General features: G+C 38.0%; 4 protein-coding genes across 8 annotated transcripts in view; all 4 read left to right on the top strand.

Annotated features, from left to right (window-relative positions):
• Positions 1 to 8,558, top strand: part of ano7 (anoctamin 7) — a 32,832-nt gene extending 24,274 nt beyond the window's left edge. For all 4 annotated transcript variants that reach the window (XM_073924335.1, XM_009291433.5, XM_073924336.1 and 1 more), the window contains 5 exons: positions 595 to 800; positions 1,887 to 2,023; positions 3,573 to 3,663; positions 3,808 to 3,927; positions 7,860 to 8,558. In XM_073924335.1, coding sequence (XP_073780436.1) covers positions 595 to 800; positions 1,887 to 2,023; positions 3,573 to 3,663; positions 3,808 to 3,927; positions 7,860 to 7,988 — 683 coding nt within the window. In that variant the 3' untranslated portion in view covers positions 7,989 to 8,558. The remainder of the gene's footprint in view (positions 1 to 594; positions 801 to 1,886; positions 2,024 to 3,572; positions 3,664 to 3,807; positions 3,928 to 7,859) is intronic.
• Positions 8,559 to 12,892: 4,334 nt separating this feature from the next.
• rnf168 (ring finger protein 168) lies at positions 12,893 to 31,996 on the top strand. Of its 2 annotated transcripts, none has more exons than XM_021481347.2 (7): positions 12,893 to 12,972; positions 17,001 to 17,403; positions 20,053 to 20,123; positions 24,376 to 24,546; positions 24,749 to 24,840; positions 24,948 to 25,023; positions 31,016 to 31,996. In XM_021481347.2, the coding sequence occupies exons 2-7, from the start codon at positions 17,070 to 17,072 to the stop codon at positions 31,694 to 31,696; spliced, it is 1,425 nt and encodes a 474-aa protein (XP_021337022.1). In that variant the 5' UTR covers positions 12,893 to 12,972; positions 17,001 to 17,069; the 3' UTR covers positions 31,697 to 31,996.
• Positions 31,997 to 43,474: 11,478 nt separating this feature from the next.
• On the top strand, positions 43,475 to 48,975 carry LOC101885866 (transmembrane 4 L6 family member 19). The gene is made up of 5 exons (XM_021466309.3): positions 43,475 to 44,573; positions 46,030 to 46,098; positions 46,267 to 46,421; positions 46,569 to 46,761; positions 48,870 to 48,975. Exons 1-5 carry the CDS (start codon positions 44,403 to 44,405, stop codon positions 48,882 to 48,884), a joined length of 603 nt encoding a protein of 200 aa, XP_021321984.2. The 5' UTR covers positions 43,475 to 44,402; the 3' UTR covers positions 48,885 to 48,975.
• Positions 48,976 to 63,986: 15,011 nt separating this feature from the next.
• The window catches only part of LOC141378002 (G-protein coupled receptor 87-like), a 12,002-nt gene continuing 3,899 nt past the window's right edge, over positions 63,987 to 72,089 (top strand). The window contains exons 1-2 of the mRNA XM_073924368.1: positions 63,987 to 64,009; positions 69,707 to 70,086. Coding sequence (XP_073780469.1) covers positions 64,007 to 64,009; positions 69,707 to 70,086 — 383 coding nt within the window. The 5' untranslated portion in view covers positions 63,987 to 64,006. The remainder of the gene's footprint in view (positions 64,010 to 69,706; positions 70,087 to 72,089) is intronic.

Genomic DNA, 72,089 nt, shown 5'->3' with positions numbered 1-72,089 from the left:
CGTTTCCAGAATGAGCCTGGGTTGCAAAATGTTTTGGTAGCATTGGACTTTAACCTCCTCTTCCTTGGCTGACCCACTCACTGTGTGAATGCTTATTAATAATACATTATGCCTTTTGTTTTTACTCATTAAAGTCGCAGGTTTTTTACTATATTGTTTCAAATGTTAAATAATATTATACTTCATTAAATTTGTTAAAATTGAATGAATGCATTATGATTTCAAAAATCCTTATCATATTAGGGTCACAGACTTTATCCAGTCAGCGGTTTATTAGCTTTGACAGTTCAGCTATTACCATAGAGGTTATCCAATCAGATTAGTAAGTCCACGTCTAATAACTGCTTTAGACAGATTTATTCTATGCAAATCTTGATCATTGTATTCAATGTCATAGACCTGCTTTATATTATTTTGGTTCTCATTGCAGCTTATGATGATATCGGTTATGGGAGCAGACTCTTTTTATATTTGCAATTGTAAAATTATCTAACATAATACAAAATATAAACATTTCTTAAAATGTGATCAAAATAAGGCCACTGGGGTTTGGTTCAAATTAAATGCTAATTTTGTGTTTCTTTATCTCTTTAGTTCTGCAGTTTGGCTTTATTACCATCTTTGTAGCAGCCTGTCCCTTGGCTCCATTGTTTGCTTTGATAAATAACTGGGTAGAAGTCCGTCTGGATGCCCAGAAGTTTGTGTGTGAGTACCGCAGGCCAGTTGTGGAAAGAGCACAAGACATTGGCATCTGGCTGACCATCCTGCAGTTCATCTCTTATCTGGCTGTCATCAGTAATGCAAGTATTTCATTTTTATTGTGGCATCTGTATTAATTATATTATTATGCATCTTCACCTGGATGTGAGAATCATAACACAAGTTGTAATAATATTAAGTGAAGTTAATTCATAAACTAATTTCGAGAGGATCACGTTATAATGATTAAACACGGCTGGTTCTGCATTAGCATGCATGATCCACTAATCAGGCCATTCCTAACCCACTATAAAGAGCCAGGGTTTTTCACTACAGTCATCTTCGATTTGAAGAATCCCCCCTTTCACCCCTACCTCTTCACCTTTCCCTCCATAGGGCGGCACGGTGGCCCAGTGGTTAGCACTGTTGCCTCACAGCAAGAACGTCACCGGTAATGGTCTTTTAACAGGCCGGTGGTCGTTTCTGTGCGTAGTTTGCATGTTCTTCCTGTGCTCGCGTGGGTTTTCCCCGGATCCTCTAGTTTCCTCCCACATTCCAAAAACATGCACAACAAGTGAATTGATCAATCTAAATTTAGCACTACAGTCAATCTCTCATCCTGCAGCATATCTCTTCATAGCATTCAATTTTTAGTCATCAGTTCTTATCAAGGGGGAGTTCTCGAGATCTACCTGAGCTCAAAGCTCCCCTCTCGCCCTTCAAACGGGAGGGAGCCCAGGGCTCAAGAACCTTTGAGCTCAGGGCTCTCTCCCGGGACAGCATGTAAAAACTTGCTTATAATCAATCATCAGCTAAGTGTGAACTCTTGAATACAAACATGTCTCATAAAACTTGATTTACTCGTCAAAATTGAAATTGCTTTCCAGTGAGTTTGCTTTTTTACAACAGATAGTTCCCATTCAGAAAATAAGGATGTAGTTTTATAACCTTTTTGTTACATAAATCTAAACTTGTTTTATATAATTACTGCAAAATGTTGTCAGTATCCTTCATCAGCTTTGCAGTATGCGTGCAAATTTGTCCCAGCTATCGCTGGTAGTCTGATTAACACATGTTAATTTTGGTTGATTTTTAGATATATGTCGCTTTTGATGTCTAAAAATAAAGTTAATTAGAGAGATTGCATATCCTGTTATGGCATGTTTGGCATCTTGTTCTATTGCCAGGCTTTCCTGATTGCCTTCACTTCGGATTTCCTGCCGCGTCTCTTTTACCGCTACACCGCGGGCAGCATGAGCGGATACATCAACTTCACACTCTCAGTCGCCCCAGCAAACTTCACCCAGAATGAGATGTCATGCAGGTAAAGCTCAAATTGTTGATGCACTGTTTCTGTAATACACTATTCACATGTTAATGGTAAGTAAGCATTTGTACACTCACAAAATGGAAAGCTCTCAAAGCATGTGCCCACGACTAAAAATGAGACCTCCGATAGACATTAGTAGACTCCGAAATGAGACACAGATTCAGAGTTCCACATAAGGTGGTTATTAATTAGCAAATAACGTAAACATTTCAAACATAAACAATAGGTGAGCAGGTTACATTGTAACGCTGTGTCCTAACAACACACCACGTGATAAGATTAGCAGTGATAAACAATTAGGCTGTTTGCAGCAGACGAAACACGACAGAAATGTAAAAACAGCCTTTCAGAAGCACAGAATACTACACTGCACTCCAGCAAAATGGTAAGGTTTAGAATCTAATATTATTTAATATTAATAAATGTACATGCTGAATCACTGATATGTGTTGGTCGTAGTTCTGAAGCTCAATTTTAATGCTTTATTTAATTTTCAAGATCTGAGGTGAACTATCTGCTGCTGCTTTCAGTAGTATGGCAATAAATGTCATGTAAAATGGCATTCAGACTCACATTATTAGCATTTAACACTGAATAAAGCACATCAGATGTACCTGAGGTGATCATTGTCAAAAAGCAATGATCATTGTCAAAAACTCCTTTTAGTATGGGAAATATGCCCTATATCGCTGCTGTTGATTTCCGTTAGAAAATGGTTCAAATCAGCCTTTGGCTTGATAGTCAGGCCCACTCACTTCAATCTGGCAACCTGCGCTTGCGTAGGCTCGTCAGAGGAGGAGCCGAGTGAAAATGTGTTTTGATCCTGGAGTGCAATACCTAGTTCAACCACTGGGTGTCACACATTTGAGTATTTTTCTATTCTATTGCTAAAACCTTTAACTTTCAAGCAGGGCCTGAGTGGGACTCCTTTTCAGCCCTGGAGTTTCAAGCCTCAGACCGGCCCACCTCAGTTCACGACTGACTATATTAAAATAAGGTCATTTCCAAATCAGTTTCTAATTACACTATCACGTCTTTTTTTGAGAAAACAGCTAGTTTAGAACTTCAAATGTTCAACAACCCTAACAGTATTATATGTCTTAACAATAAAAATGAAAAAAAATAACATACTCTGACGAGGATCAAACCCGGGTTGGCAGCATGGTTATCTAACATGCTAACCACTGGACCACAACAATTGTATATTGATGATAAAATAATGAATAAGAAGACTGTGGTCAAGTAAATAAATAAATTAATTTAAAATTAATTAAGAGCAACAGATTCTGGAGCTAGGAACAACGGCCCTCGTGGCCAAAAAACGGACGGCCCACCGGGAATTCTCCCGCTCCTCCCGATTAGCCAATCCGGGCCTGCTTTCAAGACATACAGAAGAAGCTGGCTATTACAGTAATGTATTTGTTTTCACTGCATTTTTGCAGTAATAAGATTAAAACAAATACATTTAAGTATTTAACACCAATTTATTTGGCTGTTATTTTATTCCTATTGCAAAAGTTTCTGTTTCTTTCTTTTTTAATAGATATCGAGGGCTCAGGGATGAGAAAGGACAGAACACACAGGATTACTACCATCTGCTGGCCATACGACTGAGCTTCGTCATTATATTCGAGGTGTGCAGTCTAGTACTGGTTTAACCAAAAATGATATTTTAATTTTTAATACATTGTCATTTTCAGAGAGTACTTCTAGGAGAGATTTGATGTGGAGGATCATGAAACAGAGCACAAATGTAAAAACTGATTCTTGGTTTTCAGCATGTTGTACTTCTGATTGGACGTATTATTGACTGGATTGTGCCTGATATTCCAGAAGAGGTGGAAATTAAGATTAAACGAGAACATTACATGGCCAAAGAGGCACTGGCTGAGAATCAGGTGAGTTTTATACTGTATAATGTGGCATTTTTATTAAGTAATATATTGAAATTAATGTAACCACTTTATTTCACATGGTCAAGTAATAGGCCAATTTTTCAATGTCAGATATTTTTCAGTCATTTTGAAATTTGATGTTTAAAGTTGGGCGAGGCAGTGGCGCAGTAGGTAGAGCTGTCGCCTCACATCAAGAAGGTCACTGGGTCGCTTGTTTGAACCTCGGCTCAGTTGGTGTTTCTGTGTGGAGTTTGCATGTTCTCCCTGCCTTCGCATGGGTTTCCGGGTGCTCTGGTTTCCCTCACAGTCCAAAGACATGCGGTACAGGTGAATTGGGTAGGCTAAATTGTCCGTAGTGTATGAGTGTGTGTGTGGATGTTTCCCAGAGATGGATTAATAAAGGGACTAAGCCGACAAGAAAATGAATGAATGTTTAAAGTTAAATTGAAAAAAAAAAATGGTTTGACACAGTTATGAAACTTGATGTGTATCTTTGGCACCAGACCCTAAAGTCGCCTGCCTGGTTTTTGGTTGGCGATATCAATAGAATATTACTATAGTTGTCAAAAGCTATTCCAATATTTACAATAATGCTGTGTGCATCCTCATTGCTTCTTTTTGTCACTTGAGCCTTATACCATTTAATGGTACGTTTTTTTTTTCAATGTAGCGAGAGGTACCTACGGCTGAATTTCGTCTTTAAAAAGAACGCTATGGGTAGGGCCAGACGGAATCTGCTGATGTTTTTTGCTATTTCTGCTGAGAATTTTGCTAAAAATCTGCAGTTTTCTGTGGAATTATTTTGGGAGTATCATAACTAAAACCTTAATATGTGAAATAAAAAATAATATATTTTTAACTTTTATTTAATGTTTAAAATGCAAATCCAATTAGACCCAATTTATTTGGTAAACAAAGCAGATCTCTCATATAATATCTACTAAAAGACAGAAAATATTACTGTAGAAACTGCATTATAAATAAATCAGATGAACACTTTCATATTAGTCAATAATATTACTGTACTTAATTTAAATACTAAATAAATATAGATTTACACACATTTACTCAAGTAGATAAACAATTAATAATGGGCTAAAAATATGTGGAATTCTGTGAACGCAGATTCTGTGTTGGACTAGCTATGGGGCAGTATGACGTAGTTCCATTTTCGTGCTTATCAGCTGACCGCTTACCTCAGTATAGACGGCTTTCCCACTGTTTCCAGTCTGTCTAGTGGCTTGTACATCGTTGTCGACTTCGATGATAGGGTTCGAGTCCGGTGAATAACGGTTCCTGAGAGCAAGTTAGACAAAATCAAAAGCCAAAAAATGAAACAAATAAATAAATAAAATAACGGTGAAAAATCTAAAAACGTGGTAAAATTAGGCTGCCGCAAAGTTTTTTTTTTCTGGATTGCATTTAAAAAACACTATTAGTTGGGTTTAGGGAAGGAAGAGGGTGGGTCAGCCGATCGGTCTATTGGTCAGTCAGTCAGTCGACAGCAGCCTCTGGTGGATTTACATGAAAAGAGCCAGTGCGAATGGCACTCGCGAGAGAAATTTGAGATCTCAAAAAGCATACACAGCGGCCTCTGGTGGATACGTAAAAACAAAAACTGCAATATGTATCTCCTGGGATGTATTTGCTGCTCTCCAGAAATGTATATGGGGTATGCTTTCAGCCTGGGTGGGATTTTTTTTATAAATATTTAATGAAAAATATTATTTTGAAAAATTATATTTTTTGCTTTTTCTCCATGAATGTTTTGTCAAAATCATCCTTTAAATTCCTGAGAAATGTGCTTATTTTGGGTGGTTTTTACATTTTTGATGGTGATCACCATTAAGTGTTTGCAAAGATGATTTAATTAATTTTATCGTTATTTCTATTTCACTTATGACCATGTACAGTAGGTTCTGTCAAAGCAGTTTAACATAAAAGAAGAAAAGAGAGTAAACATTTCAAATTGTAGATGTAAAAAAACATTACTGACCCCTTTACTTTTGGTGAGACTAACTAGGACATGACATGTTTTTTTTTCTGTCTTTAAGCTATTTTGGCCATCTAAAATAGCAATTTTTGATGTAAAAGTATAATTTTTATGATCTGTTCAAATGTGACATTGCCACAGTGACAATGTAGTTCCTATAAAAGTTTGTTCCCAATGTCCAAAGTGGACAAAACATGGCTTACTTGTGTCTATAATATTGTTGAGGGTTAGGGTTGATCTTGTCTCCTTACATTCCTGTGGAAATACTGTGTCATACCTAGGTAAAATTATAAACAAAACAATCTGAGATAATAAGAGACTAAACTTTTTTCTGAACCCTGAAACTTTATGCAACTGGCTTTTCCCCATAATTATGGCTATATATATAAATATGTACTGCTTTGTTGTGGTAAAGAAGGAGCTGAGAAAAAAAGGCGAAGCTCTCGATTTACCGGTCAATCTACGTTCCTGCTTTCACGTATAGTCATGAGCTTTGAGTCATGATCGAAAGGAGAAGATCTTGAATACAAGCATACGAAATGACTTACCTTTGCAGGGTGGCAGGGCGCACCCTTACAGATAGAGTGAGGAGCTCTGCCACAGGAAGAGTTTGGAGAAGAGCCACTACTCCTCCACATTGAGAGAAGTCAACTGTGGTGGCTCGGGCATCTGTTTCAGGTGCCTCCTGGACGCCTACCTAGAGAGGTGTTCCAGGGATGTCCAATCAAGTGGAAGCCTCGTGGAAGACCCAGGACAAGCTGGAGGGGTAATTTGTCTCAGCTGCGAATGCCTCGGGATCCTGTCGAAGAAGCTGAAGAAAATGTCTGGGGAGAGAGAATTCTGGGGTTCTCTCCGGAGACTGCTGCCCCTGCCACCCGGCCTCGGAAAAGCAGCAATCTCCGGAATTAAAAACTTGATGAATATGTGTGTGTGATTACTGCAACTCTCTACTAGCGGGGCTTCCAGCTAACTCTATCAAGCCTCTTCAGCTGCTCCAGAACGCAGCAGCACGAGTGGTCTTTAATGAACCTAAAAGAGCACATGTCACTCCACTGCTCATCCGTTTCCACTGGCTGCCAGTGGCTGCTCGCATCAAATTCAAAGCTCTGATGTTTGTCTACAAAGCAACTTCTGGCTTTGCTCCTTCTTATTTGCTCTCACTTCTGCAGATTTATGTGCCCTCCAGAAACTTGCGTTCTGTGAATGAACGTTGCCTCGTGGTTCCATCCCAAAGAGGGAAGAAATCACTTTCCCGAACGCTCGCGTTCAATCTGCCCAGTTGGTGGAATGAACTCCCTAACTGCATCAAAACGGCAGAGTCACTCGCTGTGTTCAAGAAACGACTAAAAACTCAACTATTTAGTCTCCACTTCACTTCCTAATCTGCAATTGCCTCTCTGGATATACCACTAACTGTATTAAAAAATAAAAAAATAATTCTAATGCTTTCCTTTTTAGCCTTTACAGACCTGAAACTTGCCTATAGCACTCATTCATTGTTGCTCTTAGTTGTGTAAGTTGCTTCCTTGTCCTCATTTGTAAGTCGCTTTGGTTAAAAGCGTCTGCTAAATGACTTAATGTAAATGTGTGTGATGTGCCAAACTATTTATGGGTCTTACCAGCATAGTTACCAGTCATAAGTCTGACTGCTGTGATTTTTTGTGTTCGGTAACACATTAGTTTATCAGTTCATACAATTTACTACTGGCTTTTACCTGCTTTTTATTAAGATATTAATTAGCACTTACTGTATAAAGTATGATCTTATTTTACATCCTTAATCCTACCAAATACCTAAACACAACTACTCCCTTACTACCTATTAAATAGCAGCTAATATAATTACTCCCATAAACCTCTTAGGTAATGGTTTATTAATATGAGTTAAAATAAAGTGTGACCATGGTTTCTCTTACATATTTTTCATCTTGTCTTTCTTTAGTCGTTGAGTAAATCTGTCCTGGAAGAGATGGGGAGGCAAAACTTTGAGCTGCGGCAAAGGATAAGAACACAGAGTCCAACAAACAACATGTCACCAACATCTGAAGATGAGGCCATGCCTGCGCTCTGAAACGATATATCTTAGGATTTTAATACACTTCACAGATCACTCTACAGATGAATACATGTTTTGGAAACTGCTTACTGATTTTCGTGGCATTACACTGATCATTTTAGGATAAACTCGTAAGGCATTAAAACAATAATGGTTCCGAGAACCATCCCTGTGTCCTGATTTTAAAGTTATCATGAATTAAGCATGGGCGACGCAGTGGCACAGTAGGTAGTGCTGTCGTCTCACAGCAAGAAGGTCGCTGGTTCGAGCCTCGGGTGGGTCAGTTGGCGTTTCTGTGTGGAGTTTGTATGTTGTCCCTGCGTTTGTGTGGGTTTCCTCCAGGTGCTCCGGTTTCCCCCACAGTCCAAAAACATGCGGTCCAGGTGAATTGGGTCGGCTAAATTGTCCATATGAGTGTGAATGAGTGTGTGTGGATGTTTCCCAGAAATGGGTTGTGGCTGGAAGGGCATCCGCTGCGTAAAAACGTGCCGGATAAGTTGGTGGTTCGTTTTGTTGTGGCGACCTTGGATTAATAAAGGGACTAAGCCGACAAGAAAATTAATTAAATAAGCACATCAGAATCAATTGTGTGTGTCTTGCATTATAGTACTTTGAAAGCAGTATACTGTTTTTTAAAAGCTGTATTCTCGGGTTGCCTTTGTTTTTATTCGCTATGCTTGAAGATTTAAAATGGTTTAACATAAGAAATAGCCCACACAAAACAATTCTGGCTGGGGGCAAATACATTTTCACATCTCTGGATATGCATATTAAAGTTTGTATGAGGGTGTGTATAATCATTAAATATACTTTTGACTGTTTAAAAAGGACCCAAATCACTCAAACACCCTGCTTGAGGAAAGAAAACTGACATTTTTTGTACTTACATAAATGTAAAATAGAGGTAAATAGCTACTCCGACAACTAAAGATGCTAATGTTGACATGCTAATACAAGAGTTGTTGACACGACGTTGCATTTTTTACTGTTACACATGACATTAAATCAATATAATTATGGCCATCATTTAAAATGCAGAAAAAATATTTCTTTGTCTATCATGGACCTCTTGTTATAAAAAAAATGTTGTTTATTGTTAGAATTTCTTAACATACATACAGTAACTTTTATATTTTTGAGCCAAATTTCAAATCTGTCCAATGTCTTATTATGTCAAGTCCAAAACTGCATCTCTTATAAATTAAAAAGAGAATCAGTAATAAAAAGTTGCTATTTTAGCAAACCGTAATAGTTTCAACTTGGTTAACTTTGATGCTGAAAACAATTTCCTTTAGTGAGATGTAATTGCTCATTTTAAACTGGGCAATTCCATAGAAAACTGAATTAGTTGAAGCACCCTATTTGAACTTATGTGATTGAAGTCCATTTAATTCACAAGTATTTGACATTATAGACATGTTTTAAAATCACGATAAAATTGTTACGTTAGCGAGAAAGCAACGCTTTAGACGGCTTGGTAAAAAACTACAAAGCAGATTCTGCTCTTCTTGGCTTTGTGGCTGTTCATCAAGACGACACCAAGGTTTGTTTGAGCCTGTGTCAAAAAGGGTTTGTTATTATATGTATTTTTATAATGTGTATATATATACTCTTTGCAAAGGGTTCCCAAAAAGTGGTATGGCACAGTTCGCTTTTAGGTACCTTTTGACAGTGGAAACGGCCATAAAAACATACTGAACCAAACTGTACACTGTAAAAAAAATGGTGGGTTAATTCAACAATTCACTCATGTTGTCCCAACACAAATTAAGTTAACTTAACACTTTTAACAAACGTATGTGGATTGAACATAAAAAATTAAGTTGTACCAATGAAATGTGACGGATTGTGTTATTTCAGCCCATTTCAAATAAGAAGTTTGAATAAGCAAAAATAAATAAAAAATTACTGTACAGTACCACTCAATGGAAACGGGCCATAAGGTAGAGTTTAAAATGTCAAAAAAGTGCTAGAACTGATAAAGTATGTGACTGCTTTCTCAAACATCAGACTTAACTACATAAATATATCTTTTTTTAATATATATAATTATATTTTACAAAATAATTATATATGTACTGCCTATTTGTCAACATACGATTAGATACTCATTAAGGGGAGATTTTAGGATGCACTCTTGCATGGACACAAAATTAGAGATGGACACAATTTTAAGACACAACCAGAATGTTAAAGCAGTTCCCTCTGCTGGTTGATTTTAGATTCTAAACTTTTTGATTATATTAGCCATTTCAATATTTTGTCACTTGTTTTTTTTAGTGTATAATTATTGAGTGTAGTTTTAATGTAATGGGCTATATGCACACAAAGCTTAAATTTTCAGCCAGACAGCCCAAGGACTTCCGGTGAACTGTCTTTCCATTACAAAATTGTCACGTATCTGATTTCTTAAAAAATCTGCAATCTTCACTGCCTGTTAGATATACGATATGAAGAGAGTCTTAGATCAGAAAAGAAGCTCTGACCTAAATTCCATTTCTCCCCGCCATGTCTTTAAAATTTGACAGTTTATTTTACCCCAGTATTTTCAATGGAGTTTCTGTGCTAGCCTGTAGCTACTGACGGTGCTAACGGTTACACGGTCTTTCATCTTGTATTCTGCTTCAACAACTAAATGAGTGTTTAAGTCTATTTAACTGAATGTTTTGTAATTACATTACAACATTAATGCTGTATATAGTCACATTAAGCTTTCATTGGCTTTTAAACTCCTGCTGTGCATAAAGCCCATTTAAAGGTAGACTTGACTTACTTATCCTCCTCCTTCATGGTAACTTCATTTTTACACATATTATAATATAACTTCATTTAATGTAAATGTTTAAATCATAAAAAGTCTTTTAATAACACTCTGTGACACTTCAGGGTGGTTCCAGTTGTTATTTCAGTCAATGAGTGCCACATAAAGAGTTAAAAAGAGAGTTAAACATAATAAAAGTCCCACCATGTTTTTGGAAATTCAGAGAGTTATAGTCAAATATTATATAGTTAAAGCAAATTATGCAAATTAATTAAGAGTTTATTTGCTGCAAACTTATGACCACAGATCCAGACATTCTTTAGTGTTTGTTGGCTTGACACAAGTGTGTGGCAGGACTTAAAACGAAAAATATTTACGTTTTCTCGTGAGATCAGGCTGTCAGATCCGATCTGAAATCGGGCCTGATCATGCAGTTTCAGCCTCAATCGTAATTGAACGTATCTCCTGATCAGGACTCAAATATATATATATATATATATATATATATATATATATATATATATATATATATATATATATATATATATATATATATATATATATGTGAACAAAACAGCAACGCGTGCAGCCTTACATCAAGTTGTTGTGAAAACACTATTGTGTTGCCCGCAAAGTAGAACACAGAAGCAGCTTGAAGCAAAAAGTGCAATTATGTTTGCGGTCTGGAGGTATTATATAGTATAGTTGATGATGACAACATTGCCATGGCAAACTTTCAGATATGTAAACTAAGTATTGCTTGTTGGGTATTTTAAATTGAGAAGCAATTCGTTTTATTTGATTTTTTTATATATGTTTACTGTTGCTCTAAAGTCCACAAGTAAAGAATTTAAGTTATTACTTGGATGTTCAAGCTACCTCACAGAAGTGCTCTGTTTGTTAACAGAGTTGTTGAATGTTAAAATAAGGTGAATTAAATAAAAAATAAGGAACATCCTTGATCTGCTTCTTCACTTCTTTATTCTTTTTTAAAGTATTTATTATGTGTTTTTGGATAGGGTTTTGGTATCGGTAGATAGCCTACTATTAATCAAATGACTCGGACTTGAGGGCAAAAACCCTAATCGGGACATCCCTACAAAATATGATGGAAAATTATGTTGTATATAACTTATAAAAATTGTGGGCCGCAAGACTCCCTGGGGCCCTAAGCGACTGCTTACCTTGCTTACTGGTTATATCTGCATCTGTTGACATGGTCCTTATATCGTTTACCATTGTACTTTGAATATTTGGTTAAAAACAGCATGCATGACTTCAAAACAACAAGCACTTTTTAATTGGTCATGAACAATGTTGTATTTAGATATTCATTGGCTGCTAATATGAATTATTTATTTAGAATCTCTAACGAATACCTGTCTGAAAAGGAGAATGTGCAAATGTAAAATGAATTTTACCTCAAATTCGACCAGCCTGGTTTTACAGGGGTTTACAGGATCTGGTCTTAGTTGGTCAGGCTGGAAGACTAGCCAAAACCAGCTACGTCGTCCAGCTTAAAGCAGGCTGGTAAAGCTGGTTTTAGCTGTTCATTCCAGGCCAGAGATGGCTATAACCACCCTAAAACCAACTAACCAAGCTAGTTTAAACAAACAAAAACAAAAAAAAAATTCAGCAGGGAAATGTGGCCTTACGCAATGTAGCCTTAAGAAATTCTTTAATAATATTAAAGAAAAATAAGATTAGTGTTTGAAATACTACCTATAATTACAATCAAAATTTAAATCAGCTCGTTTATATTGTCTGCGTTTCATGCTGTTATAAAGTTTTTTTTAATACTTTTTATACTACTGAAACTTTTAATATATGGCTGTAAAACGTTTTTAATCTTTCAGGTAATGCGTCATGAAGCCATACCAAATACGGAGCGAAGGCTTGTTATTATTTAACCATTTATTGTATGTTCTTCTACCGGCTGTATTGTATGTTTTTTTTTATTGAATGCTTGAAAAACAATAACAACAAATGTCATGAATCAAACAGCAACAATCCAGGGGTCTTTAGTCATTTAGTCCAAGATGAGTGTCAAGTCCTTAATCAAAGTCCTCAAACAAGGTTGGCTGTATTGTATGTTCTTCTACTGATCTAATCCAAATGAAACAGCAGTGCTTTTATTTTGAAACACTGTCTTGTCGTTGCCGCCCATGGTTTCACACGCGCGGGCAGTAGGGCGCAAAATATTCCCGGGATTTTGTGGCCTTGTGAGCAAGAAAGCGCGTAAGTGTGTAAGATGTAAAATTTCTAATTGATCACATTACAAAACCATTCATTAAACTACGTATTGTACTAACAAAAGCAATCCTTCAGTTTAGCCTCACCGTCATCTCTACAGAAACAGCAGTTTGGTCACTGCTAGAAAGTTGCTAACTTGCTAGCCGTCCGATTAGAATTTGTGTTATAACTTGAAAAAAAATTAACTTAAGATGTAAACTGATGATATAAATTACCTTAATATATCAAAGGCACGTCGTTTGGTCAAAACTGCAGAGTTTAACGTTAATGACACGTTAATCATGTCTGAGAACTGTCAACTAGTCGATGTAAACATTAAAATCACATCAGATTTGACGTAATTATATTAATTATGCCAGTAATATGAATGTGTTCGTTGAAAAAAATGTAATTGCTAGTTTAACTAGTTTACTGTCTAGTTAACTAGTTCATAACTAACTACCTTACTGTTTAATACTTAGGTTTACATAATTTTTTTATGAAAACTGTTTAAATGTTTGAGTATTCATTAGGTTTATTACAATTTTCAATCTCTATATTCATTTCATAAAACATGTGTGGGTCAAAAATAAGACTTCCGCTTATTGCTGTTGGCATCAAGTTATATTTAAAAAGGACTTTTATGTGTAAAAGCATTTTAAATAATGGCAAAGTATTAACTGAGTTATTTCAAATAACTTTAAAGACAAAAAAATATATAAATTTGTATTAAAAATCGTCATTCAGCGTAATGGATATGTTTATGTAAAAATGTAAAACTTCTGATCTGTAATAGTGAAAATACAGAAAAAAAAAACTCATAGTATTTGAAAACATTAAAAACTTACTGACAAATGGGTTGATCCTGGTGATATGAAATATAATTTTTGGAATTTTGTTTGTTTGTTGATTACTTTTTACTTTGTTTTTTAAATTCTTGTCACGCTGAATGACATTTTAGTGGGTTTTGTATATAAATGTTAAAAATATTGTGTCCATACATATTAATTAAAAAATAATTAATTTAATTAGTCACAATCTGAAGTAGGGCTGCACAGTATTTAGAGTTATATATCTTTTTTTAAAATTTAATTACCTCAGGAAATTATCTATTACCTGCTTATTTTAGTATGACCAGACCATAACCTAAATAAATATATATTTTAATTGCTGATAAAATAAAATTTTGCAAGCTAGTTTAGGCCTGTCACAATAATCACTATATTGACTTACTGCACAATACATGGACATGACCTCAATCATATTTGTTGATGCGATATATATTGCCCATACATAAAAGTCAAGCAACATTTCTAGCTGATTGTGCGATTTCTCCATCTCTATTGGAGGTGTCAGTGTTGGTATGGTAAACACTATAGTATTTACTATAAATTACTTTTGTATACTTCCATGGGTGCCTGATGATCAGGGCCAGACGGAATCTGCGGACGTTTTTTGCTATCTCTGCGGAGAATTTTGGTAAAAATCTGTGAATTTCAGCGGAATTGTTTTGAGAGTATCGTAACTAAAACCTTAATTAGTTAAATAAAAAGTAATACCTTTTTAACTTTTATTTAATGTTTAAATTGCAAATCTAATTAGATTCACTTTATTTGGTAAACAAAGCAAGTCTCTCATATATAATATATCTACTAGATATAATATATCTACTAAAAGACAGAAAATATTACTTTACAGACTGTATTGTACATAAATCAAATGAACATTTTCATATTAGTCAATAATATTACTGTAATTAGTTTAAAAAAAAAATTAGATTTACACACATTTACTTAAGTAAATAAACAGACTTAATGATGGGCTAAAAATCTACAGAAATCTGTGGAATTCCGCGAAAAATCTGCGGAATTCTGCGCGCGCAGATTCCGTGTGGGCCTACTGATGACTGAAAATAGATGCTTCTTTTTTCTAGATCTTTCTACCTTGCAATTTTTTTTCTTAACATCTATTATTATTATTTATTTGTTTAGAATATTCAGTTTCACATTCTGATTCAATGCCTAATTACTAAATTGTTAAAATGACTATATTTAAATGAAATATCCTTGAGAATAAAATGAGTGTACGTGCATTGTGATGATATTACAGTGTCAAAATGGTCTAAACGTCACAATACTATTGTTTATCATATAAATGTTGGTGCTATATATCGTACCATACACACACACACAAAAATATTGTGACAGACATAAGCTAGTTATAATATGAAAAATATCTCAATACGATATCACATATTATAGTATCGTGCAGCTCTAATCTGAAGTGTGAAAAAGAAACTAAATTTAAATATATATTAAACTCATTTTTGAGCTAAATTACATATTTTTACCATGTGAAACCTGCTGTACCTTGACAGTCTGTGAAGTATTGTAATTCATTTCTAAATACAGAGTTTATCAAGCTCATCCAATTTCATGGCTCGCAAAACTGCTAGCCACATGTCCAGAGGCTATTATGTTTTTCAGTCGGGCTACCAAAAATAAATCTACCCTGCTCAAATGTTAATGTGCGGACAAGTGCAGCCTATTTTAATTCTTTTGCATTTTTACAAATTGGTTAATTATGTTGTATGTAGTTTTCATTTTATCGAGGAACCGATATCAATATATTTCAACTGGTGTCAAAAAAGTGGTGCTAAGTTTATAAAAAATAAAACAAAGTTTTAAAAAGCCTCACATCATTTTTTTTCAGTGTCAATAAAAACATGAACATTTTATAAATTAGGGTTGGTTTGATAGGCAATGTCATCGTCCATTGCCGATGGCCGATAGACATCACAATGCTGAGCTGGCATTGCGATCATCCGCCCCTGTCGCAGCAACAACCCGCTTGCGAAAAATAAACACTAATTCACACGGGGCGTCAACGCTTACCATACACTTTAAATGGGTGATGTCAGGCGTTGCCGATTTGCATTGTGGATCCGTTGGTGCCACTGACAGAAGCACCAACCAATCAGATCGCTGTATGCAAATACCCCAGCTCAGACAGACTAATTGCTGACTAATTTCATTGGCTGACGCTGCTTTGACGATCGTGTCACCCCCAACTTTAGACACACCCTGTGTCAAGCGTTGACGCTGAAGCCCCGTGTGAATCGGGCGTTAGGCCCCTTTTACTTGAATACGTCTTCGTTTTAAAATGGCATTTTAAAATGAAAACGATCTGTCTTTTGAATAAAACACGTTTTACTGGACTGTCTTTTTACTGATTCCAGAACAGGACTTTTTATTTTAATGAACTCTAAAACTAAAAGGACATTTTTAACAAAGTGAAACCAGAAAAGATTTCAGAATTTTTATCATGTATTAACATAAAAATGTTCTAATGTTCTAATTTGCTTGTTGATTATTAAATTGTATATTTATTGTTGAAAGATTCCTGCCATGAAAATAGCCTTGGTTGCTGACATGGCATTAAATAAAAAATACATTACATTACATTTCTTTCTTTTGAATCTATCAGGTAATGTGTCACAGCATCAGTAGCTTCAATCTTACACTTTCATGCTTGTACTTAGTAATTTTAGCGAAAACTCAGATACTGTTATTTGTGCACCCGGGCAAAGACCATGCAAGTCAGGTAGTTGAAACGGTAGGCTACAAGTAATTAATGCGTTTTTAATTAATTAATCATAAATAATTTATTCACCGCCACCTACGACGATGATTATGCCATTGTCTATCGGGATGTTTCACATTAGACATCGTACAATGCCAAATTAGTTGACATTACCCAACCCTAGCATAAATAAATTGAAATATTGAAATTAAATATATTCATATTTAAAAACATGTATGTATCCTAAAACTAATGTCATTCTATTTTTTTCTTTTTATTCAGTAAACTTTGTATTTTCTTTTGTTTGGTAAATAATGTCTTTTCTGTTCGGATCACTTGAATGTATTCTGAGCTACCAAAAGCTGAAGAGTTTCTGCCCGAAAAGCTACCAGGGATTTAGACATTTTTACAAGCCCTGTATTTGATATTTTTTTTGTTTTGTTTTCCAGCAGACCATCTTATGCTGCGATTGACCCTGACTGAGGATCATCATTGACTGACGTACAGTGGCGGGCAGCAGGATGCCGCCTGTGTCCGAGGTGGACAGGGGTCCAGTTGAAGAAAGCTCTGGCGGTCTTAAGCGCTCAGACTGCGTTTGTCCTGTATGCCTGGAAATATTCCTGGAGCCGGTGACTTTGCCCTGCATGCACACGTTCTGCAAACCCTGCTTTCTGGAAACGGTGGACAAATCCAACATGTGCTGTCCGCTTTGCCGGAAACGCGTGTCCACTTGGGCGAGACTTAACAGCCGGAACAAGACCCTGGTCAACATGGAGCTGTGGAGACGTATTCAGGACGCCTTTCCCTCTCAGTGCGAGCGGAGGGTACAGGGAATTGATGACGATGAGGAAGCTGGTATGTGGTCTACATAGGCCTGTCACAATATATTTTTTTTATTTGTTGTATGATTTATTACAACAAAATATATTGCGATAAACAATATTTTTGATCATTTTAGGACCAGTTGATGTCACTCGTTATATAATGCCAGAATGACACTATAATTGCTTCATAATGCAAAAACACTCTTCCGAATAGGGATGCTCATTTCGGTTAATTTTGCCAACCAGCAACCCCCGCTCGTTAACCGAATATTAACCGTAAACTGGTCCGAATAATATTAAATGATTATTTAATAAAAATAAAAAATTCACGTGTCTTTTTTTGTGTCTGACACATTAAATATAGCATTTTACAATGCTTATTTATTTTAACATGCAAACATATTAATACCAGAACAGCAGGTCATCTTCACGCACCTGCAGTGTTTCCAACAACACAGAAATAAAGAATAAACTAAATATAAAACTTTATAAAAAAAAAATAATGTTAGTGAGGCCAGCAGGGGGTGCTCAACCTGCGGTCTGTGTGGGTCCTAATGCCCCAGTATAGTGACGGGGACGCTATACTGCTCAGTGAGCGCCGTCTTTCGGATGAGACGTTAAACCGAGGTCCCGACTTTCTGTGGTGGTTAAAAATCCCAGGATGGCCTTCGAAAAAGAGGAGGGGTTTAACCCCGGCATCCTGGTCAAATATGTCCACTGGCCTCTGTCCATCATGGCCTCCTAACCATCCCCATATTCAAATTGGCTTCATCACTGTCTCCTCTCCACCAATCAGCTGGTGTGTGGTGTGCAGTCTGGCGCAAAATGGCTGCTGTCGTGTCATCCAGGTGGATGCTGCACACTGGGGGTGGATGAGGAGATTCCCCCCATTGTGTAAAGTGCTTTGAGTGCCCAGAAAAGCGCTTTATAAATGTAAGGAATTATTATTATTATTATTATAAAAAAATTAAATAAATAGGCCTGCCCTAGATATGTTGCACTTAAATGACAAATTTAGCTCAGATTACAAAACGAAAACACTGACTGATCCTTTTCAAGAACCAGCTGTTTTTTTTCCAATCATGTTTGTTTTTTTTCTGTCAAATGAAGTGATTAGGCCACAAATCGATCGCTCCACTGAAAATATGCATTTCATTTATGCGCGGCTGTTATTATTATATCACAAACCTTTTTACATTTAAATAAAAGTCATTATTTTAAAGATTATATCTTGAGCGTCTGGTTTTACCTTCTAAGCTGTGCTTTTTTTTTTCCCTCTCTCACTCGCTGTTCGTGTGCGTACGCTGCGTGTGATAAAAGACAATGACAACGCGCGCACATGTTGACTTTTTGTAAACTGTTTTGTTGTTTAAATATAATATTGCCTTCATTTGCTTACATGTTTTATAAGCTGTAAAATAAAAGCAGTTGGTGCGGAGTTATCATTATGCAAAAATAAAAAAAGTCTTTGGATTAGTTTGATTTATAGATTGTAGGCTATTTAAAAAATGGATATTTTATAATAACTATTATTAACTCTTATTTCCCAAATGGTAAAAAAAAGTTGGTTTGCTAGTTGTATACTAAATCATCTCTATTGGTTGTGTTTATGACACAGATCCAGGAGTCAATCAGCGGTGGTTTGGCATCATCACGTCTGTCAAACTGCAGTATTCTTCTTCCATTTTGCTTCTTTGGCAAATATGTCTGTAGGCACGTGTGGTTGCACGTGTTATCGTCCCGCGAGTTAACAAATATATGTTGCAGTTGCACATTAAGGGGCTGATCACACCAAACGCTCTTTTCCGTTCCAAAAACGCGAGGCACACTGCCTTTTTGTTGACAAGAAGAGAAGCGCGGTGCTTTTTTTTAATGTCACTAGGAAACGACTAAATCAGCTGCATATTGATTGTGCGCAAGTGTTACTGCAATGTTGTTATAATTAATATTTAATAATGTTTGTGATTATTCAAGATTTGTAAAGTAATACAGCTCTGGATAACTTGAAACAGCAGCCGCTAGTCTCTTCTTCATCTTTAAAAGTTCATAGTCGTCTTGACAACACTAACACTGCTGTCACCTCAACGGAAACTCTGCCTCTGGTTATATTTGATTGGAGAATGAAAAAGACGCGATGAACGTAAAGTCCCGCAACGGCAAAATCACGAGGCACGCAGGGCGCATGAGAATTGTTATTTTTTATATGTATATATATATATGTATATGTATATATAAATAGCATCAGTAAAAGTGATTGAGTTGATATATTGATTATTGTGACGGGTCTACATTTACATTGTTCAAAATTGTGCTATTTGGTAGTAGGCATGGCCGGTATGATAACCTTAGATAAAAATATAATGGTTTCATGGTATCACAGCATCGTGATTACTAGTTTGTTCATTTTAAATGTCTAGGTTAAAAAAAAAACAACTTGTTTCCCCGTTGAAAACAGTATATTTTATTTTAAGAAACCTTCAACATTTTGCAACAGTAAACATGTCAGGCTCAAGAATTAAAATGAATCATTGACTTCTGCTATCTTTATTCGTTTAAAAAAACACAGATTTCTCTATAACTTGAAGAGGCAAGTACCGTGATAATGATACTTTTCGATTTATTGTGCAGCCCTGATATTAGTTGCTTGGGTAATCTTTTTTCCTATTTTTGTTTCTCTCAGTGATGATTCCAAAACCTCGAGTGTGCCAGCCCGGAGAGCTGAGGAAAGAGTATGAGGATCAGATCAGCAAGGTAAGAAATTCATAGCAGTTTATTTATTAAAGAGGTAGTTCGCCACCATCTATTCAGTAATCGTGGAAGGATGTTGATACTATTACTTTCCTTTATGGATTTTGTTTTCGTATGCTTTTATGTTTCTTGGTTTATGTTTATTTATATATATATATATATATATATATATATATATATATATATATATATATATATATATATATATATATATACACACACACACACACACACACACACACACACACACACACACACATACATACATACATACATACATACATACACACACACACACACACACACACACACACATACATACATAGTACATACATATATACATATATATATATATATATATATATATATATATATATATATATATATATATATATAAATAAGTCATATTTAATGTAAAATACATTTTTTTGTTGATTCTGATTGAGTTCATGAAGTTTGTTGTTATTTTTTATGTAATTTGTTGTCTATATTGATCTTGCCATGAAATAGAATAGTAAATTAATAAGTTAATAAAGAAGCAAACCAACAAATTCACGTTCAAGCGCTTCCAAACCTTGATTTTTTCCTGTTTAACTCATAAAAAAAGATATTTTCAATTTTTTTTTGGAAACCCTATTGACATCCCTATGGTAGGACAGGGATACTAGGGATGTCAATGGCTACCAGTTTTCAGCATTCTTCAAAATAATTTTTGTGTTCAGCAGAGGAAAGAAACTTTGGAAAGTGGAGGGTGACTAAACGAATGCAGAATTTTCATTTTTGTGTGAACTGTTTCTTTAAAAGCATGTTGGATTAGTGAAATGATGCAGTGCCTCCCTGAACAACCGTAACAGAGTGCAGTTTGTTGTGTAAAGGGGTCTTATTGTTGTGCTTCCAATAACACAATGGTTTTGTTTTTGTGTCCAGTCCTGCTCAATGTGCATAGTGGACATAAACTGGGTCTGAGTCAAAGAATAGACATCTCATTTTGGGGTCCACATTAAATTACTTTAAAAAAAGGGATTTATATACATAGAAAATATGTAATTAAATAAGTAATAAGTTAAATTAAATAAATAAATGAGAAAATAAGTAATTCCAAGTCTTAAATGTTTCAATAAAAATATCAAAATAGGTGTGAAAAATCACAATTTTGCACTAGCTGACTTGCTTATCTGTACTTGGGCATACTTAGATTAAAATTCTGATAGCAGGCAAATGGTAAAACATGTTTTAAAGCAGTGCTTCCCAACCCTGTTCCTGAAGGCACACCAGCAGTACATATTTTCAACCTCTCCCTAATCAAACACACCTGAATCATCTCATCAGAACATAAGCAGACGACTCAAAAACCTGGGTCAATGGGTCAGATGAGACTTCCAAAATATGTACAGCTGGTGTTCCTCCAGGAACAGGGTTGGGAAACACTGGATTTAAAATATTAATTATATTACAATTTAGTGTTTTGTTGATGAGCGGTTGTACTGAAATTTATTTTAGTCGGTGTCGTTTATAAAGAATGTAAACATTTTTTACTTTTTTGTGCAAATTTGGCTTTCAGACTTTTTATTCCCCAACAATACTTATACTTGAATACATAGTCAGATAATCAGACAATTTTTTTAAATAAAAAAAAATAGTAATTATAATGATTATTAGTATTAATTAGCATTGTCATTATCATTAACTTTTTTTCTCTTGTATTTTTTTTTTTCAAATTCTTTGTAAAAGGTTTCATTCATAAACTCTTTGTTTCAGCACACATGATTGGAGTAAAAAGTTTGAAGCTCTATAGTATTTTTATTAAAGTTTCAAGTTCAGGATCCTTAAGATTTTTAAAGTTTGTCTTCTATACAAACCATATGATTAATAAAAATACTGTAAAATATTACAGTTAGTTTTTTAAAATATTAAATTTTTTTTTCCAGATTTATTTATTGCTGTGATTGAGCTAAATTCAGCATTATTACCTCAGTCTTAGGGTGCTTTCACACCTACACTTTTGTTTCGGAACCTGTCTCGTTTGCCTAGTTAGCGCGGTTCGTGGAACAGGGCAATCGCGCTCTGTTCCGCGCCAAAGTAATCGCTCCGAGATCGCTTGAATGAGGTGGTCTCGGCTCGATTGAAACGACCCCTGGAGCGGTTTGATTGCAGTGAGAAAGCGATCCGATCCGAGCGCGGTTATATCACAGTGTTTTATGGATATGTAATAGGCATATGGCTATATGAAGAGAGCATTACGAGTATGGCGGGAAGTTTCACTGGTCTCCGGATGCCCGCAATTAGTGATGATCTCCCGGTAATCTTGCGTCTCCCTCCCGGTCCTCAAATAGGCATCGTCACGCACCCTTCTCACCCCTCCCCACCGCATCTCCCCTCAGACACGTCGCGTGCGCACCCTGTCAATCACCACCAAACCACCACCTCTCCTGACAGTTTAGCGGGACACTGGAAAATAAACCCTGACACTCTGACCAAGTTGAGGAGAGTTTACTCACACGTGACTTGTTTTAGCTCTTTTGTTCCGATTAGAAACTTTGCAGTGTGAAAGCGAACCGCTCCAAGAGCAAAGAGCAACAATGTAACAATTGTAATCTCTGTTTCGGAACAACTGAATCGATTCACAGGTGTGAAAGCAGCCTTAGGAAACTAGAAATAATTTCAACATGCTCATCTAATTGGAATCTTTGTAACATTACAAATGTCTCTACTACAGGGCTCGAAATTAACTCTTTTACTTGGTAGCACCGGTGCTCCCAACTTCAAATATTTAGGAGCACCCACCAAAAATGAATGAGCACCGCTGCAAATTGTTTTTTAAGGGATTTATTGTATTTTAAAACAACATTAATAGGACTGACAAAAACTAGAAACAACTATCTAACTAATGCTGTGAAGACATTGATATTTGTGTGCAATAATTCCAAAATGAATGTCTAATAATTAGGCCATAGAATATTAATGATGATAAAAAATGACAATAATAGTAAAAATGAATTTCATTTCTCATTATGGTGCTGCCTTGAATGTGCATGAATGTAGGTTATCTGCTATAAAAAGTCTGTTACTTTATGAAAAATAATTGTATAGATTGCATCAAACAAATGAAGCATTGCAGTAAGAAATATTTATTTTGTACTGCTGTTTTTATATGCATGTCAATTTAATAAATAATATTTCTGCTACAAAACAAACAAAATATTATAATAAATCATTCAATTCAATGATGAAAGCTGCAAAGCAGTCATCAGTAAATAAATAAAAAAATAATATACACCTCAAAAAAGAATAGACAAAAGAAAATAAGTAAAGTCTCACTTCTATCACTCTTTAAAAGTTTTGGTTTCAGTTTGTGTCAATTTAAAGGTTCAGTCTAAGGTGATCTTCATTTTTCTGTGTTTGTGGAAAAGCTGGCGAGTCAGCCGACCCAATTTATGAGCAGGTTGAGCAGGATTCTTGCGCTAACCATCGGCGCAATACCGGTCTTTGTTATGAGCCGCAGTTTCAGTGTTACCTTAGTAAAGGCGAGCTTCTTTGGCGATGATATGTACAGTATTAGATTTGACTTTTAGCGGACATTTGCGCTGAACACGCAGTGAATGCAACGCATGGAGATTCAGGCACCTTCTCCAAGAAGCGCGTACTCGATTGATCTCAGCTGGCGGATCATTATTCACCACGTGACGTGTCATGATCGCTTTTATCTGCGCCTCAACTTTAGGTGGGGTTTGCAAACCTGTGTGCTTTAAGTTTTCACTCTTCAGCCGTTTGCATTTCCCGTGGTCATAAAAGCTCCTTCCCTGTCATCTGACAGCGGAATACCGTGAGTGAATGACAGCTAATATGAACCAATATAGCGGCAGGGAAGAGCGATTCAGCACGTTTTTACAAAAAATCAAAACAGGTCGCACTACAACCATTATCTGCAGTCGCACTAATGCTCCCAGATATATTATGAGGTCGCATAGATAAATTTTCGGGCGCATATGCGACCAAAATGGTCGCAATTTCGAGCCCTGCCACTATCACATTTGGTTGCTAGCTAGGTTTAAAATAAAACCTACCTGACCTCAAAAAATAGTAGTGAGTAATGTCCATCCTCAAAGTTTTATTTATGTATATATTTTAATTTTTACAATTTATAATATGACCCCTTCAGATTTTTTTTCTTTAATGTACAATGCAATGTCTTGTGCACCAGCGCATATGAAGTCAAAATTCATCTAATCACCTGATTTCCTGTTTTTTTGTGCAGCTTGTGGAGGAGAAGCGAGCCCTGGAGGAGGCTGAAAGGAGAGCCAGCGAGGAGTACATCCAGCGGCTTCTGGCAGAGGAAGAGGAGCGCTTGGAGGAAGAGAGGAGACGCAAAGAAGAGCTGCAGCTGGAGAACGATGAGAAACTGGCCAGACTGCTCAGCCTAGAACTGGTGAGATTACAAGAGCCGAGACACGTTCACTGACACACTCCTCTCTGCTCAAACATGTAAAAAAAAAATCATAATGGACATTAAACAGACATTAATAAATGACCGTTTTATACTGCATGGTTTAGTTCATTTGCTCTGTGACCCTCATTGAAACGGTTTGAATTTGGAGCTATTTAATATCTATTTTATGTTGTTTGAGCAGAATTCAGGACCAGCCTCTGAATCAACATGCAACATCAAACCTGCCGAAGCTACGCCAGCTAAGAAGAAACCAAGTGTGGGGGATATTGAGAAGTGAGTAGCTGCTGTGGAGCCCAAGTACATCAGTGTCATCCTGGTTTTTGTTGTTAAATGTGATGAAAGAGCTGTTATGAAAAGCACTGCATTCTCTTACATGCCAGGTTTTTGCGTCCAGTGCCTCATAAACAGCCAAGCAGTTCTGACAGCAGCCCAGACTCCTCCCTGATGGCTAATAAGGTAATTTATGCATGAATGAAATGAAATTATTACTATTGTAATTAACAGAAATCTTTCTTAGATATGATATAAAGCAAACTGATAACATTTGAAGAGCATAGTTTCATTTTAGAAATCTGAAATACATAATTGTAAAGAAAAAGTATTTAAATTAATCTTTTTTTTTTTTTTGCAGTCTAAATTTACCCTTCCAAAAATTAAAGCAATAAAGCCTCTATTTCATGACGTTATCGCATTAGATGCAGTAAAAATGTCTGAGAAAATTAGAAAATTAACAAAATAAAGTGAGTTGACGCCTAAACTCGCATGATTTAGATCAGTGTGTCTGAAAACAAGACTACATATTAGTGCTGCAACAACAAATCGATTAAATCCATAAAAATCGATTACTAAAAGCGTTGGCAATAAATTTCATTATCGATTCGTCGTGTCACGCGACATGGAGACGTTTGATTAAAAAAAAAAAAAATAATGAAAACTTTAGCTCAGCGCGAAGCGGAGTGCACACACGGCTTCTCTCTGTCTCTCGCGCACTGATACAGAGTTCAGCGCCACGTTATTGACCTTATTCTCCGCCTATGAGCGGGTGCTGCCATTTGAATCTTTTTGGCTCGAGACTTCCGGTCTCATTCACTTCCATTCATTTTTAGACATTAAAAACTGCTCATTATGCTGCTTGATGTTGCAATTTGATATTTTCTTATTATATTCTTCTACTTGGTTTGTATAGTCATGCAAACATTTGTTTGTAGAGCAAGTAGTTTGACCGTTTTCTGCCGTTTATTATTCCTAGTCATTTCTCCCATAGGTGACTGAATCGGAAGTTCTAAGACAATCGCGAAAACAGGCGCACTTCCGCATTTTAGAATAAGGTCAATAGATCACGATCACTTACACGTTTATGTGAATTGGAATATTGGGTAGTTGATGACATGATGAGCAAGTGTGTAAATATGTTGAATTAAAAAAACTAAAAACTAATAAAAAAATTAAATAAAAGGGATACATCTGTCATACATGGCTGTACGTCGCCATGGAAACATTAAGGGTAAATGTTCTAAAAAAACTGACTCCCGGGCCAGAGAGAATCTTTTAAACTCAGCAGTGAAAGAGTTAATAACAGCAGTAAAGCAGCGGTGGTAGAGTTACTTTGCATTTCAAGACCAAAGACACATTTTTATTCACTTCGCCATTTTTTTCCGTCTGTAGTCATGTATAGCTGCACTGCAGAAAAGTTTTTTTAGTCATTTTGTCTCGTTTCCAGTTTAAATATCTAAAAAATCTTCCATCAAGAACAGACAAGAAAAAGGGCATGAGAAAATGAAGTGATACTGATAACTTTTGTTTGAGATTATATCTTATTAAGATATTTTTTCTTACCCCATTGGCAAATAATTTAGCTTGTTTTAACCCAGGGATGTCAAACTCAATTCCTGGAGGGCCACAGTCCTGCACAGTTTAGTTCAAACCCTGCTCCATTACACTTACCTGTAGGTTTCAAACAAGCCTGAAGGACTTAATTAGTTTGATCAGGTGTGTTTAATTAGGGTTGTAACTAAACTGTGCAGAGCTGCGGCCCTCCAGGAATTGAGTTTGACATTCCTGTTTTAAGCAAGCTGTTACTTAATTTTGAGGTTAAGTGATTTCTTATGCTATTTTATGTGTCTAGTATGTATCTTCATTTAAAAACCTTAAGATATTTGGATTGAAAACAGGACAAAACTAGTTTTTTTATTATTATTATATATCTTTATTTTTAAATAAAGGGTTGCAAATGATTGCTTTTCTTTTTTCTTTTTATTTGATTAATCGAAAAAATAATCGACAGATTAATCGATTATTAAAATAATTGTTAGTTGCAGCCTTGCTTGGATCTTGATTTTAGAGTTTGGACATACACACTGGAAAACAGGAGTAAAAAAATTGATACAGACCACCACTTTTTGTAGTCTGAGGGTAGAGTAAATTTAATAATTTCTTTATTCTAGTTAAGCTTTTTATATGATCTTTAAGAGGCTGGTCTTGTGCTCACAGGGTTCCTACACTACTTGAAAGTATTTAAAAATACTTGAATTTCAGACATATGGATTCAAGACCCGGAAAATACTTAAAAACAAACATAGGTCCTTGAAAGTGCTTATATTAAATTTGTTTATGGTTTCATTTCAACAATTGTACTCAATTGTCGAAAACAGAATGAAAAAGCAGAGATGTTTTTAAATTATAAATCTTGCACAATAACAGACATAATGCACGTTTACCGCATTTGAATGTCTCCAGTATTACAAATTGTATTAGAGTGAATTAAATTAAAGTGTATTAAATTGAACATAACTTTTAAAATGGTAGATTTTTCAAAATTACTCTTGGCATTTTTTATGAAATATATTAATTATAAATGAAATGCGAACTACAGCATGAACTTTTATGGGGCTACATATGCTGGGGTAGGAATTACAAAGGTGTTTGATTTGAAATTAATGGTGCTTTAAAAAGTCAAATGTGCATGTGAACAACACCCTTCACCTAATTCTCATAGGCCACGCTGCTTTTTGTTAGGAAGTTCAGCTTAATGTGTTGACCAAAAACAGCTGAAATAGTTGCTGTTAAATTTTAATCAGCTTGAGATGTCCCTAATTTGAATTTATCCCTTGTGTGCTTTTGGGGATGTTTTATCCACTCTGGGGTGATTTTCAGTCTTAATTTGGCCACAACTTTTTCTGTTTCAGCAAATGAAATAATTTCTGTCAACAAATTTTATTGTGAAACAAATATTGGGAAAATGCTTCATCTCATCAATACACACGGCTCAAATGTACTACCCTTTCATTATGTTGGTGACAGTTTTTGCCCCATTGACTTTCTTTATAATGACATATTTTCATTGCAAAGTCATGACACCCTATTATTATGAATTTTTGATTGTTTTTTTTTTTTGTATTTTGATTGTAATTTTCGGTTTTCCCTGTTGGGAAGAGGTCAAATTTGTCATTTTGCTGCTGATCATCAGTTGCAGTGCAACAAAAAAGCTAATATGCCTAATATTATAACCTAATATGGAGTTTATGTGAGATGTAGTTTACTGTGTATGTGAGAGAGACCATTGCACATTTACCTTGATAGGTCTGAGAAAATCAAAATAAGTACTGAAAACAAAGTAAACATAGTAAGTAAACATATGCATGCACGCACACTATAATTTGTTTTTATAATTTAGGAACTTTTTTGCACAGGCCTATCTAAGTCCCCGTTTACACTGCCAGTTAAATGTGACCCAAATTCCGATTTTTTTGCTCATTTGTGACACAGATCGGATCTGCTTTATGACCGTGTAAACAAAAAAAAAAAAGCATGCATTCGGATGTTCAGAGATCGGTTTCAGGCCTCCTTCATATGTGGAAATAAATCAGATATAGATCGGATATGTGACAATGCGACTGTCATGTAAACAGGCAGATCGGATTTATTGAGGCATTCCGTTCTGTACATCATTAAAGTTGCGACAATGTGGTGCTTCTCCGCGGTTTAATGACGTAGAAGGAAGAGTGTGTGTGGAAATGACGACGCGGTAAACAACATGGAATGTGGTCAGTCGCCATAATTTGCTCCCACCTGACCTGAGATCCTTGTAAGCACACATTCCTCTGAATGGTGGAGGACATCATAAAGCATATAAACCATAAGCCCAACCTGCGATGACGGCCCTTTGTTAGGCGAACTTCGTTTTGTAACTTTAGCTTTTTGTCGCTATTAATACACGCACTGCGGGCTACACATAGAACAACTTTATTCTCTCCAACACCAGTGCGCACACAGGCAAAAGCTACATCTTCAACTACACACACACACATCAGGGCCATACCATTACATAAACTGCGTAGGGGTAAATCTGGACTAAACCATTCACTGCTTTCACTACACTTCGCATATTTCGCAGAGCTAAAACCAAGACAATTTCTTCCTTCGTGGCTAGTGTGGCACAGATGCTGGAACCCGCCTTCATGCATGCGCGACATCGTAAATTGTATGGCAAGTGTAAACGCATGAATTGGATATTGGTCACAATTAAAACAACTTGTAAACAGACAGGCAAACAAATCAGATATAGGCAACAAATCAAAATTGGGCAGACCTGACAGTGTAAACGGGGCCTAAAAGGGTTAATAGTGGCAACTGATGATCAACAGTAGGAATTACAAACTGAACCTCTTTCCAACAGAGAAAACCACAAACAATCAAGAATGCATGATTATTTGGTGTAGAGCTGCACAATTAATCGTTAAAAGATCGCAATCTCGATTCGACCCCCTAGACGATCTTAATCCAGCATTTCTACGATTCTGTCAATCATATTTTCAAGTTCAGGAGAGAAGAAAAGGCGGCTGCAGCAGTCTTTTCATTGTTTCACATACGTTGCTCGGTGACATTGACACCTCCAAATGATGTTGAATGAGTCACATAATGTATTTATAAGGTATAATTCACCTAAAAATAAAATTTTTGTCTTCATATAATGATGTTTTTGCGATCGGGAAATCACACGTGACATGAGCTGCTGACCGTGAGCTGTTATCACAGAGAGGGCGCACGCGCGCGGGCTCTACTTAATGATGGACCCGCGCACGCTCTACTTAATGATAGACGCTTGCGTCTACTTTAGTGAACAGAACCTGCATATGTTGTGAGTAACAGGTAATACAGTTTGAGTGATCGTTTGGATGACGAAGTATGAACAAGCACTTAGCAGTCAAAATGAAACCAGAAGTGTGCACTTCATTTAAATGATCATATCGCATTTTAGAGTTATGATTACGACAAGCATTTATATGTTTTTTCTTTCATAGCGAACCCACAGCTGTGCATGAAAATAAATGTTTACAATGTCAGTATAACTACTCTAGCCTATAACTACGCTGCGGCCAGAATTCTGACCAGAAGTAGAAAATCATAGCACATCACACCTGTCCTCAGGTCTCTACACTGGCTGCCAGTTACATTCAGAATAGATTTTAAAGTATTATTACTGGTCTATAAATCACTAAATGGCCTAGGACCTAAATACATATCAGATATGCTCACTGAATACAAACCCAACAGATCACTCAGATCTTTAGGATCATATAAACTAGAAGTTCCAAGAGCTCAGTCAAAGCAGGGTGAATCTGCCTTCAGCCACTACGCCCCCCGCTGCTGGAATCAGCTTCCAGAAATGATCAGATGTGCTCCAACATTAGGCACATTCAAATCAAGACTGAAAACACATCTGTTTAGCTGTGCCTTTACTGAATGAGCACTGTGCTGCGTCCGGCAGATTGCACTATCATGTTTTTCTCTTCTTCTTCATTCTTTTATATCACATTTTACCTGTTTTTATGTTTTGTTTTGTTTTTACACATTTTTATTATTTGTTTTTATTTTTATTTTACTTGTTTATTTTATTCTCGTTTATGTAAAGCACTTTGAATTGCCACTGTGTATGAAATGTGCTATATAAATAAACTTGCCTTGCCTTGCCTTGCCTATATATTGTTGAATATAATCTGATAATGGCAAAAGTCTGATTTTACCAGTGAATAAAATTGTCTAATATGACAGATTGCAAGCATATATCTCAAACATAATAATTCAACATCATAATTATTATAAGTAGAATAGATTTATTTATAGAAACCAGTAGACCTATATATTATCGATGTTGGTCCATATGTTTGTTTTTACTATACCTTTATTTTACATTTACAGAATATAAATAAAAATAGTGATCTTTATTTTAAGCTAAAAAAAAATCCCGATACTCATTTTAGCCAGAATCGTGCAGCTCTAATTTGGTGTTAAGGTTTTGCGTTCAAAAATGTGATTTTAATGGAAGTCAATGGGGCAAAAAGAGCCCCGAACATAACTAAAGGGTAGTCCATTTGAACAATACACAAGGGTTAATATATGTGTGAAAACAAACTGTTAATTTAACGTTTTTAAATAATACCTTTTTCAGGAAAACATTCTGAGCCCTCCAAAACCCCTCTCAGCACTGTCTGCGGAGGACAGTGGTAAACTAACGGTTCACATGTTGGAATGCAATGGCAAACCCTCCACCTCCAGCTTCAATCCAAGCACCTCAGAACACACTTTTGTTTTTAACACTCCCAAAAGCAGCTCAGTGAAGCGGAAGAGTTCGGAGATCGAGCTTCAGAGCGAAGTGGATCTACATTCTAAGAGGCCTTGTGCTCCTTTGAGGTTTGACTCGTCTTCAGAAGACAGCCCTTTTCTCTCTGAAGTGGCTGTGCATGAGGAGGCCTTACGGAGCCGCTGGCAGCAAGAGGAGGAAGACCGAAGGTTGGCCTTGCGAATCCAGAAGGAGCTGAACCGCGAGAACTCTGTTGACCGCAGAAAAGGCTCAGCCGACAGCTATCAGCTCCGACAAAAGAACAATTCGGTTTCCACCACTACAAGCCCAGATGTAGAAGGTACAAAAAAGGGCAGTAACACAACAACCGCAAAGAATTGCACAGGACGCAGGGGCGAAGAGAAAACTGAAAAGAGACTCTCTGGAACAACCCCTGGAAAAAGGCCAGGGGTAAAGACTCCTGTGTCTTCAACAGCAGTCTCATCTACAGTGAAGAAGGGGACTAAACAGACCACCCTTACTGAGATGTTCCCCAACATGGGCAGCTGAATGCTGTGTAAATTGGTTTTAGAAAACACTCTACAAACTTGAAGCAAACGTTAGGTGCTGCGCTGCTATTAAAGGACACTGTTTATCCACGTTCTGTTAACTTTTTCAGTTTCTTTTCATGTTTTTGCTAATACTCTTTCAGTGCCTTTCCTATGCTGTAAAGTCATGATTAAATAGTTTAGTTTCTTACAGCATTCCTGTAGTCATGACTTCGAGTTTGAAATGGTGTGAATGCTGCAGATGAAAATTATTCTGTGAGCATTTGCCTGTTCGAATAAAAGGAATGAGCGGTTTTCAGAATATTTGAGTTGTGTGGTTATTGGACAAATCAGAAAGACTGAAAGTAAGTTGGATGCACAGTCTGATATGTCTTATCTCGTTTGCTTCTGACCACATCATATCCATATTATATCACCCTGCAGACCAAGACCGGTTACTCACTGAAGGTAAGCAGGGCTGAGCCTGGTCAGTACTTGGATGGGAGACCACATGGGAAAACATTTGCTGTTGGAAATGGTGTTACGGGCCGTTTCCACTGAGTGGTACGGTTTGGTATGCTTTTATGACGTTTCCACTGTCAAAAGGCGTACCAAACTTCTTTTTGCTCACCCTTTGCAAAGGGTACCAAGGGTACCAAAAGGTGGAGCTAAACGCCCAGCTGAATGCTATTGGTTTACAGAGATACATCATTCACTTGCGCAACAAGCCAAAATGAAAACAAAGGAACCACCATGTTTTAATTATACAGCCAAGACATTACACCATAATAATTAGGGGTGTCACGATTTCAATTTTTAATCAAAATCGATCAAAATTTATGCTCAATTTCAATTATCGAATCCAAAAATAGAATCGTCGATGCTGCCACGCCCCCATGTCACGTCAGCTTGGCTTGCCAAACGGGAAAAAAACAGGCTTGTTGAAGTGCTTGTTAAACTGCAGAAGCAGGAGACCCGTCGACAGAACTTAAACCCTCTCCTCTTTCAATGATGTCGCCGGTGTGTAAGCATTTTGGATTTCCAGTGAGTTGACAACGTTCGTGTTGTCGACAAAAAAAAAAAACACAGTTTTGCAAGCTCTGTTTACACTGTCTTTGTTTTTAAATGGCATTTTAGAACGACAACGATTTGACATCCAAAGTGGCGTGTAGCATTTCTGAGCAGCCCTCCTTTCTCTCTACCTCTGAAAATGCACATCACGTGACCACACAGACGCACTCACAGCCATGCGCTCGAGACAGCAGGTCCAGGCAGTCCAGAAGACTGCTTCAATCTTTCACTCACTTGTACTTAGTCATTTTAGCGCACACCTCAGATACTGTTGGCTGGTTCCTGTTGGTTGTGCATCTTTTTTTATAGACGCCATTATAACGACACAGATCACTGCCTATTCACGAGTCCCGCAGAAAAAGTGATTGACAGGTGGTAATTATGTGTGTATCTTGCCTTTATTCATTTACTGTATGATTTGTTTATGGGTAAAACAAAGACCATGCAGGTCAGGTAGTTTAAACGGTAGGCTACAAATAATTAATTGGTCATTAATTAATTAATTATTCATAATTGAAAATCGAATCGAATAGTGCCTTTAGAATCGAAAATGTAATCGAATCGAGGATTTATAGGATCGTGACACCCTTAATAATAATATATACATATAATAACAAGCCATGGTCGACCCGAGCTTAAACAAACCTTGTTGTTTTCTTGATGGACATCTACGAAGCCAAGAAAAAGCAGATTCTACCCTCTGCCCTGTAGTTTTTTTATGAGCCCGTCTCAAGTGCGAGCTGTTTCGCTTTCTGTCTTGCGCTCTCGTCTATCTACAAACTTCTTGAGCTGAAGATAATAATGTGCGCTAGATTATTGACATGCTTTTGACACCCGATCCTTTCAGAAACGGACAAATGCGAGAGTGACGCGCAAAAAAAAACAAAGGAGCAAATTATTTTTTCAGCAAACATGAGCAAACCGTTGTGTTTAACTATGGGGTATATTCCGAGCTAGTGTGTTTCCCATACTGATAAACTGTGGTGACCTGTCATTGAGTTTTTCATTTTTATTTTACACGGTTCCTTTTACAGCATTTATGTTGTAATGTAATTCAAATACAATCAGTTAAACACACTTTGGCATTCATTTAGTTGCTCAAGCGTAAAACGAGACAAAAAGCCATTTGCTCGCACGCGCCTGTCAGAATCGGCAGGCTTGCGCAGAAGCTCCATTGAATATACTGGGGTAAATAAAAATGCTCATATGATAAAGACATGGCAGGGGAAAAGGTAATTTAATGCAGGGCTTCTTGTACAGTCTGAAATCCACTTATATCGGATATCACTCAGCCAGTGGAGATGGCTGATTTTTAAAGAAAACAGACCTTAAACGTGCCCATTGTGCATTGGCGTACAATTCACCAGAAACGATTAACCCAGGTTACTGGCAAATTAAAAGACCTATTAGCATGCTTCAGCATATACCCTATTATCATCACCTCTTGGACTATTATGAACTCGGAATGATAGAATTACTTTCTAACAGAGGTCACATGTGCTGCTGAAGATTAAAGACACAGATAAGAGGTTTGCTCTGACTGTGGGCTATATTTCGTGTTGTTTTTGAACCTAAATAAGGACTAAATGTATGCTGTGTGTAGTTTATCTGTAATTAGTAACAAATTGGAGACTTTAATGGTCTGTATGTGTTCATATATGTTGCATTTATTTATCCTATATAATTGCAGATGTTATCATGTCATTGATCTGCAGTTACAATCAAATTATGTTGATGGAAAAGTTAGTAATAAACATTTATACAGAAGTATTTATGTGTATAAAGCATCTGTTTTGTGAGAAGTGCTTCTCATATGATATGTGAACGACCTGTACAGCTTTACTGCAGACATTAGCCCCTTTCACACATACAGACCTTTCCGGAAAATTACCGGCAATTTTCCGGAAAGGTTGTATGTGTGAACAGGCCCTTTTTGAAAATACCGGTAAATTCGTTCTGGCTATTTTCCGGAAAGAGAAGTTGTAACATTACCGGTAATTTGCCGGAATGCTGCGCTGTGTGAATGCAGAAGGAAGATTGCCGTAAACATCGCGTCCACGTCTAGAGCGTGCTGACGTGAGACACCTGCTTTAGCCAATCAGAACAGTCAGACGCATTCACGTGCGCGCGGTTTATGAGAATAAAAGCCTTTGAATATTTTTCCAGACACCTTTAGCTGCTAGATGTTAGTCAGATAACGTTTCTATGTTCCTTCTTAATGCTAACTGTGTAAATAATCATCGATAAAATGTTTATGATAATCCGTTGTTTGTTTACCTTCAAGCTTTGCGTGTGCCCGTGAGCGCCCATAGCGCCAGCACACACACATATCATGCACATCTCGACATGCGAAAGTTTTCATTGGAGTTGTACTCAATACTGATCCATCCAAAGAGTTTGTAATGTAGTCAAATGTTTACAAACACAAGCGCAGCCATTTAGAGGTCATTTCTGGTTAATGATGTCAGAATTTACTGGCATTTTGCGATGGATGTGTGAATGCTCTTTTCCGGAAAAATTCCGTAACGTCCTCGCCTGTGAGAACAGCGCTTTTTTGAATTTACCGGTAAAGTCGTTCCGCAAATTTTCCGGATATTTACCGCTATCACTGTGTGAGGGGCTATTTTCTTAAACGAAAATTATGCAAATTAAGAAAATGACTAGTATTTGAATAGCGATTAATGAAATGCTTTAGAAACAGCATCAGCAACCAAGAGCAAGCAATAGTAATACAGTAAAGTATGCTTAGTTATGGAACAAGCCATTTGATGACAATGTAAACCGTACGTGGGTAAAATAGACTTGTTATGAGTTACTCAAATGACTGGGTATTTTATAAGAAATTGAAACAGTACATAATAGTTTCGAAACCTGTCATCTTAATTCTGCCTCCGATGCTAATGTGACTAGCATCTTTCCCAATGAAAGCTTGGGTATCACTGCTGATCTGCATTCCCATGGCGTGTGTGAGGTTTTCTATGCTGTATTACATAAAACATGGCATTGTGAGAAATACTACCTTCAGAAAAGTCATGTGAAACCAAGGAAACAGTCTGTCAGATGATTAGCAAACCAGACTGAGTTTTTGGTCAAGGCTTGCCTCATCACATTCCACTATATCTAGTTTAACAAATCACAGTTACTTCCTTTCCGCTTTACTTATAACCAGTTATGGTCTTCTTTTAGCATTTCCTATATTTTTGGCTTAAAGCTGGATGCAGCACTTCCCGGTTGAGTCTCGTGTGCTTTTGTACAACATGAGTAATATTCTAGTGACTCTGACAGAAAAATTCCCCAATGATAAAAAAAAAGCAACATCCAAAGATGAAGCGTTAACCTATTTTAAATCAATTCTTTGAAAGTGTTGGCGGCGGCTGGAGCTAAAGTGTTGGAGGTGGTTGGAAGTGGCAGAGCTGCGACCCTCCAGGAATTCAATTTGAGACCATTGTTTTAGACTATGCATGTGGAGATGACAGCATGTTAAATTCCAATTGAACATTCCATGTTGTCAGACATTAAATACTTCTCAGAGTAAATAAACCCACAATAGGAGGACCTACACTAGGGGTCACCAATCTCGTTCCTGGAAGTCCGGTGCCCTGCAGGGTTTAGCTCCAACTTGCTTCAACACACCTGCCTGGGTGTTTCAAGTATACCTAGTGAGACCTTGATTAGCTTGTTTAGGTGTGTTTGATTAGGGTTGGAGCTAAAATCTGCAGGAGACCGGACCTCCAGGAACAAGTTTGGTGATCCTTGTCCTATACCATTAATACAGCATCGATTGGTCTCGGGAATGACAGATACTGTACGTTTCTGCACAGCAGCCAGAGGGATTTTGATCCATTCCTCTTGCAGAATAGTGGCCAGGGGCCTCATGTACGAAGACTTGCGTGGAAATCTTACTAAAACATTGCGTACGCACAAAGCTGTAGATGTGCGTACCCAGAAAAAAATTCAGATGTATGAAACACTGTGTACGCCGAATCTCATGCATATTCTTTTGTACATCCGAATGAACATGAAACTGAGCGCAACATGCACGAGCACAAAACCCCTCCCTGCCTCCTCCCCCGTATGAATATGCTAATGACTCTACTTTGGCAAAACCCAACGAAAAAGCAAAGGCAAAAGCCAGCAAGAAGAGAAACTTTGAACAGAATGTGAATTGGAGGTGCTGCTTTCGGAGGTAGACCGGAGAAAAGCGCTGTTATTTGCAAGTTTGTTCTCCGGAATTAACAACAAAAGAAAAAACTAGAGTGGGAGAGTTTAGCTGATGCGGTTAACACAGTTGGGTCTGAACATCACACTGAGTAAATTAGAAAAGAAATAGTGTGATTTATAGGTGTCAAATCTTGCAAACAAGTCTTAAAGTAGGCACCAGTATGGGGTCTTCGTTGTTTCATTTTGCTCTTCAAAATGCGCAACACATTCTTTGTTGGAGGCAGGTCAGGACTGCAGGCAGGCCACTCAAGTACCTGTATCCTCTTTTTATTCGCTGCCAGGACTTTGTAATGTGTGCTGAATGTGGTTTTGCATTGTCTTGTTGAAACATGGGCGTCCCTGGAAATGAATGCAGCATAATGTGCTCCAAAATCTCTAGGTACTTTTTTGCATAAATGGTGCCATCACATAAGTGCAAGTTACCATTGCTAAGGGCACTGCCACAACACCATACCATGACAGAATCTGGCTTTTAGGGTTGGGTACCAAAACTCTGTGCCACTATGGCACCGGTACCTTTGAAACTGGTATGCACCGGTTCAAATCAGCATATGAATTTCGGTGCCTAATTTCGGTGCCTGCGTAAAGCAGGCCGCGCACCTGAAGCACCGCGCAGCGCCATGCATTTAGAATTCGCAAGTCAGTGTCATTCGCAAGTCATGTCAGACTTATGACTGTTCATTTTTCTGCCATGCCACAAAGCACCATCTGATTAGTTTAATTTTTTAATATCTTAAAGGACCACAGACACAAACTGCGGAGTAAACATTAGGCTGGTGACACAATTACATTGATGGATCTATGTGCTGTTACATGTAACTGGGAATCATGAATGTAACATTCAAAAAGCAGCTCATGTAAACACCTGAATAATATTATTGTCTAATTCAGATTAAGGCAAATCATTTGATCACTGATGTCCATGTATAAGTAGTCACAAGCCCCAAACCCAGAAAAAAGATGTTTCCTGATTTTGATGACAGCCTTTCAACAGGTTAGTAGTAGGCTAATGTAATGTTTATAGCATAATGCAAATCTTGCATTTATGCTAATAAACAAATGATCAAAATAAATATATTAATGCAATTCAAATGAATAAGATATGAATTGATGTTTACTTTAAACTTATTATAAATATATATTTATATGGTTCAATTATAAGGAGATATATATTATATATATAAATATATATATATATATATATATATATATATATATATATATATATATATATTTTTTTTTTTTTTTTTTTTTTTTGTCGATTAATTTTGCGGCTAAAAGGTATTTATTTTAAAAGAATCGATTTAGCATCGGTATCGAAAAAACCCAAACGATACCCAACCATACTTGTAACAGTCTGGATGATTTTTTTCTGTTTTGGTCCGAAGCACACAGCGTCCATTTCTCCTAAAAAAAATAAGCAGTAATATTGAAAAAAATCCACTGTGCATTTTTGCACATCAGTGTCATCTTCTGAGGCACAAGCAATTTATTATATAAGAAAAAGACTTGCGCAGCTTCTTCTGCTGCAGCAAATTCCGTTTTTCTTTTTGATAGTTGATGCCAATTTATCAGGAAGTTAATCTGAATGAAATCCAATCTTTAGTCGCAAATCTTTTAGGCAATATTTCAGTTTTGCGCATAAATTTAATTAGCATCTTTAAACCGAAATGTAACTATTGAAACTTTTCATTTTGCACAAAAGAATTTTACAAAGTGAAAACAGGCTCTAAAATGTTGAAGCAAAATAAAAAACAACAAACAGACAAACATCTTAACCTTATAATACCAACCGCATAAAATGCACCCAATGTTGTTGTTTTTTTTTGACCCAGGGTTTAATATTCACTTAGATTTGTATTTTCTAATGATGATAATAATAACAATAATAATAGTTGCGTGTCTGATTTGTCAGACATACAGAATTCCCCTCACGGAGGCTTGAGTCTTGTGAATCTGCTGACTGTGATTGAGGTTGAGTCATTTGACTTGGCTTCTTTAGATGCAACAGAACACCATCATAGTTTGGTCATACAGCCGGTTTGTTGCATGCAGCCATAGAAGGACAAAGTGGCTCAGCTGTTTAGTAATTTCAAAGTAAAGGCACAAAATATGAATACAAAGAAAATTAATGTAAAAAAAAAAATTATTTTGTAATCTGATATTATTGGACTTATGTAAAAGACACACTAAAACAAAAGGAAAACATTGTGCAAGCATGAACAGCATCACAATGAATCAGTGAAAAACTATTGTGCAATCGTTTGTTGCAAATTATTTACAGGAGGTTTAAGGCAATAGTTGCTGCAAAAACGTGAATTTAGATATTTGCTCACCCTGATGCCAAAAGAAATCAATATGACTCACTTTATTCCACTGGAGAAAGAGAAGAAAAGGAGATATTTTGAATATGTCACTCTTACATATGCAATTACAACGGTGGATTTAACTGACATAAAAAGGACAAAAGCACTGATTAAATCTTAAAAATAGCATTTCTTACAACTTTAAATGTATTAATAATTAGTTATTATTGTAACAGTTATTAATTATTAGCCCTCCTAGAATTTTTTAAAAATATTCCTCAGGTGCTGTTTAATAGAGCAAGCAAACTTTTATGCTGCATTCACATCAGACGCGGAAGATGCGTCAAGCGCGAGTGATTTACATGTTAAGTCCATGCAAAGACGCGAACAGACATCCTCTCGTGTTTTACGCGAATATCTCGAGTTCGAAAATCTAAACTTCAGCGGACATTCGCACCGCGTTAACCAATTGGGAGCTTGCTTTTGTGGGGGTTGTGATTATGACGTAGCGCCTGTTGTTAGCGTCCTGGGGGGGAAAATCCTCCTGCCGACAACAGTTCATCAAACTGGGCTTGGCTCAGTCAGAAGCACGGCTGAAAGCTTCCATCATCCAGGTTCAGTTTCTGGGGGAGTTTATGAGCTTGCAGAGCTGGGTGCACCTCTGAAAGGATCTAGTGGAGTTAGACACTGCTCCAAACGAATTGACGCTGTTTTTCAGCCTTCATAAAGCACATGAAGTTATTCGCTCAATAAAATCCATGTTAGCAATTTATCAACAAAGCCACCGGGCAGACAGAAGCCCTGCCCATGACGCAAATCTGCGTCTGTTGTAAAGGGAGTTTGACGCGCAAAATGAAGCGAGTAAACTTAAAATGTTTACGCGTCTATTTACATGTGAATAGCACGATTTATCTACGCTTGCTGTGTCTGGTATGAACACAGCATTAGAGTATTTCCGTTGACATGTTTCCTTGTTTTTGTTTTTTCTGTTAGCCACAGAACAAACCACTGTTGTCCAATAACCTGCCTAACTAACATAACTTTAATCTAATTGCCAAAGTCATATCACCCTGCAACCCAAGACCAGTTACTTACTGAAGCTAAGCAGGGCTGAGCCTGGTCGGTATGGAAAAAACTAGGTTTTTGGTGGAAGTGGGCCTTCAGAGGGCACTTAACCTGTGGCCTGTGTGAGTCCTAATGCCCCAGTAAAAAGTGAATACTGTCATCTTTCGGATGAGATGTTAAACCGAGGTCCTGACTCTCTGTGGTCATTAAAAATCTCATGGCTACTCTTGTAAAGAGTAGGGGTGTAACCTTAGTGTCCTGGTCAAATTCCCTTCATCGGCATCTACCCATCGTAGCCTCCCAATCATCCCCATCCATTTTCGTTTAAAATATTCTGTACATTAAATAGCACTTAGGAAATATTTGAAATAAAATTGAACTTCATAAGATAATAATTATGAGGTCAACCGTATACAGTATATGCAACATAGGCTCATTCTAAAAACGTAGCCCTATATACGTTTCTGGAGACTGCAAATTATGTAGCCAGAGGTACATATGGCTGCATTTCATTTTTTTTTAACGCTACAGGGCGGTATGACGCCATTCCTTTTTTGCGCTTACCAGCTCAGCGCTTATCTCTGTGTGAACAGCTTTCCTGCTGTAACCAGTTTGCCCAGTTAGCTCGCCATCTACATTGGCGGACTTGAGACGCAGAGGGGAGGTGACCACGATGACGAGGTTCGAGCTCAGTGAAGAACGGTTCCAGAAAGAAGGTAATATAAAAACACAATCCAAAAAATTAAAGAAATAGTAAATAAACAGGGTGAGGATGTGGTAAAAATCAGACGAGGGCTTTTCTTTTTCTGGATTGCTTTTGAAAATTGTTGGTTGGATTTAGGGAAGTACTGTAGGTGGGCCAGTCAATCAGTAAAATTGGTTGGGTTTAGGGAAGGAGGAGGGTGGGTCAGTCAGTCAGTCAGTCAAACAGTCAGTCAACAGCGGTCTCTGTTGGGTTTACGCGAGAACAGCAGGCGCAAATGACACTCGCGAGAAAAAAACTCGTACACAGCAGCCTCAAGGATTCACAAAAAAAAAAACTTTCCTCCTGGGACGTATTTTGTGGTATCCAGAAATGTATATAGATGTATTTACAGAATAAGCCTGGGTTGAGTATATGACATAATTATATAAGTAAATGAAGAGTTCAAATGCAAATCCTCTAAATGCCATATGAAAAATTACAGTTACATTTATGTTCAGTTTTTTTCACTTTTATGATGATGATTAGGTTATTTTCATTGCCTTTAAAGTGAAATAAATGGACATAAACAAAGGATGATTATTTTAGAAGAACAATTCTGATTGCACTTAGTGGCTTTTCTATTTGAACTCTTCAAGAAATTCACAATTAGTGAGTGCCATTGGCCAGTTTAATGTATAAATCCAAACTGCAGATTTATTTGTACACCATGACTGTTTTGGATTTTAGCCTTGTCAGCTGCTTGTGTGTGTCACATAAATGTGGGGAGGAAACACACAGCAGTATTTAAGCAGACACGGTTCCTCATCTTGGAATATTCAATCACTGCTGAAGAGTCTTCAGAGCATCACAGACAACACTTGCTATCTCTGACCACATATAATCCACTATTTTCCACTCTTCTTGAAAAGGTAAGCTTTTGTTTGTTGTAATTTTTTTTAAACAAATGGATCGCTCACAATTTACAGTGAAGTTTAGTTTAGTTGAATCAGATGTGTATTGTGAGTGAGTGTTGCTGTTGATTCAAATGCGTGCAACTGCAAAAGCGTGCAGCGCAGCAGGCGGTTAAAACACGAGGGGCGCATGAGCAGCGGGCAAAACACGCACGGCCATTAGTAAACCATTCAAAAAGGCGACTCTCAACGCAAAAAACGCATTCGATGTGATTGGTCTCTTATGTTTTGAAAACAACCATCTGGATTTACTTTATCCCACTTATTACTTGGCTACTTGCTACATAACATAAAAACTAGACACAAAACATTGTTCTGAGTTGTAATAGCTTACTAATTCTTTAATTAAATGCAAAGCTGACAGAAACTAAAACAGCAATACATCAATCTAAGTTTTTTTCAGTCACGATGAATAAGTATGGCAATGAATATTGTTCGTTGTTTGATCATGTTACTAAATACATCAACTAACATTAATGCAACTGTAGGTAACACTTTAGTTCTCAATTCACAGTATGAACGAACCATCCACTAACACTTCTAGCTTCATTAACTACAAATCAGACCTGCTAGGTTTTTGTGATTCTGCGATCACTGAATCCAACGCAAAATAACACAAAAAGTAGCCATTTTTTGCGATCCTACAAAATTCTTGATTAAACGCAAAATAATCGCAAACAATTTAAATCATAAAACATCAAATTCTAAACCAATTAAACTCATTTTATTTATTTCAGTTTGCAATTATTTTTACATTACTCATAAACGTTGTATACGCAGCGCACGTGATGTATTTGAATGTCTCTCGCAAAATGATGTCTCACCTGCGCACTCACAAACATTACATTACATGGTATGGTATCTTTCCCAATAGTTGACGAAAGAAAACGATTCCCTGCCACTGACGATTTTTCGACAATCTGTGTTTCAGGTGTGGTACGCTAAGGCTATAATGTGATGTACATTAGTCTCCAGAGAGGGAAAACTGAAATAAAAAACTAAAAAATAAGATTTTATATATATATATATATATATATATATATATATATATATATATATATATATATATATATGAAGAGTTCAGATGCAAAAACCCCTAAAAGCCGTTCTAAACATCCTTCAAAAATTACTGGGTTTAAGATTTACTTTGTTTAAGATTTTAAATATTAAATAAAAATTACTGTGTTTAAGATTTTAATAATACACTGTAAAAAAATATCCGTAAATTCCAGTTTTACATGTTTTGTGATTCCTGTTTTTCATTCCATTTATTTGTGCTTTTGGGACCTTGATCTTTCCTCCAACAACTTTGAAAAGGTCGAAATAGTGACTTGTCTTAGCATTTTTATTAGTTTAAAGTGATATATTGACTGGGTTGGCGTTGTATATTATCTTACAAAACATTTATAATAAACTGCCAGTACATACTTTTACAGACTTATTTCTCAGTTTATGATTTCTTACACGATACAATATTTCAAGCTACTAAAATGTCAACAAAGATCACTTTGTTAAACTGCAGAGTTGAATTTTCAACATCAATAGTCGACAGAGCAGAGATCAACATCCAATAATTCAATTCACAACAGTAAATAAATGAAAATCACTAAAATATTGAAACTATTGATTAACAGGAATAGTTTTTATAACAGTGCAGGCAGGTAATAAACCAGCAGTTAATACCCACATAGCAAAATTTCTCTGGCCCACACAATCAGCTTTTGCATGGTCAAAATGCCGCAGTGAATTACGGTACATAATTGGACTAAGTCTAGCTTCCAGGCAAGGGCCAAACATGGACCATGTCTGGGTTAAGTTTAGCCAGGTTATTAACCCATAACTGGGCCATTGTCTGAAAGCCAAATTCCATTAGCAACACAGGTTAGAACAGATTGATAATTCAAACAATTATATCTTGAAAGTTTTCTGGATATAAATGAAGGCTAAAGAAGATGCAAACAGGAAGATGCACATTATTTTGTGTATTAATATATTTCCTTACACTTACTTATTTAAAATAATTAAAAGGATTTTAAATGTGAGTCAAGATAGGTCAAACTTATGAGGCCAAACTTATACATTTTTTTTATATCTGGGCCAAATACTACATTTGACATCTGGCCCATGTCATCTGGCCGCCTTAAAGACGGTGCCACCTCTGCCAAACCTGGGCCATGTGTGGCCCACATGCAATATGCCAGTGGCAGATGAATGCCTGCTGGGCCAGCTTTATGCCAAATCCGGGCCAGAATTCTTTTCTACCTGGGTAGCATAAATTGCAACCAATGCAACTTGGTTTTATACTGTATTTTATGTAATGCCAAAATTCACATTGTTCATAAATGATGCTTTGATGAGACGTGCAATGAAACTTAATGTAACATGTGATGCAGGATCTGCGCCGCAGAGATGTATATCAGCTCCAGGTGTGTGGGATTGACTCTGATCCCTACAGCGATCATCTCCATGCTTGCAAACTTGCTGCTGTTGTTTCCTGACATGAAGTATCGGTATCTGGCAAAGGGTCATGTGACTGCAGAGGCCTTGTGGTGTTCTGGCATCTGGGCATCTGGATTTCTGGTGAGTTTCCACTTAGTTTGAAGTTAGCTGCATGTGTACAGGCTAAAATATTATTGTGCAACATAATACGTTTGATTTTGGGATCATGTACAGTATATATATATATATAGATAATTTTAAAATCTAGATTAATCTCATTGTAATCTTAGACTTAATCTAGATTAAAATGGGTCACTTGAATTCTGCAGAAGGCATTCAGAATATGTTGGCTGCCCAAGTAATGACAAAAATAAGTCTTCGAGAAAGGGTTTCTCAAGCCAGGTGGCGCATTAGATTAGGGGCTCATCTCCTGTTTCCAAAATGCATCACAGACTGCTTGAGAAACTGTTCTACTGTGATAATTGGTGATGAAAATAAATGATTTTCAATAAGATGTACTTGTGTTTACTAACTGTTTATTCAGTTGAACATGAATTTTTGAACTGTAGGCCTACATAAGCTCCAAACAGCGATTTTTGATCACCTTAATCCGATTAAAGTCATCACTGAACTAAACAGAAATGGAATTAAGATGTGAAGTATGCAGATATTAGTGGCATTACTGAAGTAAACACTGCAATCAAACTATTACCGTCATGTAGGACTTTCGCCATATTTTCTGACAAGATCCACACACATGGCTGTCAGTAAAACACTGCGCACACACACACACACACACACATCGCGAAATGCGGGAATTTGTTTCTTTCAGTTTGGCATGCATTATTAAATCCCATAACATTCTCATCATCTCTTACTCCTTATTTGCATTTAATACCCCAATTTGTCACAGGGGCATAAATGAAATGTTCATGAGTGAATGTGAAACTGTCGAACTGCAGTTAAAGTCACCCAAAATTACAGGAAACTCTTACATGAAAGCACTTCACGTAAATACCTTATTAATAGTATTTTCTATTAAAGCAAATAACTAGATTACAGATCTCCATGTAAACATAGTCAGCAGTGTCTACTCTTCGAAGTAAGTGAAAGATCCAGAAGGGCATCCTGCTGATTTGATTCAGAAGGGCACTTTTTTGTCAGATGGCTCACCGGTCATGTAAACAATTGCGCTAACATATCAAGGTGAAAGTCATCATACAGTAGCTTGCGTAGAATAGACCAAGAATCTGACCCAACTTTGATAATAGATTAACGGCGATTTTTTTTTTTATCGCGCAATAAGATTCGATAACGACAATAATGGTCGATAACAGCCCACCATTAATGTACACACACACACACACACACACACACACACACACACACACACACACACTAAAATAAAATAAAATAATAAAAAACATTTTGTAGACAAACATAACTCTGGAAAAAAATAAAACTATTGAAAATAAACTTAAAATAAAAACAGAAAATATAAAAATAAAACTATTTAAAAATCGATAACACTGTAAAAAATTTAAATAAATAAAATTGGAATGACACATTTATATTTTTTATTTATATGTATTTTTAGGTGCTTGTAGCTGCTCGAGGTTTTACAACACACTACGAAAAGACAGGATGCTGTTATTTTGCTGCCGAGGTAAGATTATACAAATAAGATTGTATTTTGCTTTTCTTTTTAACCATCAGCATTAACATCTAAACAAATACTACGATTTTTTAAAAATAATTATCACGATTTTTCCTTGAAACAAGATTTTTTTTGGGTGAATTATTGTCGTCATTATTATTTTTCTTATCTGTCCAGGTTTTGCGTAAAATGGGCTACACATGTTTGGCTATTCTGGCTGCTGGCTTGTGCTTTTGGGTCAGCGGGACTGGTTTGGCACTGGGACCTTTATGTTTACATAACGGAACTCAAGGCCTAAAGTGGGAAAGACCATTAAAGCTAATCAAAACTGGGTAAGAAAACAGACTCTTATCTATGCAAATTAGGCATTAGGGACCAAATTTACTTACATCTTGCTTTCTGTTCTGTGCACTCAAATAATGATAGGCTATACTGTGTAAGTAAATGATGGAAGTGTTCATCTGTGACTGTTAATTCAGACAGACGCTGTATCTGTATGAGCCAGAGCGATGGGCATCTGCCTGTGTGGAGCCACGAGGAGTCGTGATCTGGAATCTGCTGCTTTTCTCTGTTCTCATGGTCGCCAGTGGCCTTCAGCTCATCTCCTGTGTCCTGCATCTCTTCATCGCCTTTCTGGAGTTCATGTGTGGACCACACTTCTGCAAGAACAAGGTATACATGTTCAAAATAATTTTCCTTTATTAAAATGTACATTTCAAGTCAAAATTGTCAAAATTGAATATTAAATTAAAAAGTAACAGGAGACTAAAGGTGCTTTCACACATGAGGATCAATTATTTTGTTCCGAAAGAGGGATTAAAGTTGTTACTGTGTTGCTTTTTGTTCTTGGAGCGGTTCACTTTCACACTGCAAAGTTTCTAAATGGACCAAAAGAGCTAAAACAAGTCACGTGCGAGTAAACTCTCCTCACATTGATCAGAGTTTCACAGTTATTTTGCAGAGTCCCGCTCAGCTTTCATGCGTCCTTATTTTAATTTATGACGATGAGCAATAAGACAATATAAGCAGTAGCTGTGCTTTCATTTTGAATGGTGATACCCACAGACATCGCCACAATATATAAATCAGAGCTAAGACTTCCTCATACATAGCCGTTGCATTATGGGCTCTACATTATATAGAGACATAAAAGATAAGCCAAGACTGCTGTTCAGTCAGTTTTCCTAACGGATAAACAGCTCTCGTTAATAGTTAACATGCTTTCACTTTCGTATTTGACATGAAACGCACATTTACCGGTAGGAATGACTTCCCACCCCACTCATAATTCTCCCTTCATATAGCCATATACTGTATGACATTTACATATTGATAATACTCTGTGATATTGCCTGGTTCAGATTGTATTGCTTTCTCCAACCCAGGCTCATTCTGAAAAAAATAGTACCCGTGGACGTTTCTGGAGACCGAGAAATACGTCCCGGGAGGTACGTATTTATGCAGTTTTTGTTTTCGCGAATCTGCGAGAGGCCACTGTGCACGCTTTTTTGTGCCTCAAACATCTCTCTTGAGCACCGTTCGCTAAACCCAGCAGAGGCCACTGTCGAACGACCTCCCGTCTGTCTGTCTGAATGACAGAATGATTGACCGTGCGACCGGCCAATCGGCCGACCCACACACCTTCCTCCTTCCCTGAACCCGACCAACGACGATTGACAAAAAGCCATCCAGAAAAATAAAAGCCCTCTTCTGATTTTGACCACGCTTTTGGATTTTGACCACATTCTCATCCCGTTATGAACTCGTTCGCTTTATTTTTGGGATTTTGTTTTTGTTTTCTTAACTGATTTCTGGAGCTGATGTTCCCCGGACTCGAGCCCGGTTGTCGTCACCACTCAGCTCCTCTCTCTCTGCGCCTACAGTCTGCCGACGGACACGATGAGCTAAACCAGACAAACTGGTTGCAGCGAGAAAGCCCTCCACACGAAGGTGAGTGAGCGGCCGGCCGGCAGGCGAGCACCGAAAGAAACGGCGTCACACCGCCCCGCAGCGTACGCTTCAAAAAATTAAATGCGGCTATACGTACCTCCGGCCACGTATTTCGCGGTCTCTAGAAACGTAGAAGGAACTACGTTTTCAGAAAGAGCCTGGGGCTTTCTCACTACAATCGATCCGCTCCAGAGTTCATTTCAATCGAGCTGAGACCACCTCATTCAGGCAAGTGCGATTGCTGGATTCACATACTCGAGCCCGGTTGTCGTCGCCGCTCAGCTCCTCTCTCTCTGCGCCTACAGTCTGCCGACGGACACGATGAGCTAAACCAGACAAACTGGTTGCAGCGAGAAAGCCCTCCACACGAAGGTGAGCGAGCGGCCGGCCGGCAGGCGAGCACCGAAAGGAACGGCGTCACACCGCCCCGCAGCGTACGCTTCAAAAAATTTAATGCGGCTATACGTACCTCCGGCCACGTATTTCGCGGTCTCCAGAAACGTAAACGGAACTACGTTTTCAGAATGAGTCTGGGTTGGCTTTCTCACTACAATCGACCCGCTCCAGAGTTAATTTCAATCGAGCCGAGACCACCTCATTCAGGCAAGTGCGATTGCTTGATTCACATTTGCAAAACGAACCACGCTAGCTAGGGAAACGCGCCAGGTTCCGAAACAAAAGTCTATGTGTGAAAGCACTCTTAGAGGTGGTAAAAGGGTAAAGTTACATGACAAAGATGTTTTACAACTAGGGATGGGATAGTTTATTAAAAAAAATCACATTTTTTAAATCACACTTAAACAGCGTATTTGTTTTTTCTTTCTTTTTAGGTTGTTCCAGCTTGAAATGAAGTAATTGTCATCTGCATGTGAGAATGATGTTGTTCGGGTTAAACAGTCAACTATGACTGATTACTTTATTTTAACCAAAGAGGAAACATAAATGAGAAGTGTGTTAGGAGAGTCACTTCATGTCCTCGAATCTGGGGTTCCTGTGGCTCAGCTGGCTGATAATGATGGCAACACTCTACGTTTGAATCCCAGGGAACACTTGAACATCAGATTAAGCACTGTAAACAACAATGTGCCAAATGCACAAATAGAAATAAGCTGTTTTAAATATATTTCAATGTGATATTTTATCCTTATGCACTTTAATATTTATGTATAAGAATGTGTCATTTAAATTGATATATATATATATATATATATATATATATATATATATATATATATATATATATATATATATATATATATAAACGTCTGTGTGTCAAAATATTGTTTAGTTAATACTAATATGCTGTTTGTTAATGAAATGCTGAATATTTAACAATATTTATCAAGATTAAAATCATGTATAAACACATCATTTTGTAAATAAATGTACAGTAGGGATGGGAAGATTCATAGATATGTATCGATTCGCGGTCATGCGCGTGCACGATGCGAGTGCATCGGTTGAGCAGCAGAGGATGAATGAAATTTTGGAAGCAAATCGAGATGCATCGTTTTTTGCGAGATGCATCGATTTTTCCGAGATACAGCTTATATTTTTAATATAGAATGTATTTTTTATTTATTAACAAGTGTTGTCAACCTGTTTTTGGCGCATAATTTAATCGACCTACATAAAGTAAGCCTTAGCAACGGATTTGCGGATGTGTACACTTACACTACAACTCAGTGTATCAGGTGTGCGGATGAAGCTAGTGGAGCGCCCTCAGAAAGCGTGAGAAGCAAAACAAACATTTTATTCCTCACTGAGTTTTAAATCTAAAGTATGGCAACATTATGGATTTAAGGATGGACGACATGACAGGACAGATGCAATTTGCAAAATGTGCCGCGCATCTTTAAAATACGCGGGCAGTACGACTAATCTGAAATCTCACTTGAAGTGGCGCCACGGTGTTGTTGTGAAAGCATCTTCCAGTGTTCCTGCATCCCCGGCTTTCGCACTGCTTCAACCAGCTCCAAAAGTGGTGAGAAAAGCATTGCAAGTTTTTTTTTCCGTGCGCAACAGTTTTGTGCGCTCTACGCCAATAACGAATGCTATTGCATTGTTCATCTGCAAAGATATTCAGCCTAGTGTCACGGAGAACGAAGGTTTTAAACACCTCCTCCTGTTAATTTTTATTTAATTATAATAATAATAATATTAATAATAATAATGATAAATATAATGGGTGTCACGGTGGCACAGTGGGTAGTTTGACCACCTCACAGCAAGAAGATTGCTGGTTTGTTATATTTTTATTAGCCTGTTGTTTACAGTGACAGTGATGTTTCAAAGCAGCATAACACTGCTAGTTCACGACCTTAAGTTTTGAATAATCAGTGGCAAAATATCTTTGTAAAACTTGTTTTCATAGTTGAAAAGTTAAATCCCAATTCTTGTTGTGCAATGCTCAACCTTTATGTTGAAAGAGTGCAAATATATATATATTTTTAATATATATTGCACTTATACATTCTGTTTATCTTGAAAATACTTAAATAATATGTGCTATATGTTCTAAAATGGCCCTCTACTGTAAACTGACACTCTGGCTCTGAGAGAAGAGCCAGTTTGTAAAAAAAGTCTTGGTTTTGCTTGGTTTATAAATAATCAAACTCATTCAATGGCACAGCATCCTCTTTCACATCATCTCATAAACTTGATCTAATTAGTTAGTGCTGAAATATCGCATCGTATCGTGATATGGGTGTGAATCGTATCGTGTTGCATCGCAATATGTCACAAATGTATCGCTAATATATCGGATCGTATTCTTTGTATCGAGATGCGTATCGGATCGGCATTATAGCTTAGATGCCCAACCCTAATGTACAGTACTATTTACTGAATTGCATTTATTTTTATTTAATTATATACAAGCAACACACTGTTGCACTTTATTCATTAATTCATTCAATTTCTTTTCAGCTTAGTCCCTTTATTAATCTGGGGTCGCCACAGCGGAATGAACCACTAACTTAACCAGCATAAGTTTTTACGCAACAGACGCCCTTCCAGCTGCAACCCATCTCTGGCAATGTTGCACTTTATAATAGTTTTTAGTCCAAAAAGAGAAATACACAAGAGAATCTTAGAAGATCAGACACAAAACTCAATAATAACAACCAACAGTCAACTCAACCAAACATGGTATTGCCACGGCCACATCACCCTGAACCCAAGCAGGGCTGATCCTGGTAAGTAGCTGGATGGATGACCACTTGATTAACTAGGTTGCTGTTGGAAGTGGTGTTAGTGAGGCCAGCTGGGTGACTTATGCCTCGTTTCCACTGACTGGTACGGTTCGGGCCGGTACGGATCACCTTTATCAGGCTTGCGTTTCCACCACCAAGGGTACCCTTTTGGTGGGCGTGGTGTATGACAAAGTCGACGTCATGCTCGCTCGAATAAATGTGTACAGTAAAGCTGTACGGGTCGTTCACATATCCTAATGAGCCGCACTTCTCACAAAACGGATGCTTTATACACATAAATACTTGTTTATAAATGTTTATTACTAACTTTTTCTATAAACATGATTTGATTATAACTGCAGATCAATGACTGTGTGAAATAGGCTACTGTAACGTCTGTAATTATATAAAATAAATACATAAATGCAACATATATGAACACATACAGAAAAATTACACACAGCAAACATTTAGTCCTTACTTGAGCTCAAACCTCTCATCTGTGTCTGTAATCTTCACCAGCACATGTAAGCTTTGATAGAGTAATTTTGTCATTCCCAGTTCAAATTAGTCCAAAAGACGAAGATAAACATGGCCGTTTCTTTATGATTTAGGTTGCTAAAACAATTTTGCTCCTGTGTTTTGACGGCTTCTCTTCGTTATATCAAATATAGAAGCGATCGTGAGCTCCCGGAAGAAAGCGAATACCGCTCGCACTTTTAGAAGGGCTCGTAAAACAACAACAGAACACGGCAGATTTTTCTTCTTGGCTTTGTGTCTGTTCACCGAGACGACAGCAAGGTTTGTTTGAGCTCGGGTCATCCATGGCTGGTTATTATATGCATATAGTATTTCCATGTAATGTCTCGGCTTTGTATTTAAAAAAACATGGCGATTCCTTTGTTTACGTTCTGTGTAGCTCCACGAGTTCGTGACTTATCTCTGTAACCAATCAGCGTTCAGCTGCACGTGTAGCTCCACCTTTTGGTACCCTTTCTCCCGTTTGGTACCCTTTCGAAAGGATGCCGAAAAAGTGGTACGGTACGGTTTGGTTTGGTACGCTTTTGACAGTGGAAACGACCAAACCGAACCGTACTGTACCACTCAGTGGAAACAGGCCATTAATGTCCCAGTAAAGTGAAGGGGACACTATACTGTCAGTGAGCGCTGTCTTTTGGATGACACATTAGACTAACGTCTTGACATTGGTCATTAAAAATACCATGGCACTTCTTGTAAAGAGCAGGGGTGTATCCCTGGTGTACTGGCCAAATTCCCTCCATTGGCTCTAACCCATCATGGCCTCCCAATCATCCTATCCACAAAATTGCAACCCAAGCTCATTCTGGAAACGTAGCCCCGCGGACGTTTCTGGAGACCGCGATTTACGTGGCCGGAGGTACGTAAAGGCCGTGTTTGGTTTTTTTCGAGCGATTGCTGCGGGGCGGTGTGGCGCCGCTCCGCCCCTCCTCTTCGCGCTCGCCGGCCGACGGCTCGCCTCCGAGTGGAGGGCATTCCCGACGCAATCAGTTTGTCCGCCTAGCTCACAGCGTTGCGTCGGCGGAGCGGAGGCCCCGGACGAGGAGGAGGAGGAGGAGGAGCCAGCCACGGTGGACGACGACCGGGATTGAGTCCGGGGAACAGCAGGTTCCGGAAATCAGGTAAGACGAAAAATGGAATCCGAAAAATAAGGCCAAGAATGCGGCAGGATCCGAAAACGCGGTTGAAATCGAAGACGAGGGCTTTTACTTTTTTTCTTTTATTTTTTTCCGATCCGGCGGCTTTTTGCGCTTTTTGCCCGCGCCCAGCGGCCTCTCGCGGATCCGCGAAAACAAAAAAACGCTCGAATACGTACCTCCCGGGACGTAAATCGCGGTCCGCAGAAACGTCCGCGGGGCTACGTTTCCACAATGAGCCCGGGTTGCAAAATTGGCTCTATTACTGTATCCCACTCCACCTATAGCTGGTGTGTGGTAAGCGTGCTGACGCCGTTTGTCCTGTGGCTGCCGTCACATTATTTAAGTGGATGCTGCACACTGGTGGTGGAATGGAGAGACCCTCCCTCGTGATTGTGAAGCGCTTTGGGTGCATGATCATACACAATAAATGCGGTTTATAAATACACATTAGATTACATTACATTACATATGGTATAAACACATTAGGCAACACACACAAGGAACAGGTGAGCACAATAGACAACCATAATAACAAACATCAACACAGTAGGTTATATTTGTATTATATAGAACATACATTTACATTAAATTTGTATTTATAGCAACCTACAAATAAGACAATAGAAGCGTCAAGCTACCAGGGGCCTCATTTATAAAACGTCGCTCTAAATTAATTCCAAGATCATTTCGCAACTTAAATGGCCTTGAAGAGCAATTCAGAAAAAATAGGCATGCATACAAAAAGCCTGTGTAGATTTCTCTTCCAAATGTTACATTTATAAATAGTAAATGATCTTGAAACCTTACAAAAATGCTTCTCACTTCACAATTTCGCCTGTAGGCCAACTACAGACTGTAAATAAACAGGAAAAAGGAACAAAAGCAAAACAATTCTGACACACTTATCAAGAAAACATTTCAGTTTTGGTTTTAAATGATGTGACTGATGATTGACAGCTCATGATTCTTGAGTATTGTGCAAATATGTGTGGCAGGAAAAAATCCAAATCCAACACAGACATGTGGCATAACAGTATTAGAGTGAACGCATCACAATCATGACATCAGCATGTTTAGAAGCGGTGGGAAAGAAAACATGCAACTTTTTAGACTAACTAATGATTTTCTAGTGGCCACAAGAGGGAGTCAGTGCTCAAATTTCTTGTCCATGTTTACTTTTCTAATAGTATGTTTGGGGATCCCATATAATATTATGCATTCCCAAATCTAATATAGATCAGTATACAGTAGTCATTGTTTGAAGTGGATCAAAATAGTTTTTCAAAATTGTCCTAGGACAAGATTGGGTGTTGTTCAATAGTTTCAAATGTGATGATCCACTTCAAATGTTGAATACATTATGTATTTTAGTTTGCTGTAATGTATGCCATAAACTGCTTGTATGCCCTTCACCGACAAAAACATGAAGTTAACTGAAAAGAAATGATAAGAAAAGTTGCTAAATTTCAATTATATGACTTTCACAAATGAATCAGCACCCTTTATTTGTATTTAGAAAGAAGTTTCAAAAATAATTACAAGGAAACAGCATATTCTAGATGTCATTTTGTTACAAATATATATATATATGAAAGTATATATATATAGTTGAAAGTATATATATATATATATATATATATATATATATATATATATATATATATATATATATACATATATATATGTATATTTATATATACATATACATATATATATATATATATATATATATATATATATATATATATATATATGTTTATTTATATATGTATATTTATATATATATATATATATATATATATATATATATATATATATATATATATATATATATATATATATATGTATATATGTGTGTGTGTGTGTGTGTGTGTATATATATATATATATACATTCAACTTTGAAAAGTTTTAAAAAGTCTCTTATAATTATTTTATATAGTTTAATATTTATATAGTGATATATTATCTGTGTTGGTTTTATTATATTCATAAAATCAAGGCCCTGATTTGTAAATAACCACAAAACACTTGTGAATATAAGTACAAGTGTGAACAAAATACAGAATTTTTTTTTAATCTATTAATAATGGTGGCTCCTGTAATTATGAACAATTAACAATGGAAACACAGTGTTCAAACCGATTTTTTTTCTAATGTTAAATGGTTGTGTTTTAAACAGAATTTGCACTCTGGTGTTCCGGAAAGTGCAGTCCTAAAATAGCGTCTAGCAGAGGGAAGCCCTGCTGTGGATTCTCAGGATGTAATTCATAAATTTAGTTTGTCTTATTTGTCTTCTCCACTTCCTCTTTTCCTCTTTTATTGTTTCTCCCTGCTGGCGTCGCCTCTGTCAAAACTCTGCACTTTTCCTCTCACTCTTTCAAAGCTGCTCTGCTCGGACAACCAAATGTTTACATACAAAAACTCCCCTTCAACACAATGAGTTTTTGAAAGAGACACGCACAGGAAACTTACATGACCTGGTTACACTCAGATGTTAGCTTAACTGTAAATAAAAGGACCGGAAAAATGGTTACACTTTATTTTAATGTGATGTAGTTACATTGTAACTGTTCAAATCACTGATGAGTAATACTAAAGAGCCCCTATTGAACATTAAAAAGGGTGATATTTTGGTTTCAAGGGTCTCCAACAGCAGGCTGATCTGCATGCAAGGTCAAAAAAACACTTTTATTGTTTAATAATATGCATTTATTTTTACCTAATTTTCCCAGCGACTCCCATATGATTTGTTCAGCGATTCATTTCAAACCCCTCCTTAGCTCAAAGCTAATCTGCGCTGTTTACTGCGGTTTTAGACACCACTACAAATGGCTGCTCCCTCAAATAGTGCACTATTTAAGGATATTTAGCAAATCACTTCACTAAACAGTCTACAAGGCAAAAAAGGCAATTGAGGTGAAACTCTTAAAAATTACAAACATGTCAGTGCTAAATTTAAGACTCTTCATCTTTGCTTTGAGAGGATTTCACAGTGTTGATCTGTGACCAAGCATTAATCCTAAGAACCCGTTTACGTTGCGTTTTAGTTTTAAAACCGTTTTAGATCAAAAACAATCTGCGTCCACACTAGCGTTTCACCTAGCGTTTCTGAACATATCTCTGTCCACACTACGCCACCAAAAACGTACATCACGTGACCATTCGCACACTCTGGGCATGTGCGTTTGAGTATAAACAGGAAGCATGTGTCTCGCTCGGCATTTGGTTATTGTTAGGCAACAAACACCGGTTGAACAATGAACGCGATGGCAAAGAAAGCAAGAGACGTATTTTTGTGGACAGACGACGAGGTCGAGTTGTTACTAAATGTAACAAATGAATAACTGCACAATGGCGCCTAAAACAGATAATAGTGCAAACAACGCTCCCATTTCTGTGTCCATGTTGTTGTTTACAGTGAAAGCTGGTCTGCTGTCTTCCGGTAGCGTTAAAGCCATGTGTTATAGTCATGTGATAGGGGCTTGACGAATAAGGGAAGGATACGCAATGACACAAAAGCCTTAATGAGGTAGGGAATCTCAGCAGCCCCGCCTTTTAGATGTCTCCGCTTTTCCCCATCCACACTGAGACAAAGCAGCAGCGTTTCAGAATGCCTCTCTAGCATTTCCAAAATGCTCCGTTTTCGGCACTCGAAAACTCTGGCGTAGTGTGGACGGATGGCGTAACCGTAGCAAAACTTATGCGTTTTCAAACTAAAACGCATTAGTGTATACGGGCCTAATTCACCAAGACACAGACATCTCCACAAGGGTGGTTTCCAGCAATTGGTGTCAACATTTTTACATTTTAGAAACATTTGATGATACTTGAGCCTTTATAAAGCTATTGGCTGAAAACTTGTCAGGGATGCAGTCACTTCAGCAACAAAAAGAAACATTAGCATGTCTTAGTATATCAGTCATATTTATTCTACTCAGGTCATGTTTAGGAGAAGCACGCATGTAAGAAACTGATGGTAATGATTATTATGTCTATTATAAATGATGTCTATTAATAAATATCTGACAGAAACTCTGCACTTACTAGCCAGTCACTGTGTGTGTGGTTAATAACAACCCAAGCTCATTCTGGAAACGTAGCCCCTCGGACGTTTCTGGAGACCACGATTTACGTGGCCGGAGGTACGTAAGGCTGTGTTTAGTTTTTTTCAAGCGAACGCTGCGGGGCGGTGTGGTGCCGCTCCGCCCCTCCTCTTCGCGCTCGCCGACCGACGGCTCGCCTCCGAGTGGAGGGCTTTCCCGATGCAAACAGTTTGTCCGCTTAGCTCACAGCATTGTATCGGCGGAGCGGAGGCCCCGGAGGAGGAGCCGGCCGCGGTGGACGACGACCGGGATCGAGTCCGGGGAACAGCAGGTTCCGGAAATCAGGTAAGATGAAAAACGGAATCCGAAAAATAAGGGCGAGAACGCGGCGGGATCCGAAAACGCGGTCGAAATCATAAACGAGGGCTTTGGCTTTTTTTTTTTTTCTTCTGGACGGCTTTTGCGAACCGTCGCTTGGGTTTAGGGAAGGAGGAGGAGGAAGAAGAGGGCGGCCGGGTCGGCATATCCGGCGGCTTTTCGTGCGAGAACGTCGCGGGCGCGAACGACGCGCACTCCCGAGAGGCGCCCGAGACGCGAAAAAGTGCGCACAGCGGCCTCTCGCGGATCCGCAAAAACAAAAAAACGCTCGAATACGAACCTCCCGGGACGTAAATCGCGGTCCACAGAAACATCCGCAGGGCTACGTTTCCACAATGAGCCCGGGTTGGTTAATAAACATGCTGAGATCATCATTGGCAATGAGGTCAACTCAACATTCTAAGGGTGCTTCCACACATGTGAATCGATTCAGTTGTTCTGAAACAGGGATTCAAATTGCTACAGTGTTGCTCTTTGTTCTTGGTGCGGTTCGCTTTCACACGGTAAAGTTTCTAAACGGACCAAAAGAGCTAAAACAAGTCAGGTGTGACTAAACTCTCCTCACATTGGTCAGAGTTTCACGGTTTATTTTGAGTCCCGCTCAGCTGTCAGGAGGGGGTGGTGGTTTGGTGTTGTTTGACATCCCTGCTGAAAAATCCAGCTTAAACCAGCCTAGGCTGGTTGGCTGGTTTTAGCTGGTCGACCAGGCTGGTTTTAGAGGGGTTTTGGCCACTTCCAGGCTGGTTTCCAGCCATTTCCAGCCTGGTCTTAGCTGGTCAGGCTGGGAGATGACCAGCTAAAACCAGCTTGACCAACCTAGCCAAGCTGGGAGTCCAGCCAAAACCAGCCAAATCCAGCTTAAACCTGGCTGGTCAAGCTGGTTTTAGCTGGTAATTTTCCAGCCTGACCAGTTAAGGGGTGAGAAGAATGCGCAACGTATTTAAGGACCGGGAGGGAGACGCACGACTTTGCATGATTTCCGGAAGATTATCACTCGTTTGCGGGCATCCAGGAGTCTCTGTGTATTTGCGGGAGACTTCTAAAGACTCCAGGAGACTTGGGATGTCTGTTGAATGACCTCCTGCCCTACTCATAATTCTCTCTTCATATAGCCGCATACATGCCTATTACATATCCATAAAACACTGTGATATAACAGGCCTCGGATCGTATCGCTTTCTCACTGCAATCGATCCTCTCCAGAATTTTGTTTCAATTGAGCCGAGACCACCTCATTCAAGTGATCTCGGAGTGATTGTTTTGGTGCAGATCTGAGCACGATCGGTGGATTCACATATGCCAAATGAACTGCGCTAACTGCGCAAACGAGACAGTTTCCGAAACAAAAGTCTAGGTGTGAAAGCACCCTAAAACGGACCAGGGAGGGCCAAGTCGAAGACTCATTTTGTTCCCCTGGGCTCTACGCTGGGTTGGAAATTCCAAATTGAACCAAAACAGTCTATTACAATTGGCTTAAGGTTGGCAAGCAAATTTCGGCACATTGCAACCAACATAGAAACTTAAAAAAACAACAACAACACTTACTCTAAAATTAAAGGGACAGGTCACACAAAAACACTTCAAATTTTCCAAACCTACATGACTTTCTTGATTCTGTCAAACTCAAAAGAAGGTATTTTGAAGAATGTTGAAAAGCAACAACCATTGTTTTTTGTTACTACTATGGATGTCAATGACTGGTCTCCAAAATTCTTCAGAATATGTTGTTTTGTGTTCAAACGAAAAGAGAGATATTTGTAAGAATTTGTAATTCGTTAGAACCACTTATGTGTGAGTAAATAGTAAATGTTCCTTTAAGACTTCCCACTATTGCTTTGTAAATAAATGTCTCATCTGTTTGACAATTGGTTTCATGAGAAAACTTTTTTCCATGAAAAACAAAAAAAAAATAATTTCAAAGAATGTGCTTCTCTTTTTAAGTTATTTCCTCTTTTTTTTCTCCACATAAGAAGCTTTCAAGTAAACCGAGCTAAAAATTGAGGACTTTTGTTTAGAGCATTTATTTGGATTGCTCACGTACTTCCCTAAATAGCAGGGTCCCAGAATCTGACGCTGGAGTCTCAGAGGTGAAAAAAGGGACATGGAAAAAGAGGAAATAGAAGAACTTAATTTGAAACAAGCACTCATTTCAGACCGTCTGTGCTATTTGACTAGGTATACAATAGAAAGATTATACAAGACATGAATAGAAGACATGAATGAGCTGAAATTGTCGTGACATGAACCCACAGGACTAACACAGTCTAGCAGATCATGTGTGCTAACCACTAGATCACACTTCTGATCATGCTTGTTCTATCTGATGCAAACTAGTCACATTAACACTGGTTAGAGTATATTATATTTAATTAAAATTATTTGTAAATTAACTTAAAAATAAACATATTTCCTAAACTGCTTTTCGATTGGTCAGAAATAACATGTGGAAAAATGTCAATGGAACTCCCGCAAGTAACAAACCGGCAGACACAAAATGTCGCTTTTGACTATGGAGGAATGACCACGCTAGCTGATTGCATCCCTGGTCATAGTATACAATATAGTTTGTATACATCACTTAGGACAAACTATTTTACTACTTGCACATGTGGTCTGCTTACATATTTTGAAGCATATGGTCTAGAAACAATTGCGTGTAATTCCATGGGTCTTTTCAAGTTCACTGCCTCTGCTGGTTTTAGTTTCAGTATTTCAGTGGCACAATTGGACACAATCAACCAACAAAAAATTCTAGCTGCAGATGTGGTTAGTAAAAGATCTGATGATAAAAAGCCTGCCGGATACATGAGGGTGAAACATCATACCATTATTGCATGTCACATGTCACTCATTCCAGCCTGGTCTTAGCTGGTCTTCAAGGCTGGGAAATGACTAGCTAAAACCAGCTTGACCAGCTTAGCTAAAACCAGCTTGACCAGCCTAGCCAAAACCAGCTATGTCCAGCTTAAACCAGGCTGGTCAAGCTCGTTTTGGCTGGATTTCATTTTCCAGCCTGACCAGCTAAGACCAGGCTGGAAATGGATGGAAACCAGCCTGGAAATGGCCAAAACCCCTCTAAAACCAGCCTGGTCAACCAGCTAAAACCAGCCAACCAGCCTAGGCTGGTTTAAGATGGATTTTTCAGCAGGGGAGAAGGACAATTGCCAGTAAAGTCACTAAAGTTACCCAATCCTGGGCTATCTATTAAACTTTTGGTTAAGCAACAATTGATTGGGACAGATTAATAATTATTATTATGCCTAATATTATAGTGTAGTATTTTCATAGCAATTTAAATGACATCTTAATATGTACAATAAGAAACAAAAAGAAGGAGCTTTTACTGCATATCAAGTTTACACTGTTTTATTGTGCTGGAATGTTAAAGCGGCCCTCCTATGAATTGTCAATCACTGATACAGCCCCCCACCAATTTGAGTTTGAGACCCCTGATTTAAATGCTAATGTGTACTCACAGATAATACCATTGCATCATTACTCTAGTTTTTAACCTCTTTCAGAATTTATTGTTTAGAGATGTATGACTATGATCAATGTTGAAAATTGTTATGCTGTAATATATGGTTTTACTTTTAGTTATTTTCATGTTGTAAAGGATGAGTTTTGGTTCTATTCTACTATCCAGCATGCCTTGCAACACCAAAACAATAAAAAAAAAATATATATATATGAGGATTCTTGATGTCTATTCATGTTTAAAATTGTGAATTGGGTGGCACGGTGGCTCAGTCGTTAGCACTGTCACCACACAGCAAAAAGGTTCCTGGTTGTAGTCCCAGCTGGGTCAGTTGGCATTTCTGTGGGGAATCTCCCCGTGTAGGCGTACGTTTCCTCAGGGTGCTCCGGTTTCTCCCACAGTCCAAAGACATGCGGTATAGGTGAATTAGGTAAACAAAAGTGGCAGTGGTCTGTGTATCTAAATGTGTATGAATGTTTCCCAGTACTGGGGTGCAGCTGTAAGGGCGTAAACATTTGCTGGAATGCAGTTCCATGCATTTTATTCCGATGTGGCAACCCCTGATAATCAGGGACTAATCCAAAGCAGAATGAATGAGTTGTTAATGTTATAAAGTTGTTCATGATAGAAGATCGTGATCAATTTAAAGGGTTGCTAACAATTAGTTGTTTGTTAACAGCAGTTGTTGTCTATAATGCTCAATAAACACATACTTGTTCATTTAATCATCTGTTTCGGTGTTAATTTGAACACCCTGCTGGATGTTTCCATATAAACACAGGGGCTGAGCAATGTATTTCAATTTCAACTTTGCTGTCAAGAATAAACAAAAAAAGTATGTTGCTTGCTAGCTGCCAATGAGTCAAATTCAGTGATTTGACCTACATGTGTTGTAAATGATGCTATCTCTTCAGTGTGTATACTATTTATGTGTTGTTTGTTCTATGTGTGGGACGCTTACGTCAGAGATTTTCGGACCTCCACAACAACAACGTACATTTTCCAGTGAAGAGGAAAAGCTGAGAAAGACAAACTCTGTCCTGATTCCAAAGAATTAAGAGGGTCAGAAGCCGGCAGAGCTGAGGGTCATCGCTGTCCTGAGAAAACATGCAAGACTCAATGCGGAGGTGGACAGAGTAAACTGAGTGAAGTAAATACAGAGGTCAGAGGTCATCTGGCTTTATTTAGATGAAAACAATATGGCGAGGAGCAGTAAAGTCGACAATAATCCCACAAGTTTGATCCACATGATTGAGATCAGAATTGAATTGAGAATTCGTTCAAACTTGAACTGCTGAACGTGCAGTGTACAGTGGAGATAACATTTCACAAGTTCCCACTTACATATGCTTGGCTTTTATAGCAGGTTTGGCATGCTGTCCCAGGAGAGAACCCTGAGCTCAGAGATATTGAGCTCAGGGCTCCCGCCCGGTCAATAAGCATATCAGGGGGTCCGAGATCAGGTAGGTCTCGATAGCTCCCCCTTTAGAAAAGGGAGGAAAAGGAGGAGATGGGGTGGAAGGGGGGATTCTTCCAAAACGAAGATAGAGCAATGAGGAGAAAGTGATCCATTTATAGTAAGCTAGTATCACTCTGATTATTACTGGATTATTACTTATTACGGATAAGTGGCCAGCAGTGCTTAATCATATCACATGCTCCTCTCAAAATTAGTTTATGAAACTTTACTAAGTAAACATCTGATCATAGATTTGCACAAGATCTGTGTTATGTTGGAATGCTTTATTGGAACCATATTGGGAGTTTTGTACTATGCTGGTACCCAGTATGCCTTGCAATGTACACTCACCGGCTACTTTATAAGGTAATACCTTTTGCCTACAAAACTGCCTTAATCCTTCATGGCATAGATTCAACAAGGTACTGGAAATATTCCTCAGAGACTTTGGTCCATATTGACATGATAGCATCACGCAGTTGCTGCGGATTTGTCGGCTGCACATCCATGATGCAAATCTCCCGTTCCATCACATCCCAAATGTGCTCTATTGGATTAAGGTTCGGTGACTGTGGAGGCCATTTGAGTACAGTGAACTCATTGTCATGTTCAAGAAACCAGTCTGAGATGACTCGCGCTTTATGACATGGTGCACTATTCCTGCTGGAAGTAGCCATCAGAAGATGGAGACACTGTGGTCATAAGGGGATGGAAATGGTCAGCAACAATACTCAGGTAGGCTGTGGCATTGACATGATGCTCAATTGGTACTAATGGGCCCAAAGTGTACCAAGGAAATATCCCCCACACCATTACATCACCACCATCAACCTGAATCGTTGATACAAGGCAGAATGTATCCATGCTTTCATGTTGTTGATGCCAAATTCTGACCCGACCATCCGAATGTCGCAGCAGAAATCGAGACTCATCAGACCAGGCAACGTTTTTCCCATCTTCTTTTGTCCAGTTTTGGTGAGCCTGTGTGAATTGTAGCCTCAGTTTCCTGTTCTTAGCTGACAGGAGCGGCACCTGGCCCCGGAAAAGCGGTTGAAAATGATTGAATGGAGGTATTCAGAGTTTTTTACTTGTTGCTATGCATGCTAAATCCATGGATGAGTTTTGTATCATTTTAGCACACAATATGCCTTACAACATGAAAAAGAAATATGAAAAGTTTGTTGACCGTCACGATTGTTGAGATATACTGAATGCTGATTCCTGATGTTGAATTGATTGTCACTATTGTTCAGATTTATGTTTGTTTTATTGTATATTATTGTCTAAAATAGATGATTTAATATTTTTAAAATCTTTTAATGATCAAACTGTTAGATGGTCCTATTGATTCAAATAATTTCCTTGCATTATATATTAACATACAGTTGAAGTCAGAATTATTTGATTTGATTTGATTTATTTTTTGTCTACAGAACAAACTATGCTGTTAACACACTGCCAATTAAAATAGTAATGAAGACATGATTTAAAAAAATTTATATGGATAAATGTTTTTTTTTTTAATGGACAATAATTATTTACAATTTCATCCTGTATGATTTTAGGCTTCTTCTGCTTTTTCAGTCGATTATGGTGATTCAATGATTACAGTGCAAATGAATGTTCCTTTTTCTACAATCAAATAAACAAATATTTCACTACGTCATTTGCTCATGATACAGTTCCTGATTTTAAGGAAGTGTAAGACAATCTTCTTCTGTCATAGGAGAGAGAATGGTAAGTCATGCTTTCTTTTAACTCATGTGAAACTTCTCTGAGTGGAGTTATAATCAAGAAAAGTGTCTCGAAAGCTAATCAATTACTTTGCGTTTATTCGATTTAAAGTCTTCTGATATGTGTATAACTTGTATGATATATTTATAATATATAATTATATATTCATACATAATATTGAGCTATTTTATAGAAGTGTAAAAATTCATAATAGTGTAATAGTAATAATAATAATTTTAACACACATTAGTATTGAAAGCTCGCTAATTTTTAGTACTGCACATCTAGTGAGCAACTGATGAGTCTGAGGTGTGAAGTAGTTTTAGAGAGTGGTGAGTCATTATTGAGGTTAAAGTTAGTGAACAGCAAACTAAAACACCAAGTATATTCATGCCTGTGCTGACTAGCTCAAACAATCACCTAATCAGTCATAAAATAACCCTCATGTTGTGGGGCGACATGGTGGCAGAGTGGGTGGTGCTGTCACCTTACAGCAAAAGGGTCGCTGGTTCGAGCCCCGGCTGGGTCAGCTGGCATTTCTGCGTAGAGTTTGTATGTTCTCTCTGTGTTCCCGGGTGCTCCAGTTTCCCCCAAGTCTAAAGACATGCGCTACAGGTGAATTGAGGTGAGACTAAGCGTGTGGTCCCAGTGCTGGGTTGTGGCTGAAAGGGCAAAAGTTGGCTGTTCACTCCGCTGTGGCGACCTCTGAAATAGAGACTAAGCTAAATTAATGAATAAATTCTATGGTCATTTGCTAAGTTATAGACAAGTTAATCTTTGCAGTGCAAAATTTGGCAGAATTTATGTCAGGTTTGATATGCTATATCCTTGTCCCTGCAATGAATTAGCAGTCACAGGCAGTGAGAGAGATCATGTGTGTGGCCATATCTAAACTTATTTAGCTGTGGTGCAGCCAGGGCTGGATCAAGGGTGCTTTCACATCTGTAGTTCGCTTCATTTGGACCGGACCAAGGACAATGAATGATGCATTGTTGCATTTTCTGCCATCTTTAGGTCGTTTTCACACCAGACTGCTGGCTATGGTCAAAAGCAGTTGAAAAGAACCAAAATGCAGTCATCTGACAAAATCCACATCACTCATTGGCCAGAACATAGTTCCTAAACTGCTTTTGAAGAGTTCAGACTTAGCTGATGATTGATAATAAAGCTTGTTTGGCGTGCTGTCCCGGGAGAGCCCTGAGCTTATAAGATCCTCAAGCCCTGGGCTCTCTCCCGTTGCAAGGCGAGAGGGGAGTTTGAGCTCAGGTAGATCTCGATGACTCCCCCTCTTGCTTGTTGTAGCTAAGTGTCAGATATGGATGCTGAAAGGTGTACTCAGAGTTTAGCTAAAGTATTTGGATTAATCGTTTAGATTGCTTGTTTTTGAACTGTGGGAGGAAACCGGAGGACCCGAGGAAAACCCACGCGACCATGGGGAGAACGAGCAAACTCCGCACAGAAATGCCGTCTGGTTTGGAAAGGAATTAAACCAGGGGCATTCTTGCTGTGAGGCAACAGCGCTAATCGCCGGCCACCGTGACGCCCGTTTGAAAGGAGGGAAAGTAGTGTTGGGTGGGGGGGGTTCTTCAAGACGAAGATATTGAGATGAGACAAGTCTGGTTATTTATAGTGAGTTAAGGATCATCTGATAGGATAATCAGTCATTAGCTAAAGTTGTTACAGCTGTGAACAATCATAAGCACGTGATCCTCTCGAAATTTGTTTATAAACTTCACATTGTTGCATTTTCTGCCATCCTTGGGTCGGGTTCACACCACACTGCTGGCTTTGGTCCGAACCAGTTGAAAAGAACCAAAACGCAGTCATCTGACAAAATCCACATCACTCATTGGCCAGATGTTGTTGAACATAGTTCCTAAACTGCTTATCGATGGGTCAGAATTCACGTGTGGAAAACGTTGACCCAGCTCCCAACCCAACTTTGAGAATAGATTAATGGCATATATATATAATGATGATTACATAATGTAAGTTTATATATGTTAATATTGAATGAGATTATGTAGGGTGGAAAATCTGTACATTGTCAGTGGTCATTGTCTTGTCAGTAGTCCCTATTTATTAACAACCTACTCCCCCATTTTACCTGTTTGTTAGCCTCCGTGTATTTAAGCTTCTTTGTTTCAGTCTTTGTTTGCTAGTCATTGTATGTTGATATTAGGGGTGGGATGGTTGATTAAATAATCAGTTTGGTTCGTATCATGGTTCTATGGTCACGGTTCAAAACAGCCCTATTGTAACACCTAAAAATACCATACATCAGTATAAAATACATAGCCTTATAATCTACCATTTACAGTATTTAAAAAAAGTTATTCTCAAGGCCATGTAAGCTAAAAACGAGGCAGCTTGATCTTGGCAATAGATGCATTGTTTTCATAAATTACATGTGAAATTCTGATACAGCAACAGGGGGTAATGCAATGTAGGCAGCTGTCATTTAAGAAAATTCTGCCACAAATGTTTACCTTTAATTTAGAGTCAGATTAGCTCACAGTTAAAGATGAGTAGTAACATCAGACGTTGTTACATGGGTTTAGCTTATAGTTGTAGTGCAAGAAAATATATAGAAATATATCCGAGAACTGTGATCGAAGTTAGAAACGCGCACAAGTGAGTTTCTGCCGCAGCTTGTACTGAAATCTTTAAACTGATCAAACCTGAAGCATACGAGTTTGCAGCATTAACTGAAAAAAGAGTGAAGGTGCCAGGTATCCATGAGATATACACACATTCCAGTCAGATACCACTTAAAACACTTGGTTCCCTGGAGTCAAGTCATAAAGAAAGAAATTGTATAAATGTGAACTGATCGATACACACGTACCAAACTGTCAAGAAAACGGAACTGTTTATTTTTTATTTTTATGAATCATCCCATGCCTAGTGAATATGTTTCTCTGTTTTATGCTCCCCCATCTTCTGGCTTGTGGCATTGTTTCAGCCCTGTACTTTGAATGTTTGTGTGTGTGTGCGTTTGGTGTTATTTTTTGATGCCTGTGGTTTCCTGAACCACTCACACCTCTTTCGCGCCACACTCGCATGCAAAGCAGAAGTGGTATGTGTGTCTCATGTATGAGAAGCAGAAGAAGCAAGCATGCAAGTGGCTCTCACACTGGCTATGACAACACACCTGAATAGCGTGTCCTAATATGTGTAGAGGTTTCATGGGTAAATTTGAGCAGCCTGGTGACCAATTTTCATTGGTTGCACATTCCACCAGTAAAGACAGAGGCTGCATCCGAAATCGCATACTTCAATACTATATAGTAGGCTAAAATCAGTATGCGAGCCGAGTAGTATGTCCGAATTCATAGAATTCGAAAATTAGTATGCGAGAAGTACTTACTTCTTCCGGCAAGATTCTGGAGTGCGCATCACATGCACACTGCGCTATCCCATAATGCCCCGCGAGAGAATTCATGAATGGGAGTGAAGCGAAGGAACTAACGCAGGTAGGTCACGTGACCATAACAAAATGGCGGATGTAGCAAGTCCGAATTCCATTCATACTTGTCACATTCATACTCTATAGAATTTATTTTTTTAACGGCTGAGCAGTATGTTTAAATTCAAATACAGTACCTACTGAGTAGTAGGCGGTTTTGGACGCAGCCAGAGTTTAAGTATGCAAAATTTTGTTGTACGGCGCTGCTTAAAAGGGCGGGATTAAACAAGATATATAGACATTTTAAAAAGCAAGTGATCATTCTGTAAGCGATTCTGTAGGACAGAGTTCACCAAGCTTAAATGTTGCAACAAAGCGAACTGCGAAACTTGACGCACAGCCTTGCGTTTCCGGTCTGACGCAATTGTGTGCATATAAATGGAAGTCTATGGGGAGAAAAGTCCAGTGTGACCGCAGCTTAAGAGCAGAGTGTGAAGGTTTAACTTGCACAGTAATAGCAGTTTTGCTTAAAATATTGCAATGCACACAACATTATGGGTGACATATTAGAGTTTAAACAGGACAAGTTGTTGGTGCGAGTCTCACTGGCACATCTGTGACCAAGACAGCAAGTCTTTGTGATTATCAAGAGCAACAGTATCCAGGATAATGTCAGCAAACCACCAAGAAGAAGAACCACCCCACATAGCAAAATTTCTCTGGCCCAGCTCTGGCCCACACAATCAGGTTTTGCTTGGCCCACATGCCGCTGTTAATTACGGTACATGACTGGACCAAATCTGGGGTCCAGAAATCTGGGCCAAATACTACGTTTTACACCTGGGCCAAATCTTGTGTGCTGCATTATAGACGGTGCCACCTCTGCCAAACCCAGGCCATGGTTGGCCCACATGCTGTATGCCAGTGCCGGGTGAATGCCTGATGTCCCAGCTTTATGCCAAATCTGGGCCAGAATTCTTTGCTACTAGGGACATCCAGCAGGAGTAACTGTGGACACGAGAGGAAAATTTAGTTTATTCAATTCACCTAAAGTGCATGTCTTTGGACCTCTCTATTCGGCCGCCCTACGCAGATATAGGGCGCGGGTGGTGAGGGTAGTGTCGGGGACGGCGCCCTCTCTATTTGACCGCCCTACGTGGATATAGTGCGCGGGTGGTGAGGGTAGTGTCGGGGACGCCGCCCTCTCTATTCTGCCGCCCTAGGCGTCCACCTAGGTGGCCTCTATGGACACGCTGGCCCTGTGTACAAGTTGTCAATAATGTCTTCATTTTGTGTAACAGTTTACATTTACATTTTACATTTAGTCATTTAGCAGACGCTTTTATCCAAAGCGACTTACAAATGAGGACAAGGAAGCAATTTACACAACTAAGAGCAACAATGAATAAGTGCTGTAGGCAAGTTTCAGGTCTGTAAAGTCTAAAAAGGGAAGTATTAGTAGTATTAGTATTTTTTTTTTTTTTTTGGTACAGTTAGTGTGATATTCAGAGAGGCAATTGCAGATTAGGAAGTGAAGTGGAGACTAAATAGTTGAGTTTTTAGTCGTTTCTTGAAAGTAGCGACTGACTCTGCTGTTCTGATGCAGTTAGGGAGTTCATTCCACCAACTGGGCAGATTGAGCGTGAGCGAAAATGATTTCTTCCCTCTTTGGGATGGAACCACGAGGCGACGTTCATTCACAGAACGCAAGTTTCTGGAGGGCACATAGATCTGCAGAAGTGAGCGCAGATAAGAAGGAGCAAGGCCAGAAGTCACTTTGTAGGCAAACATCAGAGCTTTGAATTTGATGCGAGCAGCAACTGGCAGCCAGTGCAAACGGACTAGCAGCGGAGTGACATGTGCTCGTTTAGGTTCATTGAAGACCACTCGTGCTGCTGCATTCTGGAGCAGTTGAAGAGGCTTGATAGAGTTAGCTGGGAGCCCAGCTAGTAGAGAGTTGCAGTAATACAGCTTGGAGAGAACAAGAGCTTGAACAAGGAGTTGAGCTGCATGTTCAGATAAGAAGGGTCGGATCTTTATGATGTTATAGAGTGCGAATCTGCACGATCGAGCAGTTCTAGAAATGTGGTCAGAGAAGCTTAGTTGGTCATCAATCGTTACTCCAAGGCTTTTCACCATTTTGGATGCAATAATGGTTGCCCCGTCCATCTGGATTGAAAAGTTATGGTGTAGAGTCGAGTTGGCAGAAACTATTATTCACTATTCACTCAATATAACTATTGAATTCACTCACTATTCAATATAACATTATTCACTCTCTATTTCAATAGGTGCCAGCTTCCACATCCAGCTCAATCATGGACCAGAACGCAACCAATTCAACCGAAGAACACTGTGGCTTGTCTGAAATGCCAGCTCGTCTATTTTTCATAACTGTATACACAGTCATTTTTGTGGCCAGCCTAATGCTCAACAGCATTGCCATTTATGTGTATTTTTTTAAAGTTACAACTCAGTCCAGCATCACAGTGTATCTGAAGAATCTGGCAATAGCGGATTTGTTTGTCTGCCTGTGTCTGATATTACGCATTGTTAAGTATGCTAGTGCTTCTGTGGGAATTCAAAGTATCTACTGTAAGTTCGGAGCTCCAGCTTCTTACCTCAACATGTACTCCAGTATTCTCTTCATGGGCTACATTGCTGCAAACAGGTATGAATGTTGGAATGATTGATTCACGCATTATTATTTGAATATCAGTTGCTGTAATTTCTCCAACACAAACATACATATGAGCAATGACACACAGGAGTCTCTGATGAGCCTTGATGAAGAGATGAAGTAAATCCAGGAGGTTGTTATCGCAGAATAAAGTCTCACATGAAGACTTTATTCTTTACTTTAAGAAAGTCAAGCTTTATTTTGTGAAAACAACCACCTGGATGTACTTTATCCCATTTATTAAACTGGTGAAGTGGAACGTACACTAATCTACATATATTAAGTCACAAAATAGTTGCCAAACAACAAGCATATATATGAATGTGATTATATGGTGTGGTGGCCTGGTGGCTCAGTGGTTTGCACTGTCGCCTCACAGCAAGAAAGTCGCAGGGTAAAGTATTGGCTGGGCCAGTTGGCATTTCTGTGTGGAGTTTGCATGTTCTCCCCGTGTTGGCGTGGGTTTCCTTCGATTGCTCCAGTTTCTTCTACAGTACAAAGACATGCGCTATAGGTGAATTGAATCAACTAAATTGGCCGTAGTGTATGAGTGTGTGTGAACACGAGTATGTTTGGTTGTTTCCCAGTGCTGGGTCGCAGCTGGAAGGGCATTCACTGTGTAAAACATGCTGAATAAGTTGCCAGTTCCTTCAACTGTGGCTACCCGTCATAAATAAAGGGACTAAGAAGGAAAATTAATGAATATATTTACTGATGGTCTAGACCAGTGGTTCTCAAACTGTGGTACGTGTACCACTAGTGGTACGCGGGCTTCCTTCTAGTGGTACGCGGAGGAATGCAATATGGCATGTACAAGCTACATATATTTCAAAATTTATCAAAAATGATGTATATAGTATGCCATATATGACATATAGCCTATATTTCTGAGGTAATTTGCCACATTTTTTTAACTGTGCAGAGTTGTAGCTGCTTTACTATGCCTACTACACTGCTGTATTTCAATACTGCTCATTTTGGTGGTACTTGGAGAGACAATTTTTTTCTGAGGTGGTACTTAATGAAAAAAATTTGAGAACCACTGGTCTAGATGATTTAAAATACCCAGATGTTATTAGTTTTCTACATTAGAATGCTGTGACTGACCAGTTTTGAAGGCACCAGTGTGTAAATGAAAAGAAACAACCACAGTGTTAAAAAAAAAAAAATGTATGTGAAAGGCTGCTTCCTTGTGCAATAGACTCAAAATTGTGTTCAGAGCAATATTTATAAGAGAGGAAGAGACTTTAATATTTCTTTATTTTGATAATTATTAGCTCAAAAGTGCCGCTTGTTAAGAAAACAAATGCAAATACAAAAAACAAAACAAAAAAAAACATACATCCAAGTAGTTAAAATGATCAAAAACTCATCTCTCAGATCTCTGACGACACCACTGACACTAAACAGGAAGCAGACAGCTTCATCATTTTTGAGTCAAAATTTCTTGGTCTGCGCTATTTGCAGTGTAAATTTACATGTGTGCGTGTGTGTGTTATCAATAATCATTGCTATATCACACATGTGTATCAACACTAAAACCACCACTGGGTTCATTTTACCCATTGCTGCTTTTTAAATGTACGTAAGATGGAACCAGATTTAACAGATATAACAGCAAGCAACAAACGACATATAACCAGATTTAAAAACGAGGCATTTTTACCTAGAGGCACCACAAAAAAAGAAATAAATAAATAATTATACAAAAACACTTTTTTGCTAAGCCATTGGCCGTTTCTGGCCATTTCTTAACAGACTTGTGCGTTGATACATTTATCTGCTCTGGCAGTTGTAGTTTTACAAAAACCACAGGTGGTTAACAGATTCTTATTCATGTACACACTTGTGCTGTCAAACTTGTATAAATGCAATGTCACACTCAACTTTTGTAGACATGGTATTGAATCTGCATAGGAAGCTTATATATAAACACACACTCACTGGCCACTTTTAGATACTTCTTAATGCTAATTTCTAATCAGGAAGTCACA

This window comes from Danio rerio, chromosome 15 (genome assembly GCF_049306965.1).
Source record: "Danio rerio strain Tuebingen ecotype United States chromosome 15, GRCz12tu, whole genome shotgun sequence".
Lineage (NCBI taxonomy): Eukaryota > Metazoa > Chordata > Actinopteri > Cypriniformes > Danionidae > Danio > Danio rerio.
This window is presented reverse-complemented; position numbering and strand designations above follow the sequence as displayed.

Coding starts and splice junctions, on each gene's coding strand:
- rnf168 (XM_021481347.2), top strand. CDS start 17,070: ATGCCGCCTGTGTCCGAGGTGGACAGGGGTCCAGTTGAAGAAAGCTCT. Junction 17,404..20,052: donor TGATGACGATGAGGAAGCTG/GTATGTGGTCTA, acceptor TGTTTCTCTCAG/TGATGATTCCAAAACCTCGA. Junction 24,841..24,947: donor AGTGTGGGGGATATTGAGAA/GTGAGTAGCTGC, acceptor CTTACATGCCAG/GTTTTTGCGTCCAGTGCCTC.
- LOC101885866 (XM_021466309.3), top strand. CDS start 44,403: ATGTATATCAGCTCCAGGTGTGTGGGATTGACTCTGATCCCTACAGCG. Junction 46,099..46,266: donor GCTGTTATTTTGCTGCCGAG/GTAAGATTATAC, acceptor TTATCTGTCCAG/GTTTTGCGTAAAATGGGCTA. Junction 46,422..46,568: donor TTAAAGCTAATCAAAACTGG/GTAAGAAAACAG, acceptor CTGTTAATTCAG/ACAGACGCTGTATCTGTATG.